This window comes from Ostrea edulis, chromosome 1 (genome assembly GCF_947568905.1).
Source record: "Ostrea edulis chromosome 1, xbOstEdul1.1, whole genome shotgun sequence".
NCBI lineage: Eukaryota > Metazoa > Mollusca > Bivalvia > Ostreida > Ostreidae > Ostrea > Ostrea edulis.
The window spans coordinates 76,471,516-76,543,604 of NC_079164.1; the positions used below are offsets into that span (position 1 = coordinate 76,471,516).

At 36.2% G+C, this 72,089-nt stretch overlaps 2 protein-coding genes across 2 annotated transcripts in view; both read left to right on the forward strand.

The window, feature by feature from the left end:
- Positions 1–7,129: 7,129 nt before the first annotated feature.
- Positions 7,130–40,248, forward strand: LOC125680853 (probable G-protein coupled receptor 139). The gene is made up of 2 exons (XM_048920640.2): positions 7,130–7,689; positions 36,830–40,248. The coding sequence occupies exons 1-2, from the start codon at positions 7,673–7,675 to the stop codon at positions 38,073–38,075; spliced, it is 1,263 nt and encodes a 420-aa protein (XP_048776597.2). The 5' UTR covers positions 7,130–7,672; the 3' UTR covers positions 38,076–40,248.
- Positions 40,249–71,185: 30,937 nt separating this feature from the next.
- Positions 71,186–72,089, forward strand: part of LOC130048151 (uncharacterized protein K02A2.6-like) — a 1,523-nt gene continuing 619 nt past the window's right edge. The window contains exons 1-2 of the mRNA XM_056144488.1: positions 71,186–71,649; positions 72,024–72,089. The exon at positions 72,024–72,089 is cut by the window's right edge and continues 619 nt beyond it. Coding sequence (XP_056000463.1) covers positions 71,186–71,649; positions 72,024–72,089 — 530 coding nt within the window. The remainder of the gene's footprint in view (positions 71,650–72,023) is intronic.

The window sequence follows — 72,089 nt, forward strand, 5'->3', positions numbered from 1 at the left end:
TAATTTTGTAGTATGATTTCTTGACCATCACAGATGAAGAAAGTTTATCTCCATCGCTAGGTCTTCCACCCAGGAATAGGCCTAGGTACAGATGGTGGGTGGTATGCGTAACAATACAAAATAGGTTTAGGCCTAGTATATTTGAAATTGATTTCTTACCATATTATCTCAATGTTGCTGATTTACATATCCTCTATGTAAATAGTTAATCCACCATCTGTCTGGTGTCGTCTTTTCTGTATGGGGTAATTGGTGATTGGGATGTGACAGTAAAATCATTCCGCCATACACTCCTGTGGCTGTACTTCAGAGTTTGGCACGAAGTATCTGAAGTCGGGTGTAAGGGTCAGTGCACAGTTTTTATTGTATTTGTATTACAATTGAAAAGTCCATGTTCAAACTACTTTGTTTCTTAATACATGTATCCCACCTCTGGTATATTCAGAGGTCCGTGTTTGCCCAATTCTCTATTTCTGTTCGTTATCTTCACCTTTCATTTTATAAATACAAGTATATAAAGTTATGCGCATGCATACACGTACCCTATATATACTGTACATACATAAATATATGTCTTTTTAAAATATATAGGGTGAAAAAAAATCTTAGATAAGGGGGTTTAAGAGTTTCCAATGTTGGGTAATATTTTAAAAATTCTGGCATACTATACCATAACTGTGAACGGTAAATTGTAAAACATCTTTTAAAATATTGTGTCTTTGCCATCAAGATATATAATGATTTATTTTGATTTAATCAAGTACATCTACAGATAATTTTGTAAACATAATGAAATAGTCTAGAGTTAAACCATGTAAAACTCTGAAGACAAGAATTGTAGTTCAAAATGCAAAATAGTCGGATAGAGGTATCCACCTAAGTTGTTTCAGCATTTCTATTTTAAAATCACTCTAACAGCTTGCTTTGTCATGATTGTCCTCGTTTTTCATGTCTTCATATTTGTGCTTTATGGACTGCAAGAAGGGATATCAATCCCATAATTCCTGCTGAATTAATCTGATTAGATTCTGATTTTAATTTGTAGTTATGTACATGTATCATGATCAAGCCATCAGCATATTAACATAACTGAAATTGGGAAAATCAACTAGTTTTATCTAAGGAACAAGCTACCAATTGCTAGCTTTGAAGTGCTTCTATAGTACGCATGACATAAGCGATACAGTGTTATTCATTCATACAGTCTGATTACATTCATGCTAAACAAAAACGACTGGAAAAGAAGTGTTTTCAGCACGATTAGTATGATACATTTGAACCCTTAACACAAATACATAGTGCATACAATCCCATGTTCAATAGTTGCGTCATCCGCGTGTGAGTGACAGTTCTTATTCCATATCTCCGACATATATGTAGATTATAGGTCAGAACCTGTCAACTACTGATAGCATCTATATATAGATGCTATCAGTAGTTGACAGGTTCTGACCTATTGTCTACATATATGACGGAGATATGGAATAAGACGCGGATGACGCAACTATTGAACATGGGAGTGTATGTACTATGTATTTGTGTTAAGGGTTCAAATGTAGCATACTAATCGTGCTGAAAACACTTCTTTATGTGCTGTTTGACGTGTTTCATGCCAGTTGTTGGGCCGTTTTTTTTACACATTGATTTTGACTGCGTAGTGCTCCGTTTGCCTGTTCAAGACACGGGGCTCGCGGCGGGTGTGACCGGTCGACGGGGGATGATTGCTCCACCTAGGCACCTGATGATTCTACCTCTGGTATGTCCAAGGGTCCGTGTTTGCCCAACTTTTAATTTCGTATTCCTTATAGGAGTTTTGAGATTGATAACTTCGTTATCTTCACTTTTTCATATGTACATGATTTTGAAATAGAAGAGAATAGAACAAGAGTTAGAATATATTTAGGTGGGTAGAGATACGAAAGAGAGCAAAATTAATGAGCCTGTTTTAACAAGAGATGTTTGTAAAACACATATGTCCCCCATGGTGCAAAATTGAAAAGGGTTATACACACATCATTTAATTGATAGTAGTATCGTCAATTCAAAATACTGAGTAGACGATATCTGCCTATGTCAATACTGGATTGACCATGTGACCTAAAATTCAACAGGCGTCATCTACTCCTTATGATGTACCAGTGTACTAAGTTTGTTGTCAATCAAGCAAATAATTCTTAAAATATAGGACACAAGTTTGACCATGTGACCTTAAAATCCATAGGGGTCATCTTCTCCTGAACATGTACCAGTGTACCAAGTTTGATGTCTGTCAAGCAAAGGGTTCTCAAGATACTGAGCGGACAGTATATTTCTATGTCCAGTTTGACCTTGACCATGTGACCTCAAAATCAATAGGGGTCATCTACGCCTTAGGATGTACCAGTGTACTAAGTTTGATGTCTGTCAATCACAGGGTTCCCAAGATATTGAACGGACAGTATATTCCTATGTACAGAGTAGATTGACCTTTAACCTTTTGACCTGAAAAACAATAGGGGTCCTCTTCTACTCATAACCAACCTACATATGAAATATTACGATCAATTGAATGGTTTCCAATATTGAGGGGACTACATGTGGTCTACCAACCAACCGATCGACGGGTGCGAAGCAATATGCCCCTCTTCTTTGAAGGGGGGGGGGGGGGGGCATAATAAGTAACTATTGGAAGTGTTTTAGCATATACTCTTAGACTAAATAGAAAACTAAACATGGTGCTTTACAATTTGTGTCTTGTAAAATCAACCTGTAAAAGGCTCAAATGTTACCGTAAGCGTTAGTACAATAATCTTCACTACTACGTCACTGCACAAAACTAACACAATGCGCACAAAACTGAACGCAATGCACAAGTCAAATCACCTAACGCTAAATATGTAGCTGTTGACGTATTTATATGAATGGGAAATTGTACAATAATGTATACAAAAATAGCATATGATGTGGTATTGCATATGACCACTAAAATTAAGTAAGGTTCGATAATTAATTTTGTGATTGAGATGCATCTGTCGAAATAGATGCAGTTATCCTGAAGTCGCACCACAACTATTAACCTACATCTGCACCAATAAAGTTCTTAGGGTTTTTCACCAATCCGTTCCTAATATACACAGTAGGAGATCGAAAAGATCATTGATTTCAGAGAGCTCACCGACCGTTAACAGTAGTATCATTGACGTTATTAAAAGTACATGAAATATAAGTTCACTACAACATTTTGAACTTTTAGAATTCAAGATTACGATTTAAAGAAAAGAAAATACGCCAAGTGCAAACAACTTCTGCCAAGACCAAATAACAAACACATGTACACGTGTTATCGGAAACGGATAGATAGCTAAAAATAGAAAAAGGAGGAAATTTAGCGTCATGTCATTAAGGGGGGGGGGTGTATGCAGGGCCCCTTTTTCCTTGGGGAAAGCTGATGTTACAGGGGTTTTAACAGTGCAAGGTGAAGATAACGAACAGTGATCAATCTCATAACTCCTACAAGCAATACAAAATAGATAGTTGGGCAAACACGGACCCCTGGACACACCAGAGGTGGGATCAGGTGCCTAGGAGGAGTAAGCATCCCCTGTTCATAGGCGTAGCTTGGGTTCGAATATTACCGAGGCAGGGGGTCTGGGGGGCTATCGACATTTTAACAACGTAAAAGGTGGGTGGTTTTTTTTTTTACCGAGGCAGCTGCCTCGGTTGCCTCAATGGAAGCTACGCCACTGCTGTTGACCGGTCACACCCGCCGTGAGCCCCATATCCTGATCAGGTAAACGGAGTTATCCGCAGTCAAATCAGTGTGCCAAGAACGGCTTAACAATCGGTATGAAACACGTCAGACAGCATTTGACCCAATGCGAGGTTGTATTGACGAACTAGATCGTTATAACGACCATAGAATTTGCGAAATGCTGACTTCAATCGAGACTGTTGAAATCCCTGTACCATCAGCTTGTTTGTCAGTAGCTTACCTCGATTTAAAAACTGACTATACCCAGAACAAGCTCTTGCATATCGAATCAGTTGAGATATATAAACACCATATGCAGGTGATAATGGAATATTGCTACATAAATGTGGGAAGTTGACGATGGAGAAGCTGAAATCATCCCGTTTGTCATACAGTTGAGTTGTCAGTTTGCCGTTAATGTCTACTTTCAATAAAATATCTAAGTATGAAGCAGAAGTGGACGACTCTGTGGTGTCCTTTATTTCGATCTCACAGGGATATATCAAATCGACATATGAATGAAAGCTATCATTGTTAATAGACAAAACGTCATCGATATATCTAAAAGTCGAATTGAAGGTCACAGCGAGAGATTTTTCCTTCTCACGTAGAAGTTTTTGAATAAATTCTGCTTCATATGAATATAAAAACAGGTCAGTTAACAAAGGAGCACAATTCGTGCCCATGGGAATTTACAGTCTCATTTAAAGTCACCATTTCGCAAATTCTATGGTCGTTATATGATTGATTGAATATTGTTTAACGTCGTTATTATGATCGAGTTTACCATACAAACTATAATTGGGTGAAATGCTGTCTGACGTGTTTCATACCGATATGTATGCCGTTCTTGGCAAACTTATTTTGACAACGGATTACTCCGTTTACGTAATCAAGACTTAGGCTCACGTCGGGTGTGACTGGTCGAGAGGGTTGCTTACTCCTCCTCGGCTCGTGATCCCACCTCTGGTATGTCCAGGGGTCCGTGTTTGCCAAGCTTTTTATTTTGTATTGCTTTTAGGAATTATGAGATTAATCATTGTTCGTTATCTTCACTTTTCATTGGCCCGTGGGGAAATTCTTTGCTGGTCTCGTTTTTTCGGGTGAAATGTTTACCCCGGACCTGGTTTGTACAAGAAGAAACGTCAAGTACTACAACACCGAATTAACGATGCAATACCATTCTATCAAAGTCGTCCGAAAGGTGAAACGTCCGGATTGTCAAGGCCCCACTGCATGCATAACATCGTCATCAACAGTCAAAGCTCATCAGCCAACAATTTCCACCACTAGCAAACGCTGAGCAACATACAATTTCATGGCGTGCAGAACAGACTCTCGAATCCCTGACAATAAAGAACACAATATATATGAGTACAAGAAATGCACATCATATTTACCCCGGTCGCTCTAGCCTAGTGTTCAGATTGTTCCTTTTCTCAACAAAATGTCCAGATTCCATCTCGGTCTTCGCGTTCTGTCAAATCAAAGATGTTCACATGGTGATGATAGTGCCCGGCATTAGATGTGAAAAACAAGGATTTCTTCGGATGTTTCGAGTCGTGAAGATTGCTTGCTTGAGGTTTTCCGCCACACTCAACAATTTTTCAGTTATCTGGTGGCGCCCAGTTTTTATTGGTGGAAGAGAGAACCCAGCTACAATGTACCTGGGAAGAGACCACCGACCTTCCGAAAGTAAACTGATAAACTTTCTCACTTACCGGCGCGAGTGGAATTCGAACCCGCGCCGACAGAGGTGAGAGGCCGTGTGATTTTGAGTGCGATGCTCTAACCACTCCGCCACGGAGGCCCCCGAGTCGTGAAGACGCTGACACAATAACGAACTTTTACTTCTACGTCACTGCGCGTCATGCATAGATAACATTTGTATCACTTGCGCTTGTGACGTCTCTATCTGAGGGCCAAAATCTGGAATGGAACATAAGACAACAAACAAACAACCATCAATCTGATTAATTTATGTGATGAATATGCCAGAGAGCAACTGCGATACATGTAACTATGAAGAACATGCATTTTATTATTCAGGTTAAGTGGAAATGCTAATGAATATATTTTGGGAAAGACCATAAGTAATTGCAAACAACAAATTGTACATATTTTGTACCGCTTCTTGATTCATTAAAGTTATCACGTCTCAATTGTACATCGCTTTTTAGCAACAAATTGCACCAGTTTCAACAGAGTAAGAGTACATGTAGACTAACAAAAACGTATTTTCTCCGTTCAGTGTATGGGTGCTAACGAGGCACGATACGCCTAAGAATGACACCTCAAAACATCAATGTATGAGTGCTGACGAGGCACGATACGTCATAAGAATGACATCATAAGAACAATCGTACGGAATCATGATGGCATTGTACGGTATTTTGTCCTAACCTTACCCCCACCCCCCAAATTCCATGAAACAATATAATGGTACATAATATATCGTGATATATGATTGGTGGTCATTTTTAATACAAACTATGTTCCCATGGGGATACCCCCCCCCCAATCCTATAAAAACAATATGGTACATAATACAACTGTATATCATGATATATGATTTGTGGTCATTTTTAACACAAATCATGTTCCCGTGGGGATTCGGGTTAGAATAGGTCCTCAGTACCCCTTGATTGTTGCAAGGGGCGATTAAATGGGTCGGGCCTTTAGATGAGACCGCAAAAACCGAGGCCCCGTGTCACGATAAAGATCCCCCCTGCTCAAAGGCCGTAAGCGCTGAGCATAGGCCTAAATTTTGCAGCCCTTCACTGGCAATGGTGACGTCTCCATGGGTGAAATTTCTCGAAATGGACGTTACACAATATACAATCAATAAATCAACACAATCTAGGTGCATCCAATATGTGATACGTACAGTGCAAAAATAATTGTCATACAAGTGTATATCATATTTACATCCGACTAATAGACTGTAACGTTCTACAGTGAGCATTATCACAGTTTATCATTATTTATCATAGTTATTACACAACATGTATGTAAAAGAGATTGTGTGTTGCAACATAATCTGCTTTACGATGCTAGGGAGAGAAATCATATATATATTTGATGGGGGAAAGTCTTGAAAGCAAAGCGATAAAAGGTTTTAGTCTAAAATCGCGGTTGTCTTGTAGTTAATGGGCTTAATCCAAGCAACCACACTATGAGATTGTTCGAAGTTAATCATATTGACGTTTTATACAGTCATCTCCTACACATGGGAATGCTCTTCTTTCAATACCCAACTTTGTTTTAGCCTCCAACTTAATGAAAAATGAGATTAATCTACAAAGCATGTTATGCACAATCAAATCATAAAAATAATACATTTCTTATTCTCAAGTGGTATCAGATAGAAAAGGTTGTGAATAACGAATTAACCAACTTTGTAATCTTCACTTGTGTGTCGGCACTTTAATCGTCATACAGAGTAGAATACACGCTACACCACCTTTGTTTGGCTTTCAAGACGAGTCAACAGCTTTATCAAAGGGGTTCTAGAGGCCCTTGTACACTATCTCTTACAGATGTATCCTGTTTGTCGTGACTATTTGCTTTTTAAAATAATACAATGGATTAATAAGAAAATTGTATTCTTCACAGGATTTGTTAAATCGATTTGATCAATATAATGTTCTTTTATAGAAACTTGATCGAAAGCTAAACTCTTTGGAGAAATATTGATACTTCACTGGTCTAAGTTGTAAATGCAAGATAGGTGAGGATATGCTTCAAATCGATCCATGAAAACTGTGATGTATATTACTGGTTAACAACAGACGACACTCTTTAAGTCACGTCCGTAAGAGAGTAAGGATGGGAAGAGATCATTGGATCACAAGGAACACTACTCCCGAGACTTAAGCTAACTTACCAGTGTTCATCTGAAACTCCATGTAAAATCACTGACGGATTGCTCAATTAAAAATCATGGACGATCATTTAAGGTAGGATATGTATACTTTTATCACCAATTCATTGTGTAGAATCGACGAATGGTTTTCACATTTTCTTTCATGAAAGACATATCCTGCTTACAAGATTTCAATAGAATGTCATACAATAAACAATTGGAGTAGGAAGAAGCAACTTTTTCACGTAAATAATTATGTATTTGTAAAAAAAAAAAAAAAAAAAAAAAAAAAAAAAAAAAAAGAAATGAATATTTCCATTTAAGTTTTAAGCATACGAAGGAAAGGAAAGTATTTCATTTTGCCCCAATTGTGTGTAGGATGTACGCTTCTGAGGTTAGTGCAATAATTCGCGCAGCTCTTATAAATTTTATGTGTTTTTAAACGTTTGCTCCTTTACTGTATGCGCTCTCTATTCCAAAACTTTGTAAGTTTATTTTACATGTAAAATATGGAAGGGACTATATTTTGCTAGGATTTATTAAAGAAAAGGCTGGGAACGCCTTACAATTTAATCTTCCTTTATTTTCATCACACAAAATATACACTCTAGGACTGGTGCCAGAAATTTTACTCAATATATAGTAATGAATTCAAATGCAACTGAATACAGGTGTGCTTCGTAAATGATGTTACACATGTGCATGTAATTGAAGTAAATTTTAAAATAATGTTATATATATTATATTAACTGGTGTTTTTTTTTTTTTAATAAGGGCGCAATAATACATGTTCTAAGTTAATATTTTTTTTTTTGAAAACGTCTTGGTTAATTTCATGTAAATTTTAATCCAGAAATTTCAATCTTACTCTATGATATTAACATGGACCTCCATACCTTCTTTCATGATTTTGAATTTTAGGATATAACGATGTTTTCGAAATAAGTTATAACTATGGAAAACACTACATTAAATGAGAAATTTATGTGTAAAATTTACTAGCATATTAAGTCAAAAAAAGTGTCGCAAGTGATACGAAAGGAGATACTCTAAATATTTTTGTCCTTAGGATTGTTAAATACTATTTTCCTTTATTTTACATTATATCTATTATGGAGATACATGTATATATGGTAATGCTAATCATAAAGATCATATATTTAAAAAGCTAAGTGTTGAAATATAAGTGCTAAAAGGTTAACTTTAACGCGATCGGGTTAGCACATAGACACCGATTCTCTCTCTGATTTCGTACTACATGTACATGTATTTGAGTAACAAATTTCATTTTTGAAAATACATGGGGGCATAAACTACAACGCGTCGCGCCGGCATACTTTATGAAACGCTTCATTAAAAATACGCCGGCGTAGTGTTGCAGTTCATATCCTGATGGGTTTTCTTCTTCAAAAAATGAAAGCTATTTTTATATTCACATCCTACTTTCATTTCTATTGGAATTCCCAGACCTTAAAATAAACGTACAATATTTATGAAGATTGATACGCGAATTGTTCACAACTGCTGCGCATACAATGGGAAAATGGATACCCTTACAATTTGAAAAGGTATAGATGATTCCACAGGTCGTGAGTTCAACTCTGGGATGGGGCGGTAGTGGGTATCCAAATATAGTGTTTTTTCTGTGCTTTAAATAAAATATTTCGTCACTTAGGGCAGTTACATGCACGTTTATTTAAACGTTCATTGCAATCCGTTGTTTGTATATTGTTTACAATATATGTATCTCTGTGCGTGCTTGCGTGTGTGAGTGATCCACTTTGCAAAATTGCAAGACGTAATTGGTCACTAGTTAATAATTAAAAATGATTTCTTTAACTTTTATTCCAATACAGAGACTTCTTTTCATGTTGCAACTGCTGTGATAAAAACTGTAAATATCACCAAAATAAATTCCCTACAATTGTCAAGGTTGATGTTCCGAAGGACCAAGTGAGAATGTAATTTAGAAGTTGGTAAAATTAAGTCTTAATTACGATAAGGAAATCTGATCTGAAAAGCGTAATATGAATGCAAAGGAGTGCTTTATAGGAATTTTATTTCCTGCGAGCTGCATTTGTCATACAAGGACATTTTTATTTTCCATTCAGAGGGTGAAAAATAAATCTTGAGATATTATTATGAATTTAGATTGACACTTTTAAAAACAAAAGTCTGTTAGTGAAAAGTAAGTAAACGGTATAGAGATGTTATACACTCCAAAAGTTAAAATAATAAATAAATATATATAACCAAAAGTAATAATATTATTTTTTTTTTTATAAAAGTGAGTGTACTCTGATTGAAAATCGATGGAAAATTCTCAAATATTTACACGGTAGACCAGGTTGACAAAAAGATTACATTTGAGAAACTATTATCAATTCAAAATATCGTTTAAGGAATGAAAAGTATAGCTAAAGATTTGTAAAACATAATTTTCAGCTGTGACACTTAATCATTTGAAATACTTCGCAAAAAAACCACTGTGAGACATTTAGTTCTATGTGAAACATATGTGCTATCAAAATGGTATTCCAGTGTATAAGGCTAGTTGTATTCGGTGCGCCCGCGCGTCACGATTTTTCAGAAGGAAATTGATCGCATATTTCGGGCTCGATATATCACCAGAGTCACACAAGGTGGAGTCTACACACTTTTGTTTTACTTATCTAAAAATGAATTTTTTTCTGTCTCTGTTGCATATTAGTAAAATTAAAGTTTTCAGCGATTGTAAGAAGAAATCATTGCATTTACTGAAAAAACGATCCTTACTAATACGTAACTGAGATAATATATCATTTTTCGATTATCTTTAATGTATGCATGTATTTACAAAACATAATTAAAAGAGAAAGGAATGTGTTGATTCCAGCAGAAAATAATAGGGGGAGGGGTGCACGATCCATGCCCAAAGGCCTGTGGTTTAACATGGATTAATTGAAATGTACTTCAGTGTATCATTGATTTAAATCTATTCTCATATAGTGCAAATACTGGTCAGATTATCTGAAATTTCATCACACCCTTCCGAATATATAAAGTACCATCTTCACAAGTCAAGGGTTATTGATTCGTTACCTCGCACTAACTCTTGACATCATTCACCATTCAAAACATGGGCTCGAGACGGAGCATATGATTGGTTTGCAGCCTGTAGCGTAGAACCAAACAGACAACGGCTTTTAAAATCGGACGAAAACGAAACTTAAACACGCATGGCTCGGCATCGGCAACATGGTGTAAAAATTGTGACCGTCGATTGATTTCCGTAAATATGTTTTTTGTTTTTTTTCTAAAAAGGGACAATTAAACGAAGTTTTAAAATACGAGCCGTATGAAAACGATGGATTGCCTAAGTATGTTTGTCGATTGTGTTTCCACAAATTATTAAACAAATTATATAAAATTGAAATAGATTAATAAATTGCTACATGTACGACATTTAAGGAACGAAAACATGTTGTATTGCTTATAAGAGTTGTGCGATTGATCAATGTTCGTTATATTCACCTTTCGTTAATTTTGTGACATATATCATCAACATAAAATGTTCATGATGTTAAGAAAAGTACCCCACGAAGATCATTGTTTACTATCTCACAATCACACGGTCTCTCACCTCTGTCGGCGCGGGTTCGAATCCCGCTCGCGCCGGTAAGTGAGAAAGTTTCCCAATTTACTTTCGGAAGGCGGTGGTCTCTTCTCAGGTACATTGTATCTGGGTTCTCTTTTCCACCAACAAAAACTGGACGCCACCAGGCCCTAAGGTTATAAAAAAAATAATTTAGCACGTTTTTATACTTGAACTTTGTGCTCTAAGTCATACTCATACTCAAGAGTGAAGGTTATAAAACTTTTATAAAATTATTCTCATACTCAAATGGAGTACATGCTCAAGATTTTCCAAGCATTCTTGGACCTTGATCAGAGTTGTACTCAAAACAAATATGGCTGAGATTGAGTATGAGCACGATAAAAGTTTTATAACCTACAGGCCAGATAATTGAAAAATTGTTGAGTGTGGCGGAAAACATTCAATACTGTCTGTTTTTGCTCTTACCAAACTTGTATCTTAAACAGGGAATCTCATTGGATGGTTTAATTTTAGCTTATTGCGTCATCCTCTGTCCCAAACCCATGTTTTGAATGGTGACTGATTTCAAGGGTTAGTGCAAGGTAACAAATCAATAACCCTTGATATGTGAAGATGAGTACCTGCTAGGGTCTTATATGCACGGTTTCGGTTTGATATGCATTCGAAGATATTGTTTTGAAGGATCGAAGGGGGGAGGGGAGGGCTATGGCTTCAAGTGGGCCTAGGCGAGAGTTAAAGTAAATATATTAAAAATTTGAGTATGAATTATGTCCACATCAAATGGTTTAGGTCTGACAGCTGATTAACATAAGACACTGAGAGGACTCTTATTTATTCATTTAGCAAATAAATATTTGTCATAAAAGTGGAATCCACTGTGCGTTGTATCCTTGCACCTAAAATGGCAATTTCTCATATAAATATGAACAGATTAAGGCAAAATACATATCGACAATATCATTAGTTTGTTGACGTTGAAAAAGCTAAGTGCTTGAAACATTCCTCGAACATTTGATTGGGCTCGATATTCGCGTAAGCTATTTCCGTTAAAAAAAAACAACAAGCGATAAAGCTGAAGAGAAGAGAAAATCACGCTCATTTGAGTGTTTATTACCACATCAAATTTCACTGGGAAACAACAACTAGCCGTGTATAACCAGTACACAAGCATTAGGTTTAATGCATAATTTACATGTGTCTTATTACAAATCAAAGCCATGAACTACATCATTGCCTCGAAAACGATAGTTTACAATTGATATTTGATCCCCTTCACTCATTTTGTGTGTGACATAAACCCGGGATTCAATATATAACAAAATTTACAATTTGTGTGATTCGTAAACCTGCAATATCTCTAAGAATATTCTAAATATCCAAATTGTTATAAATAGCTGCACCTATCCTTATAGGAAGTTAGGAACTCTTAAATTATACTTTTAACAAACAAATGGTTACTTCATGTATGAATTATATTCAGCCAAATATCTATGATTGATTGATTTTATATTGTTTAACGCCCCTCTCGAGAATTTTTCACTCATATGGAGACGTCGCCATTGCCGGTGAAGGTGGCAAAATTTAGGCCTATGTTGGGCGCTTACGGCCTTTGAGCAGGGAAAAATTATCGTGCGAGACGAGACCTCGGTTTTTGGCGGTCTCGTCCAAAGGACCGCCTCATTTAGTCGCCTCTAACGACAAGCAAGGGTACTGAGGACCTATTCTAACCCGGATCCCCACGGGACGCCTATGTACATGTAAATACATATATATTCTGGAGGATTTAAAAACCGTAACACACCTTTTTCCGAATATTTTTAAAAACAAATATTTCCTCAATATGTATTACAAACTTTACCCACAATGCATCGTGCTGCTTTTTAAAACCCCATTACTTGTCATGTCCATGTTCATTATTCACAAGATGTGAATAAGACTGAACGAAACTTTCCAGGAGCTATTCAAAACTAACGTAAAGGTAAAATCGAGGTTTGCCATGATGAAACAATTCTTCAGATGAATGATGATTAAAAAAAGACTATGCCACACTTACATGTATACAATAAAATGCGAGACCAAGTCGTTTGTATGCAAACAGGCGTTAAATAGCTTGAGGCAGCAAGACGTTTTAACGCTCATCCTTATACAATCATACGGTTGTTGTGACGGTATCGTCAGAGAGGACGGACATTTTATCTAATAACAATACTCATTTTCATATCCCAATAAACTCGAGAGAAAAAAGACACAACAGAGTCTTCCATATCTACTTAAATATCTGGATATTTCATTTAATTAACAATGTCAAACTACATATGTAACAACACAATTTCTCGATTGATTGTATATTTTTTAACGTCCCTCTCGAGAATTTTTCACTCATATGTTGACGTCACCATTGCCGGTGAAGGGCTACAATTTCTCGACAAACGAGATGAATTCAGTTTCTTCACCGCCAACTACATGCTACATTTTTGTAGCAATATTCCATTATCACCTGAATAAGATGTTTATGCCTCAACTAATTCGATACACAAAAGTATGTTATGCGTATGATCAATTTTAAATAAAGGTAGGCTGACTAATACGTTAATGTTAGGGGTTTCAAAAGATTCGTTTAAAGTCAACATTTTGCAAATCCTATGGTCGTTATAATAATCTGCTATGCATATACAGGCTATCGTGGGAATCCGGGTTAGAATAGATCCTCAGTACCCCTTTGCTTGTCGTAAGAGGCGACTAAATTGGGCGGTTCTTCGGACGAGACCCCAAAAACCAAGGCCCCGCGTCACAGCAACTGTGGTACGATACATATCCCTCCCTGCTCAAAGGTCGTAAGCTCCGAGCATAGACTTAATTTTGCTGACCTTCACTGGCATTGGTGTCGTCCCCGTATGAGTAGAAATTCTCGAAAGGGACTTCAAACAATATACAGTCAATTCCATATAAGGTATGTTCCGTGTGACAATGACCTTTTCGAAATTACTTGAGTGACCTTCGTCTGAAAGCCATTTGCCTGTTACGTATATGTGTGATATATGGGGCTCGCGGCGGGTGTGGCCGGTCGGCGGGGGATGGTTGCTCCTCCTAGGCACCTGATCCCATCTCTGGTATGTCCAGGGGTCCGTGTTTGCCCAACTTTCTATTTTGCATTGCTTATAGGAGTTATGATATTGATCACTGTTCGTTATCTTCACCTTTCATGTTTTTATAAGGTACTAACTATATATATATATGTTGAGTATTCTTGATCTTTTCGAAAATGATCTTGGTCTAAAAGTCCCTGTCCTAAAGAATATTGATCAATTTCTGATGAAAGGTTTAAGAGATATTAGCTGAAGCGGATGGACAAACTCGATGGCAATCATATCCTCCTCTGAAAAACAAATTCGGGGAGCATTGGGCTAGACATAAGCTGAATCAACGCCAAAAGTGAACACGAGGTCCGTTCTCCTCCAAGCACAGGCTTGGATTTCTTGACAAAATATCAAACTTAAAGTTTGAGATTTCTTCTATTTTAGCAGTCAAAATTTGAGTAAAATATCAGACTTAAGTCCAAGTTTTGACACAAGTTTTTTGTTGTTGAGAAATTCAGGCCAGGTCTATCGTTAGTAAACACTGACGGCAATCCTTGAACGTCACTGATTCGGCGGAGGTAGCGTCATGATCTCGGGTACACAAATTTTCGCTCACAGTTGGTCATCTTGAATGACTCCTTAATTGCTATACAGTATGTCGACGAAATTCTGCAGTTTGTATTATACCATAAATACAGTAGCATAGGCAAAGTAATGGGTTAACTTTTCAGCAGGACAATTCGTGCGCTTGTACGGAGATTGGCTCAATATATTCAACAAAGAGCATACACGTTGTTGATTGGCCTGCTACAGTGTATGTCCCGGACTAAAACCCGATTGAACATTTGTGGGACGAGCTAGGTAGACGCATGTCCAGCCTTCAGTCTCAGAATTCGGAAGAACTTTGACATACATGTACAGTGTTGGATGATGAGAGGCAGAATATTCCATAAAGGACCATTCTGAGTATCTATCGATACTGTTAAAATAAATCAATAACTGTAATATATACCTCCCGTCCTGTTCACACACACACCACCACTACCACCCTTGTAGTAATCTTTTTAAGGGACAAGTAATGTTTGGTTTCGAGTTCATGTTTTTATCTTATTGATACCTAGGGATTTACGATGTTGCATTCTTTCACTATATCTTTCAAATCGCCGTACAACGGAAAGTGATTGTACAGCAGATATTTTATTAAAGTTCTGACAAGTTAGCGTTTAACGTCACGCGGGCGTACATGTATCACAAAGTATATACATGTAACTAAGAAATGTGACACTGTTTCTATAATGATCGCGTTTGAATTCTTTAGCTAATAAATCATGACAATATTGAAATACGAGTGCAGTCGTAACACGGAGGACGTACGCTATGATTTACATGTACTTCGAATCATAATTACCCGTAAAATGATCCCGTGGCCAACAAAACACTAACACCCGATCACATATGGACAATATAATAATAGTCTATTAAAACTGTAATTTCTTTAGCGAGGAAAAACGGTATTCTGAACTACTCGTAAAGATTTTTTTTTAATTCGCCTTCTAAGATAGAATGGTTCTTGGATTCTAATAAGCAATCATTGTGACAGGGTTCTGGTAAGAACCTGAGTTCTTCGAAAACTCCAGTCTGAACCTCAGTCGTCGACACTGAACCGATTTTTTTCTTCAAATTTCACTACGGGACGTCAATTCACAATTCGAAAAAAGATTCTCGGTCTTTTAGGATAAAATGATTAGCTTGTAATATTCAACGAATCAATCGTTGCGCATGTAAAACTGTACATATGATATATATATATATATATATATATATATATATATATATATATATATATATATATATATATATATATAATCAATGCTTTTAAAATGCGGCAGCTCTGTCGACCTTTAATATTTGTCGAGTGATTTTTTAGATGCGTGGAAGTAAGACAGTTAATGATCTCTCGTTCTGCATATCATGGAATCCTTAAAAGTCATACGAGGTATTTTCATTAATCATTTCAATTTTTTGAGCATGATGAATACCTAAATTTGTCCATTAATTAGTAAATTACCGGAACTTTTAATGATCTTAAGTGTTACATTTACAACAAAAATGAAAATAAATGTATCTTTTTAAAAAAAACAACAACAACCAAGAATCCTATTAGCTATCAGGTCTATGGAACCCATTTTATTATCTGCCACACAAAAAGTTATTTAGTTTACTTTATTGACAATATTTCGTTTTAAAATAACAGTATAACAAATAAACAATTACGAATATAGACAAAAGCTGGTAGCCAAATTATACAAACCCGTCTTCTCATAGCTGTACATCAAAATATTGACCAATCGTTGAGTGGTTACAAGATATATTTTATGGTTGAAAATACAGAAAGTATGCTTTTTAAAGATACAAGTACTGCTGTAATAACGGAAATAAATGGAACAATTAGAACACAACATAGTATACATAATAGATCTAGAGGTATCAGGAGAAATCACAACGCATATCTTTGTATGAAATATCGTAAAATCATGCATTATAGAACTGTACATGTAAATTTACAAATAATAAAATAATGCAAATCACATCGGATAACGGGATAAGTAGAGTTAGAATGCCGCATACAGGGATTGTTAGTCTGCAACAGTAAATCGCATCTTTAATGACTGACCTCATTTTAACTGCCCTATGATGTCACCAAATGCTGGTTAAAATTTCAAATTTCTGAGCTTTTATTTATTAACGATAGGTTTCTGAAAATATCTTGCGGCGAGATAGGGCTCCTACGTTGTACATGTACTTTTTTTTTGGTCTCTCAAAAATGAGATCGTTGCAAGCATACAGTTACGGCATATAAAGTGTGTTGTAAATAAACATCCACTCCATATCGCAAAATGGATGGTATTTGTGTAATCTACTGACATCAATACGCAATTTCCGAGTTGGCAAATACTCCGGTAGTTATTGCTTTGTTAAAGTCTTCATTGCCAAGATATTTTGTGTACTCACACAGCGGGTACAAATATATATCACACCATGCATATAGTTTATAGAAAAGGGTAATCATCTGTTACGCAATCTCCTGACCTGTGTGCAATCCAGTCAGTATACGAGTACTCAACGATGAAGTCTTGTAGACCATTATCGAACTTCGCGGTTTTTCTTTGTTAAAAAGTATCGATTATGTGGCAACGTGGAAATATTACATGCAAATTTAATTAAATCGCTTTCTTTCAAGATGTTGTTGTTATGATCATTTTACTGAATGTCTCTGCCATATACAAAAACATTTTTTCCTTAATCGTCGTCCACATTACCCGCCCGCTACAGTCTGCACCCACCGCTCCGGAGCGTTCGAGACAATATAGTACCCCCATCACAAAACAGCCAGGTCCGATGCTTTAGCGGGGGAGGGGGTCTTTTATCTTACAATGCGAGTTTAAAGAATTATTTACGACAAAATCATTATGGATTATTTTTATTTTTACATAATGATTACATTTTTTTTTTTTTTTTTTTTGGTTTATAAGTAGTGACACGTGCTTATGTAGATCACCACATTCATGATATCATTTAATGGTTAATAATATGTACACACTTCTGTGAAGACATTTCATAGAAAGCTACCCTAACAATCAACTCAAGCGGGTGCGTAACATTATATTTACATATGTACATTTCCAATGTTTTTGCCTTCGATAACTTTACTAATTGAAATGGTAGCCATTTCCTCATAAATGTGATGCAGTTGTGAACAACGTGCGTATGAATCTTGATAAATATAGTACGACTATTTCAACGACTGGGAATTCCGATAAAATGAAAGTAGAATGTAAATATAAAAAAGGTAGTAAATATCATTTTTGATTATGCATAAGGGTGTGAACTGTAGCGCATCACGCCGGCATATTTTTCATGAACTTGTATTGTATGCCAGGTGAAGCACCGCAATTCATGTCCTCGTGTATTCTCAAAATTTTAAATGAGTATAATTTTGATATCTTAAATTCATTTCTGTATCAATATTGGAATACTTGAAATAACCTCAAGTATGGATGACGTTCCTGAAAGCAAAACCAGCTATAACTGACGGTTACCCACCCTTCACGGTTACCCCCAACCCCATTCACCTTCCCCAGAAAAGTGAATTGGTGAAAAAGGTTCCTGCAACAACTTAATTCATGTACTAGTGCTAATGATATAGGATTCATTCATGTTTGTAATGACAGAAAGGACTAATTAAGTTCTTTTCTTAGGTTTGTGTTTCAATGATCAACTGAAATATAAATGCGATAAGTTTATCCAATTTAGTGGGGAGATCTGCTGTAATCTTAAACTTTGACATCTTATAGGTGTATCTTTCTTAAATGAACTACCTTTGTATAAAATATTAAAGTTTTATTTTGAAAACTAATGAAGATGTCGTGTCACAGCAAAAGTGATGATGGCAGACGGACGAACGGATTCTTAATTTTCAATGTGTGGTCCTAATATTAATAGGTGTCTTTCTCTTACCATAAAATCCTGTTTGAAATTTGAAATTGTTCGAGGTATCACGACAGATATACAGCCTCAGTGATACAATCCCAACATTTATAAGTGTATTTCGTTTATTGTGAAGCATTTCTGTACAAAGTTTGAAAATGTTACGGTATAAAACTATGTGATTGATGGTTTGTCTGTTTCACGTAACATCGAGAATTTCTCACTCATACTGAGACGTCACCAGTTGTTGGTGAAGTACCACAAATTTGGACCCATTCTTAGAGCTCAGACTCATTGCAGTGAGGGTTCTTTAACGTGTCAACGCCTGCCGCGACACGGGACCTCCGTTTTCAAGGTCATATCCGAAAGACCCGTGATTCTCACTTTTCAATACCGGAACAATCAGTACAATTTTAACGTCTTAGTTTTGACACGGCCATGACACGAGCAGGGCTCGGAACTTAAGACCTCCCGGTTACGAAGCGAACGCTATATCACTGAGCTAACGCGACAACTATGTGAGCTGTCGCTATACCACAAAGAGTCTTGAAGGAGAGATAGACGGATAAAGTGATTCCTATAGAGCTCCCCAACTCCAATTTTTTTTTTTTAAAAATACAGCATGGAGGAGCTCTGCATTGTGGCTATCAGTTTCTCAAATGGAATGACTGGGGCAGAAACAAGTGTGGAAGGAAACCAAAAAACCTTGTCTTATAATTTCTGAATCAGTGAATGATAAGATAGAGTGGACTGTAAAACGTCGATTCGTAGATATTGTTACATGTATACACTATATAATCGATTTTAAACTTTCAACTTTTCACAATATTGCATTTAAAAAAAAAAAAAAAAGTATTGCACTCTTCCCCAATTGTTAATCGATTAAGGCTGCCGGTTTTCTTATCATGAAAATTGTTATTTCCTGCTTGCATTCGATCTATAGAACATGCTCACTTCACTGAAATTCTCACAACAATGACGGTACAAGTCAATGAAGCATTGAGTTCAGACCGCCTACATTGGGGACTTAATTACTTGGTGTGGGAAGAATGATAGACCGCAGTCTTTGGATTGATTTTACATCTAACAATGGTAAATGCCGTATTTGAGCTAGTGTAATTCTAAGAGACTGTTCAATCACATTCCTTGAACTATAATAAAGAAAATGTATAAATATTATATAGTTTAGTCCTGAAGGAAAGTGATTAGATTTTAATATTTTCCCCATTGAAAACCCAGATCAATATTACACCATTTATGGTGGTGATCAGTACTCATCCAGATGAGTTGTTAATCATTAAGTCTTAGTTTTTACCATATATATAGTGTTAAGTTTATTATATATATATATAATAAATATATATATATATCACAAAGCCGATAAAGTATACTCCACTAATTTTTGTAAAAGGTTTATTTTGGATTATATATTGGTTAACATAAAAGTTTGGATAATACATGTATGAAAGCAGGTGAAGATAACGAACAGTGATCAATCTCATGGCTCCTATAAGCAATGCAAAATAGATAGCTGGGCAAACACGGAGATGTAGAACAAAGACTTTCTCTGACAGGATTCCCATGCGAGTTGTAGTTTAAGTACCACTCGTATCACCATCATGAGTGGTTTGAATTAATTCTTTAATGTACCTGATATCTGGCAAATATTGGCAGAAATTAATACGTTAACGCAATAGTTTTGATAATGCGATTTAATGTCAAACAATTTGAATCGATTTATTATTGAATACCACAACCAAAATTAGTTTCAATGTTTATTTGCGCAAAAAATGAGCATGGCAACGTTGTGATTAATATGATTATTTCCTATGAATTGAACGAAACTATTAATACTGGTTACGTCCGTAACCAATACTGTCAACCCAAAAGATAAATTATCATTTTGGGCAATTTTGGCAACTCGAATAGCACAAATTCCACATGAAATCATCCATTGTTAATAATGTATCTGTCTGCAGAAATTTGGTCACAAATTGAATTATAACTTTATACTTACTTAGTACTAGTAATAGCCCAATCGTAGCCTGAATGATACATGCATTGTAGTTCAGCTAGAAAATTCGGCACAAGAACACTATATCCTTTTCACAACCGTAGCATAAAAATGCGTAATGGCCAAAAAATGGCGATTGCGATCCACTGCGCTGTGCCACAGGGGGGATATCATAACATACTTGAAATGGATCGTCAGAGGATGGTGCATTATATCGGTTGTTAGAATTACAAAGTTCTTACTTCAATCCGTCTACTTTTATTGGTCCTCAAATACTTTTAAGAGTTTGATGAATTTTTCCATATAGCATCCAAACTTTGGCAGGTATAGGTTCTACTTAATAGGCACACACACAGTCTAGGGATAGAAAGAAATCAAAAACTCAATAGAAGGTGACAAAAGAAAGGTGAAAAAAATACACTTTAAAAAAGTTTCGCGTATACATCTTGTCGAAGTAACCCCTGCGCCGTGACCTTTAGACACTAGACTCATTTTTTTAGAGTGTTAAACATACACATACTTGTTCTTGTTGCAGAGTGTGTATTGATACAGTGTTAATATCGTATTCTGCTTTTTTCCAACCACCCCGTTCAGATGAATAATCAGAATCTCTGGCTGTCAAAAGGATATCGCCACTGTTATCTTCACGGTAGATGAAACCACAATAGTTCACTGTGGAAAATTATAAGAAATGTGCATACTGTAAGAAAATGGCGTGTAGAGTTTGATTCCTATGGTTTCAGAAAGGCCAATCAGATTGAATTCTAGGTTTTCATTACCATTATTGTCCTGCTAAGTGTAAACACCACCATCACATAAGTTTTGCAAAGCCTAAAGCGATGTACTGAAAAAGATCTGACACACACTCCCCCATCTGACTCGGATAAAATTTGAATTACATGCTGGGGCTCTGGGTAATGAACAGTGAGCAATCTCAGAAGTACTATAAGGAATACAAAATACAGAGTTGGGCAAACACGGACCCCTGGATATACTAGAGGTGGGATCAGATGCCTAGGAGGAGTAAGTATTCCCTAGGAGAAATAAGTATCCCCTGTCGACCGGTCACACCCGTCATTAGCTCTATATCTTGATCTGGTAAACGGAGTAATCCGTAGTGAAAATCAGTGTGCCAAGAACAGCCTAAGAATCGGTATGAAACACGTCAGACAGCATTTGACCCACTGGCAGGTTGTTCTGGCAAACTAGATCATTATAAAGACCATTATACAGAATTTGCAAAATGCTAAATTTAAACGAGATTATTTAAACCCCAGGACTGTAACATCAACTTATTTGTAAGTAGCCTGCCTCGATTTAAAAACTGATCATACGCAGAACAAGCTCTTGTGTAGTAATTAGCTGAGATATATAAACACCATATGCAGGTGATAATGGAATATTGCTACATAAATACGGAAAGTTGTAATGTCAAAACTATTATAGTAACAAAATATCTTGGTTTTATTAAGATCACTATATATCAATAAGTGTGCACGATCACTAGTTTCTCTACCATTACACGAGTTGCTTCCTGTTAGAATCTGCGATCAGATAATGTTAGTGTTCATATCAATAAGTGTGTAAGCACACCGAGGCATTACCAATGTTTTGTCTTTACACGATCTCCGTTTACCTATGTCATTATTACCGTAGTGCAGATATTTGGGAGGAACTTCATAGCTTAGAATTTGATTTTCGGTGCACGGTGGCTCTCATCCCATTCTTTCAAGGCCAGTAGACTGACATTAGTTGTTATAGTAGGTCTCGCAAACCTTCATGAAGGATTGCTAAGGGAAGTAAATGTAGGTTCTGCCTGTCCACTGCTCTAAAGAAAACAATATTGTAGGTAAGCCCTGATTGGTCCTCTTTCCCATAGCGTGAGTAGAGACATTTGAAAGGATCCTACAATCCATATTCGTGTACATTCGGAAACTGAGATAATGGAATAGTAATGTACATGTATAAAACATACATGTACTTAATAATATGATTTTTTAAAAATGCTAATTATGCTTTTGATTGTTGATATTTGAATATCCATTTTTATAAATTATCTCTGTATTTTGACATTCAGCTGTACGTAAATTATAACATTAAAGGCAAAGACATCGGGATACATATACAATTGTTATTGACGCAACGTATTTCTCGCATACCAAATTACAAAGAACAATGTGACAGGTAAATGATGCAATGTATAATTTTCAATATACAATCAAAATGACTCTGCATTATACATTCAGAAAGATAATGCAGATCGTTTGTCGTACAATGAAGTTCAATAATTACTTTTATGAATGTCCATGAGCCAGCAGTTTCAACAATAAAGAATGAACATTAATAGGATCAGAACGTAGTGGATATGACTGGAATAGATCTCTTCACATTTCTCACGATACACTGGTCAATAGAACTTGATTACAACAAATGGAGTGTTTTGTTCGTTGTCTGTATAGAATATTTTTGCAATTACTTTGATTAATGGTGACATAGGTCTAAGGGAAAAACACAAACTTTTTCTAATATAAAACATTTTTTTTAAAAAGGGTTTTGAATAAAACACAAATATAATTAAGAGTTATTGTATTATTGACAATTGTTTCTATGATTTTCAACCTGATAGACTGCTTCGTATTAATCACCATTCCTTGGTACATTTAGATAAATTTAATTTATAGTCCATCTGCGTGATTGTTATTGAAAGTGTCTTGGTAACTGGATAGATAAAAGCAAGGCTAATAGAGCTTACCGCGTGAGCTACAAATATTTACAGGTATCCCGTTTCACTCATTACAATACATGAGCGATTCATTTTAACCCCTTAAGGACACACGTGACGCTTCTCGATAATATATAATTTTTCGTGACATTTCACGTATTACTCAATGCCTTGGGGTATATTACCATGTGCAGGTAAAATGTGAAGTCAGTTCTTTTGTATTAGGCCTACAGAAAGTTGTATAAACGGACATAACTTTATCAAACTCGTGATCCTTGCATTACTAATTACATGTAGGTGATCTAACCAGTGAGCTACTCAGGCCGATATATGAAATAGGGTAATCTTTCTACTGTACAATATAAAAATCGGTTGGTTGCTGTTTATGTTCGAGAATGTTTCACTCATAAGGAGACGTCACATTTGTCAGGGAAGGGCTGCAAAATTTAAGCTTTTGTTCGGCGTTTACCGCCTTTAAGCAGCGAGAGATCTTTATCGTGACACGGGACGTCGGTGTTTGCGGTCTCATCCGAAGGACCGCTCCATTTAGTCGCCTCTTACAAGCAAGGGGTACCGAGTACCTATCCTAACCGGGAATCATACATGAATTCGTCATATCGGTCGACAGGGGATGCTTACTCCTCCCTCCTAGGCACCTGATCCCACCCCGGGTGTGTCCAGGGGTCCGTGTTTGCCCAACTATCTATTTTGTTTTGCTTTGCTTGTAGTAGTTATGAGATTGATCACTGTTCGTTATCTTCGCCTTTCATCGAGAAAATGTTAGAAACGTCACATGTAATGGGATTACTAGCTTCCTGTTTCAAAGAATTCGACATTGATTTCATTGTAAAAATCATGTCGCTTTTCTGCTACCTAGCGATAGAAATTACCCATTTCTAAATATTGAAAAAGATGTCACGTTTCTAAACGTATACTTCAATTTAATCGGAGATTCACTTTATCACAGATGGATAAATATTGACACTAGCAAACTCCAATCAATATGTTTGTCTCAAAAATCAAAATAAAAACCGTGATAAGTGAATCTCAAAACTACATGTATTATATTTATAAATTTGAATTTAAATTATATTATTTTTATAAATTTGAATTATCATAGAGATATAGGGCTCACGGTAGGTGTGCCGGTCGACAGGGGATGCTTACTCCTCCTAGGCACCTGATCCCACCATTGCTCCTGAGGTTCGTGTTTGCTTAATTCTTAATTTTGTATTTCTTATAGGAGTTATGAGATTGACCACTTCGTTATTTTCACCTTTTCATTCATTAAAAGCCAGGACGAAGTGATTATTTCAAGAATACGCATCGGGCATTTAAAATTAACCCAATCTTACATATTCAACAGAGAACTTCAGCCTGAATGTATATCTTGTGATTGTCCATTAACTATGAAAGGCGAAGATAACGAACAGTGATGAATCTCATAATTCTTATAAGCAATACAAAACAGAATTGGGCAAACACGGACCCCTGGGTTTACCAGAGGTGGGAGCAGGTGCCTAGGAGGAGTACGCATCCCCTATACATGTATATTACATTCTTTTAGAATGAAGTGATTTTACTCCCATACGAAATATACGTTTTGGTAATGTGCAATCAATGCAAGAGCCTGTTACTGATATTGACAATCATTACATTATACAATATTTACAAGAATGCGATTTTTACAGAAAAATTTGAATACTTTAACAACACATATACATACACGAAACGATCTTTTTGTATCTGCTTAATTATGTTTATGTATTTTTAACTTTTATGTTTGTCGGATGGGACGTTAAAGGGTGTCCCGTGTTTAGGGTCACAACCCCCTTGATATGCAAAAAACTTTTTTCCTGATTTTATAAAAAAGAGTAGGCTCAAACACTCACAACCAAACATATTTTGATATGATAACCTCCGTAAAATGGCTCGAATATTGCCAAAAGGACGTAAAACGGCAGTCAATTAATTAACCGCAGTCAATTAATTAATTAACCGCTGTCAATCTAGACAATCTCTGCTGTTGGACGCCCTCTCCCGGAAGATACTTGTATCTCGATATATGTTCTTCCATTAATATAAGCAATAACTATACAATACTCTGTGGAGTCTGTAAGAGATACAGAATGGTTGGTGTCCCCCGGATTACTTTTCAGAGATATCCAAGACTTATCATCTGCACAGTCTTCAAATAGTCAGCTTTGGTAAAGAAATGAAGTTATATACCCAAATCAAAATGGTTATCTTCCATTACAATATACGAGACATTTCTTATGGTCCCTTTTCGAACTTCATGTGCTCCCATCTCAAAATGTTCTGTAAAATTGTAAAACCTCTGATATATTAATGAAGTACCATTTGTTTTTTTAATTTTGACCTGTAAATCTTCTAACGTTGTCTAAGCAATTTAATGTAACCTTTGTGGGCTAATTTTACATTTACGTTAACAGACAATTAGGTCCACATCATATTCGCATAAAATTTTACCCTGTTACATTGAATATTTTGAATATGTTATTTGTATAAGCAAATGCTTAATTAGATTCTTCAACACTAGAATACAGACTGAATTCTATGATTATGGATGTTGCCAGTCACAGGCTCTTTAAATCACCGCGGGTTATGGATGATAATCCTTCCGAATTATGCAGTGAGTTCTGTAAATTCTGATATACTAACAAAAAATAAATGTCCTGTCTTGTATTCCAGCATATTTCAAGTTCAAGTCTGCACTCTAACCCTATATATTCTACAAAATTAATATGAGATTGATCACTGTTCGTTATATTCACCTTTCATCCTACAAATATACTTCTACTATTGCATCCAAGCTTTTTAGATACAAACAAGTTTCACAGTGCCTCATATAAACCAGGTTATACATAATCTTATACCTGTTCTTGTCCTTTGTCTTCTTTCACTATCCCGTGGGAATCCGGGTTAGAATAGGTCCTTAGTACCCCTTGCTTGTCGTAAGAGGCGACTAAATGGGCGGTCCTTCGGATGAGACCGCTAAAACCGAGGTCCTGTTTCACAGCAAGTGTGGCACCTTTACGATACCCTGCTTAATGGCCATAAGCGCTGAGCATAGGCCTAAATTTTGCAGCCCTTCACCGGAAATGGTGACGTCTCGATATGAGTGAAATATTCTCGAAAGGGATGTTAAACAATATACAATCAATCAATCGTACTATTTTACTGAACATAAGGTGTTGACGGCAATCTAAAACTCAACATTATGACGAACTGGATGACTTCAGCTTCTCCATCGTCAATTTCCCATATGTATGTACCAATATTCCATTATCACCTGCATATGCTGTGTATATCTCTCAATTGATTCAATACGCAAGAGCTTGTTCTGCATATGATCAGTTTTTAAATTAATACAGGCTACTGACAAACAAGTTAATATTACAGGGGTTTCAACAGTATCGGAATCAGTATTTCACAAAATGTATTTGTTATAACGATACAACCTGTCATTGGGTCAAATGCTGTCTCATGCTTCATACCAATAGTTTTACACTGATTTGACTACGGATTACTCCACTTATCTGATCAAGATATATAGGGCTCACAGCGGATTTGACTGGTCGACAGGGGATGCTTACTCCTAGGCATTTAATCCCATGTCTGGTATGTCCAAGAGTCCTGTTTTCCCAACTTTTAATATTTTTTTTATTTCTTATAGGAATTCAGAGATTGATCTATGTTGGATATCTTCATCTTTGATTGTATCAAGATTGAAATATCACATGAAATTGGACATGACAGACTAGTAGTAATTTATTGCATAAGTTATGCATCACATGTAACAGTGTATTGCAAATTCATCAAAAGATATCAAAGTTCTGAAGAGGTTCCTTCGCCCCACACAAGACGCAGAATATTGATGCCTTCAGAGGACATGATTTTAATCGATTGAAATTGAGGGTATATTGTTATAGAAATGAAGATCTTTTGTGAATTGTATTTAAACAAAACCTGGTTACCTAAATCAAGCTTGTGAACACGGTGCATATACCTTGTACCTAGAGTGAGACGAGTACACGCGCCTAACATTGCACTGTAGACAAACGCTTGTCAACAACGTGCGGAGGTTTCCCTGACAAATATTTCTGAGAAGTATGTCAATAGCATGCAACATTTCGACATAAATATTGCTAAATCAATTTTGACAACAAGCACAAAGAAGTAATTAAAAACTGAAAAGTTTCATTGTAAAAGCTCCTTTCTCCGAGGCCGTCAACTTTGGCACCATGTTGTTAGCCGAGTCACTTATCATGTAAACATAAACAGGGCTAGTATCTTGTTTTGAAAATGAAAAGTTTAGATGTCTCAAGAGTAAGCTCACTGGGGGCCGTCAAGGAAAGTCCAACACTCACACCTCAGGGAAAGTCCAACACTCATACGTCAGGGAAAGTCCAATACTCAGATGTCAAGGAAACTCCAACATTCAGACGTCAGGGGAAACTCCAACATTCAGACATCAGGAAAACTGCAACACTCATACGTCAGGGCAACTGCAACACTGATACGTCAGGAAAACTCCAACAATCACATGTCAGGGAAACCACAACACTCTTATGTCAGGGAAACTGGAACACTCTTATGTCAGGGAAACTGCAACACTCTTATGTCAGGGAAACTGCAACGCTCACACGTTAAGGAAACCTCCAACACTCAGACGTCAGGGGAGACTCCAACACTCAGACGTCAGGGAAACTGCAATACTCATACGTCAGGGCAACTTCAACACTCAGAGTTCAGGGAAACTCCCAACTATCACACTTCAGGGAAACTCCAACACTCATATATACACTCCAACAATCATACGTCAGGGGAACTTCCAACACTTACACGTCAGGGAAACTCTAACACTCACACTTCAGGGAAACTCAAACGCTCACATTTGAGGGAAACTCCAACACTTACACGTCAGGGAAACACAAACACTCATACGTCAGGGAAAGTCCAAAACTCATACGTCAGGGAATCTTCAACACTCACACGTCAGGGAAACTCCAATATTCACACTTTAGGGAAACTCCAACATTCAAACTTCAGGGAAACTCCAACACTCATACGTCAGGGAATTTTCAACACTCATACGTCATAGAATCTTCAACACTCACACGTCAGGGAAACTCCAACACGCACACGTTAGGGAAACTCCAACACTCACAAGTCAGGGAAACTCCCACACTCAGACGTCAAGGAAACTCCAACATTCACACTTCGCGCTTATGACCTTTGAGCAGAGAGTGATCTTTATTGTGCCACACCTGCTGTGACACGGGGCTTCGGTTTTTGCGGTCTCTTCCGAAGGACCGCCCCATTTAGTCACCCTTACGACAAACAATTGGTACTGAGGACCTATTCTTACCCGGATCCCCATGGGAACATTGTATTTGAAAAGGGGAGATTAATCTCTATTATATCAACATTTCTATATTATCAAATTAATAATATCTATTTTTGATAAATAAATAGGGATCTACAATGTGAAAAATTTATCTATTGTAAATCTTTCATCAGATACCTAAAATTAAAGAGATTTTTCTTGCGTAAAATAAATTTAATTATATAAAAGTCGTTTATATCTGTATTTATTATTGAGATAAGTTTTGGTTTGTGTAACTGCGGTGTCTTCAATAATCAGCAATGTATTTGTTGGATGGTTTTTATGTCATCAAAGCGTACCGTAAACATCGAGATCAGGATTTAGAAATTACATGGTAGCCATCTACACAGACGGAAATTGTTACTCTCATTTACCCGAGGAAAACCCGTTCTCGATACTAATCCAATTAATGTCCAAGCTGTTTTGGGTGCATTGGGTGATAAACTGATAAGGAGGAGATATTTTTGTATCTGAGTGACATTGCATGGGTTTATTGGGTGTACATATAAACAGTTTAAAACAGGATCACGTGTCTCACTTTAAAATGTTGTTTTACATGTACCTAATATTTCTCTTTAAAGCCAAGCGGGGAAAGTTAACTAAAAAGAAACATTTCTGTTTCTCCCATGATATTTCCAATACTATTAAAGTATTGAATCATGTACTTGTTGACTGAACTTCATTATCAGCTAATTAAACATTAGAGCAATCACTGGCATGTTATATTTTCCCACCCATAAATGAAAATGGCGAGTCGTGAAAGAAAAACACACTTTTTCTAATCTTCTCCTAGTTTCTTCAATGCAGCTAAAAATTCACAATAATTTTGGGGGTTCAATCACTCCATTAAATATATGTGTTTATCAGTTGTAAGTAGTGACAATGAAACGATATTATTTTCGAAGCATGCATGGACAGCGTCCTTGGCATATTTTTGTATCGGTGATTATCAGTTAATCATACCACCAAGCATCCATTTTCATTACACTTCGGAAGGACTGGTATCCACATATCCCTCCCCTACATTGAAATTTCTACCCGCGATTTAGTGATAAAACCCTGAAAGCTGTGGTGTGTATTGGGGGTTAACCATTGCGCCATGCTGGGGTAGGGATTTAAGCATCATATACAGATACAAAACACCACCTGACAATGAAATTCTTATCCGCGTGTTCCGACATTGGGTAATACCTCACTGTTAATTCTACTAGATTCCGGTCTCTGTCTGCAAAGGACCGAGTTTCCTTCACAGAATATACATATACGATGGTTCTCTAGCATCGACCAAATAAACCGATATTTTGAAGAAAAAAATGGGCCTACTTTTTCACGCAATATTTACTATAAACGGTTTTTTTATATTAATGTTTGCTTCGATCCATAATTTGTAAATTACACCAGTTATAAAAGCAATCTTGCAAATGCAAAGGATTAAATTACACACTTTTGTAACAAACAAATAGATTTATATTCTAAGCTTCCTGTATTTTAAACAACTTTGTTAATCTTGTAATTATAATAATGTGTTTGCACTAGACGATGGCAGAAGTCCAGTTACCCATTGGGGACAATATGGAACAATGTACTATTAGCTAGAAATAATTCATGTTTGATTCTTTTCTATTTGTGGGTGTAAATCAATTCAATTCCAGAATATTACTTTCTCCTCTAGAATCCCTATATTACATAATCAGAAACCAGGGACAGATCAAGAGAAACCCCAACACTCACAACCAAACAGTAGAAGTACTTTTTTCCGCGCGGTATTAATTTACGCTATGTACGCGGTCACAAATTTTCCGCGGAAATTTATCCCAGCGTACTTAAAGTAAATGAAAGACATTAAGTGACAATCTAAGAAATCTGCCCAATTTTCTACTCGCGGAATAAACAGAAATTGTGATTCCGCGGACTTATGAACCCGTGGAAAAAAGTACATTTACAGTATTTCAATTAATTCACTGCTGTAAAATGGCTGAAATATTGTCAAAACGGCGTAAAACTGTAAACAACTGATTCATCTGATCTCGAAATGAAAGGCATATCTACTTCATATTTCAATTTTAAAGGCAAAGTGATATAACTCAACTTCATGACAAACGGAATACTTCATAGTCAACAGTTCTATGCATTCCCCCACATATTATCGAAGAATTACATTAATGCATTTCCCATATCGATTTGATTTGGAATAATTTAAACAATGTAGTTTAGTCTATAATATGAGTAAATAAACGACGCTTGTCTTCCAGGTAGTTCAGGGTCCGAGTGGTTAGAGCATCGCGATAATAAAAGATAAAAAAAAAAAATAAAAAAAAAGAGCATCGCGCTCAAAATCACACGGCCTCTCACCTCTGTCGGCGCGGGTTCGAATCCTGCTCGCGCCGGTAAGTGAGAAAGTTTCCCAGTTTACTTTCGGAAGGTCGGTGGTCTCTTCCCAGGTACATTGCAGCCTATGAGGAATTAGATCGAGAGATTACTATAGCAGAAATTAAGACGGCTGTGGGTAAACTTAAATTAAACAAAAGTTTAGCGAGGATTACATTTTGAATGAAGTTTTTATCAAATGTAGCGATATATTATTACCAATATTGCATAGGCTGTTGAATGATATACATGTATTTATATCGGGTTTTTTCCCCGAGTCGTGGACAAAAGGATGTATTGTCACGGTATTTAAAAAGGACAATGTTAATGAAACTAATAACTACAAATGTTTAGAGGTATTTTTCTGGCGAGCTGCTTCGGAAAATTGTTTACAAGTATATTAAACAATAGAATTATATAATGGGAAAAAGAATATAGTATATTGACCGATGCACAATTTGGTTTTAGGACGGGACTTTCACTATAGATGCAATGTTTGTTTTACAGTCACTTATTAACAAAACCCTTGGTAGTAAAAAGAGGTTGTATTGTTGTTTCGTTGACTTCCAGAAGGCTTTTTATTCAATTGATAGATCTCATTTGTGGTATAAAATATTCAATGAAGGTATACAAGGGAAGTTATTCAATATCATTAAGTCAATGTATAATAATGTTAAAAGCTGTGTAAAATATGACGGATTTTTTAGTGATTATTTTTGTAATGACACAGGTTTAATGCAAGGCGAAACTTTGTCACCGATTTTATTTTCTTTATATGTTAATGATTTTGAAATGAGCTTTATTAAGGATTATTGTCCAAGTATCGATATTCAAATGATAAATGTATTCCTTTTAATGTATGAAGATGACATGGTTATCATATCCGAAACTCCTGAGGGTTTACAAAAAATGTTAGACGCTCTGAGGAAATATACTAATGAGTGGAAACTAAATGTTAATGTACAAAAACTAAAAAATTTGTTTTCAGGAATGAAGGAAAACTTAGAGAAGATGAGACATGGTCTTATGATAATTCATGTTTAAATATTGTCAATGAATTTAATTACCTTGGCATACTGTTTAATTATAATGGTAAATTCCTCAAAACACAGAAACATGCCGCAGAACAAGGGAGAAGAGCATTATTTTCAATTTCCAATAATTTGAAAAAAAAACATTCTTTTAATACACAAACACAATGTTACATTTTTGATACCTATGTCATCACAGTTTTATCACACGGTTCAGAAATACAAATGTATGGGGTTTTCACAAAGCTCGAGATGTTGAGAAAGTGCATATAGGCTTTTGTAAAAAGCTTTTAGGTGTAAACAGTAAAACCTGCAATAATTTAGTTTACTGCGAACTTGGTAGAGTTCCTCTAGCAATCAAAATGAAACTTAGAATATTTAAGTATTGGCTTAAATTACTACAATCAAATAACTGTATTTTAAAAGCATGCTATGATGAACGAGTTTCCTGTAATGATAGTTGGATTGTAAACATTCAAAGAGAACTGGAAAATCTAGGTTTATCTTATCTTTGGAATGTCTCAAATCTAAATAATAATACTTACAAGTTAATTAAACAACGTATGATTGATGTTTACAAACAAACAATTTTAGAAAACATTACAAATTCACCAAAAGGTTTTTTTTATATCAGCATTTGATTGATAACTTTTGTTTACAGTTTTACTCGACTAAACCCATTGACTCTATATACAAATCTTTTATTACTCGTTTTAGAACTTCATCGCATAAACTGAATGTTGGAAGACATCATAATATAGTCAGAGAAAGACGGTTATGTACTGTTTGTGAGCTAAATGATGTAGAGGATGAGTTCCACTTTATTTTAAAATACCCTCTATATGATTATTTGAGAAAAAATATATTAAGAAATTCTATTATACAAAACCCAGTGTTTACAAACTGATTAAACTACTCAGTGTTAAAAATACTAGAGAACTGATTAATGTTGGAAAATTTTTACAGTATGCTACGAAACTCTCATATGGTGTGATATCATTTGTTTAATCTAAATTATACATCATTGTAACATTGTTGTCTACTCACTCTCCATAATGCCATTTTTGTTTGTTTGTATAATTGTATTTATGTATATGATATCCAATGAGCCTCGGGCTCACGGAAATAAAGAATCTAATCTAGTATCTGGGTTCTCTCTTCCACCAATAAAAACTGGGTGCCACCAGATAACTGAAAAATTGTTGAGTGTGGTGGAAAACATCAATCAATCAATCCAGGCAGTTCAAAGAACAAGAAGACATGAATTGCTTAAATTGTACTAAAGAAAGTCTCTCGATATACCCATACATAGTTAGATGATCGGTCTTTGGTTTGTTTTCAAGCGCTGAACGTACGCGACAATGCGCTTTTTGGCATCGGCAGTTTCATTGTCAATGGATCGTATACTATATATAGGGCTCACGGCGGGTGTGACCGGTCAACAGGGGATGCTTACTTCTCCTAGGCACCTGATCCCACCTCTGGTGTGTCCAGGGGTCCGTGTTTGCCCAACTATCTATTTTGTATTGCTTATGGAGTTATGAGATTGATCACCGTTCGTTATCTTCACCTTGCATACTTAGATTGTTGATTATCATTATCTTTGTTAGGGTGTCTAATACGATTTTCGATACAAATAGCAAAGGTTTCATCGCTTGCTTAAACATTTGTAATTCGGAATAGCAAAATCTTCCGTCTGTTATCAAGTTACTATGGCAATAATTGTCATTTGTGTAGTATTGTACAGTAATTGATTGAAATCCCCCTCTTGAGACAACATACTAAGAACCCAAATATAAATGTGAAAAAGAGAAATCATAATCACTTTTAATCACAAAAAACATGGAATTCGAATTTGCTGAAAGTCGCAAAAATCTTTGTTGGACATTACTTAAGGATGACCAACACATATATACAGCTGCATCTGATTTAGTTAATAGTGCATTTAGACTGGGCAGTGTAATCAAGCTTACGTAAATAATCACAGGCGACAAATTCTGTCATGATTAAATCCAGTAAAACAAGAAACATTCCCTATTTACGGCACTGAAAGATACCTACCCATGGCTGTGAAAGATTGGTGCTTATCAACGTCAAAGAACAAAATTTATTTCTGTGCGTACGACATCTTTGTGTATCTGTTCCTAGAATAATTCGTAATTATTTTGAGATTAGTTCTGCTTCTGATCGTATATCTTAAGACACCAATGATTAATTACAGTACACGATGGTCCTAACTTATTTCTGAGTTTCCACTGCTTGGACTTTCTTGCACTGTAAACCATATGTTACAAGAATCAATGTTCAACAACGTTGTTCATGAACGAGTAAAGAAACAAAAACTAAATCTGATATTTTCATTTTTTTTTAGCCACCTGAGTCACCCATGTGACCTTTTCGTTTGCGTCTGTCTGTCGACCGTTAACAATTTAACAATTTTTATTTCTTCGTGATAACTAACCTTCCAATTGTTTGCAGATTTCACATAAGGTATTATTGGGACAAATGGGATTTAAATTGTAAATTTTAGGACTCCTTCACTCTTAGGGGTGGGGCCAAAATTTGACCCATTTTCACTACAACCGTACATATGTAGGAAAAAACTAAATGCATATTAGTCATGTGATGTAGGAAGGCCTCTACCAAAATTACAGAATGCATGATCCCCGGGATAAAGATTCTGTTTCCAGTGTGGGGCCAAACTTGGCTTATAAAGTTTATGTGTAAAACATTAAAATAGCATGCTATTGATACTAAATTCAAATTGATGTGAGTTTAAAAGTAGGGAGTAACTCTTTACCAAAATTATAATTTTCATGATCACTGGGGTATAACTTTGTACCAGGGTGGGGCCAAAATGGTCATAGTGAATAAAAATGTGCTTTAAAATTTAACATTTTCTTGACAATTACACGTGTAATATTCTAATTATCTTCAAATTTGGTTGGAAGCATCCTTGGGACAAGGGGGCATCAATTATAACTTGCAGGACTCCTATACCCCTACGGTCTTAAAGGGGCATGGACACAATTTGAACTGAAATTTTTCTTATTTCATTTTCTACATTTTTAATGTTTACAATGCTTAACTAAGGCATTTCTGATGGTCAGCAAAATTTGAGTATCAGTTATTGGGTTACAAATGAAATACAGCACTCACAATTCCTCATTATGTAAACAGGTTCGTGCCATGTTTTTGTTTACATATAGATTGCTTCATAGAAAATAGTATCTTTAAAACAAAATGAGATGTGATAAACACTAAAAATTATTTCATTGTGTTCAAAATTGACTTGTAAATTGAAAAATCTGCTTTAAATGAAACTTTTACTAGTATATCTAAGCCATGTAAACAAACACATGACACGAGTTTTGTTTACATAAGAAAGAATTTTGAACTCTGTATCTCTCTTTTAACTCAATAACGGACATTCAAATTTATGCTCACCATCAGAGATACCTTAGTTAAGCATTTTAAACATTAAAAATGGGGGGGGGGGGTGTTAAACATTTTCAGTCCAAAATCGTGTCCATGCTCCTCCAAGGGTGGGGCAAAATTGACCAATTAATACAAATAGCAAGAAACGCGGTTATATAGGAAAAGTAGAAAGGGAGTACCCCAAATTGTGAATTGTGAAACCTCGAGCTTCTGCGATGTCCCAAAATAGTCATATAGTGATAATATAATATGTTATGTAGTGATAATATGATATGTATCCTTCCTGCCGCATTTCCTTGCATTGAACTCCTCCTAGGCACCTGATCCCACCTCTGGTGTATCCAGGGGTCCGTGTTTGCCCAACTATCAATTTTGTATTGCTTGTAGGAGTTATGAGATTGATCACTGTTCGTTATCTTCACCTTGCGTGTAGTGATAATATGATATGTAGTGATAATATGATATGTCATAAAGTGATAATATAACATGTTATGTAAAGTATTTCATCAGTATGGGAACTTTTGTTGGTATTCGTGATTTTTGAAAGAACACATCTTGTTTTATACTGATGCTGAATATTATTATTTAGCTTAGATACGAAGAGGAAAAATATATTAGATTTTGTAGACCTTGGGAGTTAGTAATACTTTAAACCAATACTCAGGTGACCGATGAGGCCTGTGGGCCTCTTGTTTTTAGACTTCATTTTCTCAAATAACCCCCTTTGCGAAAAATATTTCTGAATTCATTTAATCCAGCAATGAAAGGCTTGTGTGTACACATTGAATGACCTTACATGTTTCCATATATGTAGAGTACACAGCAAATCATAACGTTCCCAAATAAGTGAAATGTTTACCAACTTTGTAATGAGAGAAATGTGTAGTTTTCAGAGTGTTGGACATTCGAATTTAATAAATCAACACAATTGTGAATTAGCAATTTATATTCATTTTGATATTTGTCTATATAGTACATATATTTGCAGATGGAAAATATATACCTTACAGCCAAATTATACCTGACCATAATTTGTATATCAAGAATTTAAATTATGTAGTTCTAATCACTGCCTTTATTGACTTTTAGCAATCTTTCCTGGTTGAAGACCTTGCTCAATAATCAGAATCCAAATGTGACGGTAGCTATATCGCGACTGGAGATGTTCATCCACCTTTACAACAAGTCGGAGGAGGAACTTCTCAACCAAATATCTGGAATTATTTCTGATTCAGTCCAGCCACAGGATTCAGTGGAAGATTATGAAGAATATCAAATCCATCGATTCTTACGACGTTACGTACCTCCTTTCCTGATGCTCATCGGTCTCGTTGGTAATGTGATGTCATTTTTCATATTACGTCACAAGTCCATGGCGCGACATTCAACAAATCACTTCCTTGCCGCGTTATCAATTGCAGACCTCATTGTATTGTTCGCTGGTCTATTTCGATTATGGATAGGGGAGATTCTTGACAATGACTTCCAAAATGTATCAGATTTCATGTGTAAGATTGTGAATTTATTAACCTACAGTTCTAGTCAGTTTTCTGCGTGGTTGGTTCTGACTGTCACTGCAGAGAGATATATTGTTGTGTGCCATGCTCTTCAAGCCTCACGTTGGTGTAGCAGGGAACGAGCCAGAAAAACAGTTATTCTATTGGCTATTATTTTCATCCTTATCAATTTGCACCTAATATGGACCATTGGAATACGGAACGATACTGCTCAAGGAAAACCACAATGCGATGGTCTGGCCAATTATGAATTCCTAGTAAGAAAGGTGTGGCCTTGGATCGATGCGATATTATACTCTACCATTCCAGTGATCGCAATTTCACTTTTTAATATTCTAATCATACGACAAGTGCTCATTGCCACTCACAGTCGCAAATCCATGCAGCAAGTTCCTTTGAACAAAATCGAGTTGAAGAGGCGCTCAAAAAACAAGAGCTCTAAATTAACCATCATGTTGTTAACAATTTCGTTCACCTTCTGTGTGACGACTTTACCAATGAATGTCGTTATGATCGCCAGCTACCAAGTGGGAAACAACCCAAAAGAAATGGCCAAACTCTGGTTGGTTAGGACAACAGCGGAGTTGTTAATGTACCTTAATCATTCCATTAATTTCTTTCTGTATTGTGCCACAGGACACAAATTTCGTTCCATTGTGCTACGAATTGTGTGCAGGATTTCAAACATTTCGGATCATAGCCAGCATATTTACTGCTCTGGTGGATATAACGGTAATGCTTCCGGAGGCTGTATCCACAACAAAGAGGCAGACTCCTCCAACAATGAAGGGGTTACAAATCAAGTCACGGCGTTATAATAACGAAACCATCGAACGGACGGCGAAGAATGTTATCCAATTGTTGTAAAGTTAAGATGTCTCCTTTGTTGGACATGATTTACTATTTTCTGCGAATGAAACAGGTTCATAGCATATAGTAGCTGCAGAACTGCAGCTAAGCATATAGCTAACACGGAAAAGAAACGAAAACAAAATTATTAATGCTAAATTGTTTACAAATATTAAACTTAATGGAAATACAATTAATCTGTACACTTTTAAACATGGTATTGCATTAGTGTTCAAGATACAGATAATTGTCTAAAAATTTCCCAAGCGTGTTCGATTGGTAAAAGAGCTGTAGTGACCAAAGCAGCGTTAGATATTGATTTGACGAAGGAAATCCACACTGCGTGAAATACAAATAAAATCATTTTTAACTTAGTCTTGCTGAATCATTATGTATGGTGCTTCACTGATGGAATAACCACAACCTGTGAAATGGATTCTTCATAAGATTGTGCAGTTAAAAATTCCTCGATGACCATACAAGGAATATTCCGTCCCTTACAGGCACCCTTATATTATTATTTCACAACTCCGAAGCTCGGACATTCAACGACGTACTGTTCTTCGTAACATTCTCTTCGACATCAAACAATTTCGAGCGGTAAAGGGTGTATCGCAATTTATCCGAAAACGGAACATGTCTTCAAATTTACATAGAAATCACATTTTGTCGATCCTGTCGACGTCATTCAACCCCAGGACGACCCTGTCAGACGTAATCACTTTGTACAGGCGTGAAATAATCCGTCTGTGGATATGCACGGCTCTTACAACGTCGTTTTGAGAATTTCCAGCAAAATCATGCCATCATATTTGATTTATATAATTACATGTAGTAATTAAACACAGGATTTTACGTTTCTGTTACGTGTTCGTATAATATATTTTCAAAACATTACCAGAACAATGTCTAATTGAAAACAACCCAACCCCCGTTGTAAAATTAGTTCAATTCTTCTGCAACTTCACAACGTAATTATCGGAAAATACCAGTATTATATTAATAGTCATAAACTTAGTAATTGGTGCGTGATTACATGTCCTCATTAATTTACAAACAGCTTATTTTGGGATAGAGAGTAAGTGTGATCTTTACTGCAGAAGGAAGCATTAGATTCCATTGATTTTCAGAGCTTTTTAATCATCATTAGTGATACGTCGTATTGTTTATTACCATAAACCATTATTGTTCACAGACTTAATGTATATACACGAAACAGTCTGTACAAAAATGCATATTAATCATTTTCTGCGCGACATATATGGAATACAAACCAATATAGTCAACGTAAAACGAGGGGGAAAATAAAATTTTCTAATCATGAATGACATGAAATAAAAGCAAAGAATCAGTAATAATAATAATGAGAATAATTTTCTAAATCATATAATATATTAATTTTCTGCTTTTGAATTAAATACTTATAAAGATATTTTCCCAGTTAACATAATTTTGTAACATTTGTTGAAAGTGATACTTGGAGAAATATTTCTTTAAGTATATTTTTTCACTTTATCAAATAATTGACAAACCCCGAATAAAATGATACTCAACTTTAAATGACTAATTCCTATCATTTTAAAATCTTAAACAGTATATTAACATTCTATATTTCTGTTCCAATGTAATGGTTTCCACCTTAATTCAAAATATACCATCACAGAAACTGTATTGTTCGTAAAACCTGGCATTTTTAAAATAAAAATCCCGTGAATACTTTATACTCGTTTCTGGAGAGAAAACACCCTCCAGTGATAATAAAACGGAAGCCCCTCTCCCGTCCCCTCGACCACACCTCAAGGTGCTTATTTTGATCAGATTGTATTGTACTGTTTATTACCATGAACCATACAGTTCATAAGTTTAATGTATGTATATGAAAAGTTTTGTACAAATTTGCATATTGTTCTGTATGACATATATATTGTACTGTTCAACAGGCGCTGTTACGTTCTACACCCTGTACTGTGATGTTATTGTATGAAGCCAATATGCTCATTGTTGAAATCAATCTTACACCGTCTTCTACAGTCACTGTATAACGAGATCATTGTTGTATTGTATTTTGGTATTTGTTTTGCATTGTTATACAATTATATTGAATATATTATTGAAATAAAACACAAACAATTTATGTGCAAACACGTGTTTTCTATTTATCAAAGTTGTATGGTCCGAATTTCGACAAATTCTGACCCCCTTGTAAAACACTGTTGTATGCATATATTTATGAGGCTCTACATGCCATGCATTATTTCACCTATTTTAACCAGACTTATTTGGTTTTAAATCGGTGTTTACAAACAACGATCACTCGGCCATATCTAATGCTAAAAATCAAAGTTATCAGTGTAAAGCTGTACAAAAAAGGTGGGCAGGATACAAACCGAACCGTAAGCTCCTGGATATTATAACTTGGTATATTTGATCACCATGATAATGAATTAGCTCACAGAGGACAGTGCTAACTTCACTAAAATATGAATCCCACTAAAATATGTTTTCCTTGAGCAAAATCTACGGGCGTATTATGCCACGTTGGCGGTGCTCTTGTTTCATTACAGATAGATATTGCCCTGAAATTTACACATAAGCTTCCTTTCAGAGGAATACAAGTTCAGTTTGCATTTCAGCTGGATTGGTCCGTCTGTGACCTACATGTACATTAGAATTAAAAGTAGTTCAAACAGTTTTCCAGGCTTTTTTGTCATTATGGATACAGATATTGCCCTGACATTTAGCCAAAGGCTTCCTCTTGAAGGAATACAAGTTTAGTTTGCATTTCAGCTGGATTGGTTCATCCTTGACCTACTTTTTGGAAAAAATAGGCAGTTTTCCAGGGTGTTTTTTTCATTACGGATACAGATATTGCCCGGCTATTTAGTTAAAGGCATCCTCTCAGAGGAATACAAGTTCAGTTTGCATTTCAGCTGGATTGGTCTATCCTTGACCTATGTTTGGGCTAAAAATAGGTCAGACAGTTCTCCGGGCGTTTTAGTCTCCTACGAAATCGAAGGGAACTTTAGGTTTGTGCTCCGTTCGTCTGTCAGTCAGTCCAGTTTTCCTCACTTTTTTCTCTGTTCTTGCACATATTTATTTTGTATTTGGTATGTTGCTTTGGCATAACAAGTTACATATCAAGTTCGAATTTCGTCTCGGTCTGTTGATTTTTCATTTAGTCATGGCCCTTGGACTTAGAAAAATAGCATGAATTATCAATTTTCCGAACTTCTTTGTTGTGCTTGCAGATATTCATTTGATATTTGATACATTGCTTTGCCATAACAAGATACAGATCAAGTTTGAATTTCGTCTCGGTCCGCTGATTTGTCATTAAGTTATGGCCCTTGGACTTATAAAAATAGCATGAATTGTTAGTCTACATCCAAGTTTCTTATCTCAGTATATAAGAGTACTATACTCATTTAAAACTTCTAGGATAGTAATACAACAATGTAGCTAAATTATTCATGATCACCTACATGTCACAGTTTATTGACCTGGTTGAAGACCTAAATCTAATTATGAATTTGCTTTTTTTCCTGGTCTAGTCTCTACTCGAATCGTAGTTGATTTCCAACCATTCCTATCCTGGTTCCCCAATTTTCCCTTTTACCATAACGTACATAATGAACTTTGAATACTGTTGTGGTACAGTAATTTTTGCAACCGGTAGGAAACTATGTATTGTCATGCAATACTCTCAGAATGCTTGTTTTCATGATAGATACAAATATTGCCTTGATATTTAGTCAAAGGCTTCCTCTCGGAGGAAGACAAGTGCAGTTAACATTTCAGCTGGATTGGCGCACTATGACCTATGGTACTTTAGGGGTAGAAGTAGGTCAAACAGTTTTTCAGATGTTTTTTGGTAAGGTCACAGGTATTGGTATTTGCTCTGAAATTTAGTCACAACCTCCTTTTTCAGAGAAATACATAATTAGAGCTCACATTTTAAATATTTCAACTTAATTGGTGCACCATGACCTACTTTAAGGCTAAAAGTAGATCTTATGGTTTCCTGGACTTTTTATCATCATAGATAAATATTGCACCGACATTTTGTTTCAGCCTTACTCTTAAGAAATACATAATATCAGTTCACATGTCAGATGGATTGGTGCACCATGACCCTCTTTAAGGCTTTTTTATTCAGAATATCTGTTGTATCAATTCAGAGTGCACAATATGCTTCCAGGTTGAATTTCACTGTCCTACCGACGGGCGTATATTGTACCGTTTGCGGTACTCTTGTTAAGGTAATCTCCGAGGACCCGTGACATTCACACCTGATGCCGAGCGTTTGGCAGTGGAACTGTCACTACCTGTTTTAACGACTTAGGTCTGTCGTGCCCGGGATTCGAACCCCGGCCCTTCGCATGCGGGGCGAACGCTCTAACATAAGACCACCGCGACGTTTATTGGCAATGTTTACAAAAAAGTGTAATTTGAAAAACCTGCTTTAAACGAAAGTTTTACTACTATATTTAACCTATGTATACAAAGGCATGACACAAACCTTGTTCACTTAACAATGAATTGTGAATGGAAAAATAAAATATGAAAATTTTCAGCTCAAACTGTATCCATGACCCTTTAATGAGGCATGGATGCGATTTCAGCTGAAAATTTTCAAATTCTATTTTTTCCATTTGTATTGTCTAAAATGCTTAACTATAGTATTTCTAATGATCAACCAATATTTGAATATCAGTTGCTGAGTTACAAGTGAAAGATATCACTCACAATTCTTTGTTATGTAAACCAAGACTCGTGCCATAGTTTTGTTTACATATAGATTGCTTAATAGAAAATAGCATGTTTAAAACGAAATGAAATGTGCGAAACGCTGAAAACTTTTTAACTGTTAGAATAAATAATCTTGTTAATTGAAAATACTGCTTTAAACGAAAATTTTAACCCATGTTTACAAACGAGATGTTTATAAAACATATATCCCCCCCCCCTCGGTGCAAAATTGAAAAGGGTTATACACATGCATCATTTGATAGTAGATTCACCAATTCAAAATATTGAGCAGACATTATCTTCTTATGTTAATTGACCATATGACCTAAAAATCAATAATGGTCATCTATTCCTTATACTGTACCAGTGTACAAAGTTTGGTGTCAATCAAGCAACTACTTCTTAAAATATAGGAAACAATATGTTATTATGTCCAGTTTAAACCTTGACCATGTGATCTCAAAATCAATAGGGGTCATATTCTCTTGACAATGTACCAGTGTACCAAGTTTGATGTCTGTCAAGGAAAGGGTTCCCAATATATTGAGCGGGCAATGTCTTCCTATGTCCAGTTTGATCTTTGACCATGTGACCTCAAAATCAATAGGGTCATATTCTCCTAAAGGTGTACCAAGTTTGATGTCTGTCAAGCAAAGGGATCTAAAGATATTGAGCGGACAGTGTATCCCTATGTCCAGTCTGACCTTTGACCATGTAACCTCAAAACCAATAGGGGTAATATTCTTCTGAATATGTACCAGTGTACCAAGTTTGATGTCTGTCAAGCAAAGGGATCTAAAGATATTGAGCGGACAGTATATCCCTATGTCCAGTCTGACCTTTGACCATGTGACCTCAAAACCAATAGGGGTAATATTCTTCTGAATATGTACCAATGTACCAAGTTTGATGTCTATCAAGCAAAGGGTTCTCTAGACATTGAGTGGTCAGTATATCCCTATGTCCAGTTTGACCTTTGACCATGTGACCTCAAAATCAATAGGGGTCATCTGCTCCTTAGGATGTACCGGTGTACCAAGTTTGATGTCTGTCAAGCAAAGGGTTCTCAAGATATTGAGCGGACAATGTTTTCCTATGTCCAGAGTAGATTGACCCTTGATCTGTTGACCTGAAAAACAATAGGGGTCCTCTTCTACTCATAACCAACCCCCATAGATGAAATATCATTACGATCATGTGAATGGTTCTCAAAAGCAGACAAGATGTGGTCTACCGACCAACAGGTGCAAAGCAATATGCCCCTCTTCTTTGTAAAGGGCATAAAACATGGCACGAGCCTTGTTTACATAACAAAGGATTGTGAGCCCTGTAACTCCCTTGTACCTCGCCAACTAACATTCAAACTGTCGACCAATGGAAATACCTTGGTTAAGCATTCTACACATTAAGAATGGAGAAATGAAATTTTCAGCTTACATAGTGCCCATGCCCCTTTAAAGCCATAACACGATTTGTTGTTTTCAATCATTACTTTTATGTTATAATGTCTTGTCCAAAGAAATTCATTATGCGTTGATTTCTACTTAGATAGAACATTCCTGTTGCAAATGGGAAGTAATTTTACGTCACTTCAATTCGCTGTTAACAGTCTGATATTTGTTATCAGCAATATTCCTACAACACTGAATATCGCAGTTTGAAAACGTGTAGATCTCTTCACCATCTGCCTATTGCCGTGACTGCTTACGTCACATTAAAACATATCGACACTGCCATGGTAGTCTTTTCTCGAACAAAATGCCATTCAGACGAATCCTTACAAATGTTTTCTTTAATGACGTATTTTATTAGTTTTATGGGGCTTTTTATTCATAATAAACATCATTGACACATGGTGAATGCAAATAATGTAAGTCGATTTGCATCTTTCCATAGATGCTTTTAATTTAACCCATTATTGAATGCATGGTACTCGATCAAAAATCAAATTACGTAATTCGATTTTTATTCAATGTAATTTCTAAAATATCACATTATCTTGCGAAGCTGTGTCCTATAATGTTTTTATACTTTGAATGCGTCATTCAAATAGAAAATGGATGTCAAAGATGAGGAGATGAAGTTACAACATTTACAGAAGCTATCCGTGGAATTTGATAGAACTGTTGCTTTGCTCATATTTTTCTTTAACCGTGCATACCTAATTATGAATCTGGAGTCCCTCTTCTTCCCAGTTTGTTTGTTTTGTTATGATATCAATGAATACACGAATTTTGCATTAGTTTAGAAACTGGAACATTATAACAGAGAAATTAATTATCTTTGAATCGGTCGCGGTAGTTCAGTGGTTGGGACGCTCGCGGTAGTTCAGTGGTTGGGGCGGTCGCGGTAGTTCAGTGGTTGGGACGCTCGCGGTAGTTCAGTGGTTGGGGCGCTCGCGGTAGTTCAGTGGTTGGGGCGGTCGCGGTAGTCCAGTGGTTGGGGCGCTCGCGGTAGTTCAGTGGTTGGGGCGCTCGCTTCGCAACCGAGGAACTTGTGTTCGATTCTCAATACCGGCGCCGTCTTTTAACATGGATAACGACTAGTCTGTTCCTTCGCCAAGCGTAAAGTGAAAGTCATACAATCTTAAACACAGTGATCCTGTGTCACTGCAGGCTTTGTCACGATAAAGACCCCTCACTGCTACGGCCGTAATCGCCATTCATTGGTCTAAAATTGTGGCATCTCATCCAAAGTTGGTGACGTCACCCCATGGGTGGATGAAGTTTTAAATTGATTGAATATTGTTTTACGTCCCTCTCGAGAATATTTCACTCATATGGAGACGTCACCACTGCCGGTGAAGGGCTGCAAAATGTAGGCCTATGCTCGGTGCTCACGGCCATTGAGCAGGAAGGGAGCTTTATCGTACCACACCTGCTGCGACACGGGACCTCATCCGAAGGACCGCCCCATTTAGTCGCCTCTTACGACAAGTAAGGGGTACTGAGGACCTATTCTAAACCGGACCTCCACGGGATGGATGAAGTTTTAAAAATACATCAATGAAAAACAAATCTTTAAAAGTACATATTGTGCCTCCGTGCGTCAATCGTGATAAGTGTTTTCCAGTAAAAGTTTGCTGTGGCAATAAACACTCAAATAAGCCTGTTTTTCTTAACGTTTTCGATAAATCATTTGTTGTTTACTGGAATAGCTTATGCGCATACCGAGCCCAATCAGAAGTTATGCGCATACCGAGCCCAATCAGAAGTTCAAAGGAATGGTTTCAAGCACTACATGTAATAAAGGTTTTTCAAAGTCAACAAACTAACGATGACTTTTCGCTATTAAGATCTATATTTTGCTCTAAACTGTTTCTATTTATTATGAGAAATTACAAATTTAAGTGCAAAGATACCCATAGTTGTTTCAACTTTTAGGATAAATAGTTATCTACTGAATGAATGAATAAAATTAAGTATCTGCCCAGTGTCTCATATTAATCAGCCGTCAGACTTTTATCAATTATGTACATAATTTATACTCAAATTGTAATATATTTTTATGCCCCCGAGATCGAAGATCGGGGTGCATATTGCTTTTGCCCTGTCTGTCATACTGTGAAAGGTGAAGGTAACAAACAGTGATCAATCTCATAACTCCTAAAAGCAATACAAAATAGATCGTTGGGCAAACACGGCCTCTGTAATTCTGTCATTATCTTTTACCTTGCTAATAACTTTTGAACAGTAAATGTTAGAGCTTTGATATTTCACATGCTTATTTTTTGTGACAAGACCTTTCCGTGGGTACTAAACCTTTTGACCTTGACATTTGACCTACTTTTAAAAATTGTGACATTGGTAATAACTTCTTAATGGTAAATATTAGAGCTTTCATATTGCACATGAACATTTCTTGTGACAAGATCTTTCTACTGGTACCAAGATATTTGTCCTCGTGACCTTGGCCATCTTTGGAATTGGCCATTATCGGGGGAATCAGTGTTTCACAAACATATCTTTAATATGGATTTACATGTACATTAAGTATCGTCTGGTCCACTGCAGGCCACCTCCCCCCCCCCCCCCCCCCCCCCGGTCCCCTCAACATAACTGCTCCAAATTCTATATTAAATCGAAACAGTGCAAGTAAGACCCTGGTACTTGAGATGTTTGGAAGGGTGGGATAAAATTCTGGCCAGTATCTGCACTATATGAGAATGGATTTTGAAATCATACATTGACGTAGAGTTAGAATACTTTCCTGTTAAACTACCACTATTGTGACCCCACTACGTGTGGCGTTTAGTGAAATAAGTACGATTAAAAATAAGAGATAACTTTCTTTCAGATTTTGTCATAATGCTTTAAAATCCCATCACTTTTAAATTCAGTGGACTGACCATCTGACAACATGTTTCATTGTGTACGAACAGAACTTGGAATGAAACACGGGTTGGTCATTTCTGTAAACATTCACGAAAACTACCGATGGTTGTACACAAAGTTTGTAAACATTCGTTCTTTAGCACACATAAATTCAGTAATATGAGTTCGAAGAAAGGAAATTTCTGGGTTATCACAAGGCACAGTTCATTGAATATTTTATTGTTTTCTTATGTAAAATACAATTTTATATCATGATTACTGCAACCAAGTAGTAAGGCTGGAAAAGATTACTGCGTCCCTGTATTTTTCTTATCACTGTATACAGCTCATTTCATATCTATATTTTGTGTCTTTTATATCAGGAAATGGTAATACTAATATGTAGAAAAATTCCAATCTAACTCTTCAACTTTCAAGGAAAAGAAAACAGAAACAACATATCAGATCCCCTACCCCGGATAAATTTGGCATATTTTCACCTGCTCGTAGGAAAACGCCATTTGATTTTAAGAGTACCCTTTTTCATCCATTAGCAAAACGAATGTGTAGAAGTTTAACAAAAAAACCATACGTTTAGTTAAACTTGTGTTGAATCGCTGTATAATGGTCCTTCTCTTTGTAAACTTCAACACAAGACACCTGCAAGTCGCGCTAATGCACCACGTCAACCAAGAAAACTCTATTTAAGCCCTCCTCCAGAACGTCTTCAATATTAATGGATGACCTAGAAAAAGCTCATTCAATATTGGAAAGTGCAGAACTTCCAAATTTTCTGTCTGATTTTTGTAACGTTTTGATTAATGGGTCGCTTAAAACAGATCACATCGTCATGGGTCTTGTTTTGTTGGGTCTTTTGTTGATGTGATAACTTATCTTAACCTGGCAGAATCTCATGAAATGCGATATTCAGCCGTCAGCAAATCTTTCTGGTAGACAGGGCAGTTGCTGTTTGGAAGGCGTTTCTTTCGATTCATGGGGGAGGGGGCAAAACATTATGGATATAACTCAAATACGGAATTTAACCCCTGTTTGGCAAAAATCAATTTTATTGTACCGAGTAGAAACAGTTTAATTGAATTTCAGCCATGTGAACTTCCGATTGGGGATGAAAAACAGCCAGATATAAAGGAAGGAATACTTAAACTTGGTAGTTTCCAAAGTAGACAATATTTCCCACGTCATTACATTTGATGAAAAGAAAATCGTTCCAAATTCTGGGTTTATCTTCTTGATTTTGACGACGAACCAAAAATTTCCACTTTGTTGAAGAATAAGTCAATTCGTCTTGAAATGATACACTCGATAGCTTCCTTAGTTGAAAGCCTTGATTTTTCTGCTTCACAATCTGATGTAATGATGTGTGAAAAGAATTTAGTGGAACTTCCTCTACAGAATCTGATATTGTTGCTAGGAGAGCATATGAAAGAACTTTACAATGTAAAAGTAAAAAATGTCATTACTTTACAAAACTAAAAGACAAGGCTGGTGAAAAGTGGAAAGAGTCCAAAGAAACATACGTGATTGATAAGATGCAGACTATGCTATGCCAGATATATGACTTAATCCAGTCAGTATTATCAACAGTTACTAATGTTGGGAAGGTTAAAACAAGTGTAGACGTCACGGATACAGAGTTGATCCAAGAGAAGGACGTTGCTTTGTTCAAATTCTGCCTCACTTCTGGATCTAAATAAAGCAGCAGAGCATCATGAATACTAGTATATTGACGCAATCTCTGCAATGTATATCCAACAAAGGACAGATTTGTGGTTCAGCTTCAGAAAGACAGAGTAACAGGAAGTGGTCTCTTCAGAACGATTGGCTTAGAGTCCCCGAAAGAACAAAAGCAATTTTTTGATATCTCTGTATCAAAGTTTGAACCTACACAACCGACGGAAGCTAAACAAAACGCAATGAAATATGGAACAGAGAGTTATTGCCACTATTTTAAGCGTACTCGTCCCTCTTTCTTATTCAGGATGTACGTTATATGAAGAAGGAGCATACTTTTGCTGCAGAAACGGAAAAAAATTAATTTCGGTTTCACTAGATGGATCAATACGTAACCAGATTGGAGTCAAATGTGCTGTTGAAATCAAGTGCCCTGTAGAAACACAGAGGTATTGTCCAACTGTACATTAGTCCCTTCCATTGAGATATTTTTGCCAAGTATTGGCTGAAATGGAGGTACTTGGAACTCAAGAAGCTTTGCATATTTTATGGACGTCAGAAAGCACGACAGCATTCAAAGTAAGACATTATCATGAATTGTTTGAGCGCGTCTTGGATGAAGTAGAATCTGTTTACTAGTGTGACATTCCAAAGAGACCGTCCGCAATACCAAGCCACGTTAAAAAAAACTGAAGAAAGACCTTCAAGCATTTTGTGAACAGAACGTCACTTTTATTGGAGAATTCCAGTCTCTAAAGGGCGTTAAACTCGAGGTACCAACAGAATCCTCGTTCGTTCTGAGACACACCACATCGTTTAATCCAAAGACAGTCCAAAAACCAGTCCCTTTTCTCAGTTGGAAGTGTGCTAGAAGAATTGAACAGGTCAAAGCGAATAACGGAAAATGTGTACAATTTGATCATTCCAAAGGCATCTGAAGTTCTTGCATTTACGATGTCAGATTCAGACAGATTATGGGATCCTGACATTGCTCATGGCTTGTCGATAGGTGATGTGTTGAGGGGATGGAGTTTGTCGATTAACATCATGCGAAAAATTGCGAAACACTTTCATCACAAATGCTATGATGAGGAAACACACGTACCATGTGAAACATTTGATGGTCAATGGGGACCGTTGACTATCAAATGTTTCACATGGTACGTGTGAAGTTAATGACAACTTCCCATGAAGGAGGACCACTAACAATCATTCAATTGCAGAAAAATGTGTGGGGGGAAACATGTCAGAAGAAAAAGTCGGAAGTTATTCAAAGTTTTGAGATCATTGGTAGTTCTAAATCAATTGCATACAGAATGGACACAGAGAGAAATAACAGCTTTTCCCCCGCAGATGTTTCATTTCAAAACATCTTTCTGCGATCACTGAGATCGTCAGTCAGGGATGGAATACTGTTCAAAACCAAAAAGGAAAGCAAGCGTCCAAGCAGAAAAAAAGAAGAGAGTGAAGATTTTGAAAGTGCTTTGGATACACTTGACCCTGAAGCAGCTCAACAAACGGCAACGCTTTTAAATATTAGTAATCAAGAGGACAATATTGATCAATATGAACATTCTACAACCTGTCAACGATTGGCACATGATAGAACTAATAGAGATCAAGAAATACAGTTGGGAGAAGGAACAAGCACAAACACTTGTAGTAAGTGTCGAACCTACAGGTAACGATATTTCTATCATACATAACATTTTGGTAAACGGAAAAAGAAAAAAAGATATGGGAAATGAAAAGTGATTGATTGATTGTTTTAATGTTTTCCACCACACTCAACAATTTTTTCAGTTATATGGTGGCGCCCAGTTTTTATTGGTGGAAGAGAGAACCCAGATACAATGTACCTGGGAAGAGACCACCGACCTTCCGAAAGTAAACTGGGAAACTTTCTCACTTACCGGTGCGAGCGGGATTCGAACCCGCGCCGACAGAGGTGAGAGATCGTGTGATATAAGCGCAATGCTCTAACCACTCGGCCACGGAGGCCCCTGGAAATGAAAAGTGAAGATGAAATCAAAGGACATTTTCCCTCACCAACTTGTATCAATTCTTTTACTGATACTGAATTAGAAGAGATCCTCTTGTTTTTTGAATTTAAAACTTATACAGTAGAATTTGCAGATCTCTTTGAATATACCCAAGTACGAGAAAGTTAAACTATCTAAAATCCTCGATGACTTGTCAACTCTTGATATTCCAAAGACGAAAAACAACAAGGGACCTCAGAAAATCCTTTCTTTGAAAGTGTTGAGTTTAAAAGCATTGCGTAAATCTACATAGCCTAAACGGGTACTTGCTATAGAACATGCTGAATGTTTTTGGAATGAAAGTTTACAACATTGGAGATATCAACATCATGTAGCTGACACTGTTGAGATTGAAAACACATCAGAATGTTTCTTGCCCTTCTATTACCCAGAATTCTATCCTGTGAGGAAACAACTAGAAGTAAAGGGAGTAGATGGAATATTCGAACTTGTTTACGAACAAAACTTTGTAGAACTGAGCTTACAAACATAAATACTGAAGCTTGGATCAAGGTGGTAAAATCGCGAAAAACACCCCTGAAACTTGCAGCACTTCTTGTATTGCCTAACGGAAAGGTTATTGAACAACAGAATGAAGCATTTGCTAGAACAATGTTCTGTGAAGAGGTCGAAAGGGAGATGAGAAATAATGACGACGTAGGAGAGGCACAGGTATGTCGATTGATAAAAGAATGGGAAGAAGTCGAAGATAAACCAGGGGTTTCAGCGCATGAAAGAGTTATGCGAGTATTGAATCTGAGGAAATGGCTCCTTGATGGAGTTGATTTTAGTAACCCCCCACCCCCCTCCGAGAATGTACATCAAGGGAATTCCAAAAGTTACTTTCGAATCCCTAATTTGCAACATTGAAGTTCATATGTACATCTACGAACTTGTTAAAGGGGGGCATATTGTTGGAGAGCATATAGTAGTTTAATTGGAGAAAGCCTTTTTTTTGCGAAATGACAGGAATGGATCCTGCTGGTAAAGGCGTGTATACATCCTCTGGTGTCAGCCAAAACATGAGGAGAATAACTGAAATAAATTCAACGAGGCTCAATCCAAACAGGTGCTTAAGTATCTATACATTTCTGTATACACTAGAGATTGTCTGTGATATCTATTACTTGTCAGAATTAAAGGACACACAACGATGAACGTCATTATGAAGCTTAAGCGTAGAAAAAATACACAAAACTTACATAAGTGTTCAAGTTGACTTTTCAATTAAAATATTTGAAGTCATTCTATATGCAAACCATGGAATCACTCGTATATCCAATATCAGCTGCACTCACATCTGAAAAAGTACCTAGACAGTGCATAAACAAGGAACCTGCTGCATTCATTGCAAAGATCTCACCATGGTATGTAATTTGTTTCAAAGGTTGTGCCACCCACCCCATGTAATCAAGATGTACATTTCCTCTTTATTACGTAGCCTTGCTTTGGTAGATGTGTTTTGTTTGGCAATGAAAAATTTGAATTGAGTATCATTTGTTGAAAATGTTATAGATCAATTCATTGTATAAGGTTTCTCATAAACAAAAATACTTTTTCATTGGTGTATGAGGGTCCTTATTTCATATACAGTGTAAACAATACTTATACTTTCTGATTATTTCAGGGACCACTTCTTCGAAAATAGGAAATCTCATCAACAAAAATCCTTGGGAACAATTTCGGACTTGGGAAACGCGCCATGGGGAGTACAACCTGTACGGGTGGACGGGAATTACGAGGTTGATAAATCAAATATCCTCTCTAGCCTTAGACTTGGTATAGATTTTCAAAATTAATGCTATTGTGTACATGTAAATGTAGTGTAAAATTTTTAAAGTAAAGCAGCTGAAGATTGATTGGTGTATTATTTCCTTATTGCTTTCGTTTTCGATAAAAGTGAAAAGATAGAAGAAAAAACACATGTTATTTGACATGAATTTGAAAATGTCTGATTGGTCATAGCACAAATGTAATGATTAGTCTAGTTTGGTTGGTTTTCCTGTAATTTAGCACATTTCAAAAGATGGGCCTTGCAGGCTTTATTGTAAGTGTGAAAGTTGAAGATAACAAACAGTGATCTAACTCATAACTCCCATAAGTAATACAAAATAGAGACATCATAGACAGTTGCTTCTTCAACAAAAACGGAAAACGGAAATACTCATATCTAGTGATCAGTCATTCAAAAACTTCCTTTGTTAAACACCACTCTGATTCCACGCACAAGTACTCTGAAGTTGAAATAAAAAATATGCTAGAGTTCCTCATTGACAATATCTTCGTGGTCTTTGGTGATCAGGTCTTCCAACAGTCTGTTGGAATTCCCATGGGCACGAATTGTGCTCCTTTTTAGCTGACCTGTTTTTATATTCGTATGAAGCAGAATTTATTCAAAAACTTCTACGTGAGAAGAAAAATCTCTCGCTGTGACCTTCAATTCGACTTTTAGATATATCGATGACGTTTTGTCTATTAACAATGATAGCTTTCATTCATATGTCGATTTGATATATCCCTGTGAGCTCGAAATAAAGGACACCACAGAGTCGTCCACTTCTGCTTCATACTTAGATATTTTATTGAAAGTAGACATTAACGGCAAACTGACAACTCAACTGTATGACAAACGGGATGATTTTCAGCTTCTCCATCGTCAACTTCCCACATTTATGTAGCAATATTCCATTATCACCTGCATATGGTGTTTATATATCTCAATGTAAAACTTATACGGTACCAATTTTGATGCTCAACTAATTCGATATGCAAGAGCTTGTTCTAGGTATAGTCGGTTTTTAAATCGAGGTAAGCTACTGACAAACAAGTTGAAGGTACAGGGATTTCAACAGTCTCGATTGAAGTCAGCATTTCGCAAATTCTATGGTCGTTATAACGATCTAGTTCGTCAATACGACCTCGCATTGGGTCAAATGCTGTCTGACGTGTTTCATACCGATTGTTAAGCCGTTTTTGGCACACTGATTTTGACTGCGGATAACTCCGTTTACCTGATCAGGATATGGGGCTCACGGCGGGTATGACCGGTCAACAGGGGATGCTTACTCCTCCTAGGCACCTGATCCCACCTCTGGTGTGTCCAGGGGTCCGTGTTTGCCCAACTATCTATTTTGTATTGCTTGTAGGAATTATGAGATTGATCGCTTTTCGTTATCTTCACCTTGCATACATGTAGTTGGGCAACCACAGACCCCCTGGACACACCAGAGGTGGGATCAAGTGCCTAGGAGGAGTAAGCATCCCCTGTCGATCCCCTGTATATTTCTTTCCGCAATGATGACACTGGAAATTCTTTGGTCCATGAACCTGCATATGCTGTTTCAACCCTTGTTTGGTAGAAAAGGCTTTCCTACACACGGTGCAATTATTGTATTTTGGTTTGACTGATGTAGAACAAGTTTTAATATCTCGCGTAAGATTGCAATAGTAAGAGAAGCCTTTCCCACAGTGTGTGCACTTGTAAGCTTTTATCTCTTTATGAGAAGTAACATGTCTAGAGTTATGAGTTGTATTAACAAATTGCCGCCCGCATACTTCACACTTGTACTTTCCACTGCTGTTTCGATCCAAATGATTTTTTAAAGCAAACCTTGCTCATTGCAATTGTAAGGCTTCTTCCTATTGTGAACTGCATGTAGTATATGCCTAGTTAAATCGCCCTTTTATGAAAACTTTGCAGAAAAAAATGCCACATTCAAAATCATAGTTCATGTCATCAGAATGTTGCCTACTATGATGTTGATTTAATCCTTTGGGTGACAGGAATGAAGCACCACACAAGTCACATAAAAATTCTTTCTGCTAAAAGGGAAAAACCCCAATAAATATGAGGATTCAGGTGTTTCTGTGTATGGGGGGGGGGTGCTAATATTAAATTTGACATTTTCACAAATTCAATCAGAAGATCATTGTGTAAGCAGTAATCACAGAAATACAGTGACGCAGTAATCTTTTCCGGTCTTACTACTTGGTTGCAGTAATCATGATATAAAATTGTATTGTACATAAGAAGACGATCAAATATTCAATGAACTGTGCCTTGTGATAACTTAAAACAATCTGAAAGTTATCCATGTATCTTGGAACCTAGAAATATCCTTTCTTCGAACTCATATTACTGAATTTATGTGTGCCAAAGAACGAATGTTTACAAACTTTGTGTACAACCATCGGTAGTTTTCGTGAATGTTTACAGAAACGGCTAACCCGTGTTTCATTCTAAGTTCTGTTTGTACACAATGAAACATGTTGTTGTTGAATGATAAGTTCACTGAATTTAAAAGTGAAAGAATTTTAAGGTAGGTCGTTACACTAAAATTTTATTTAATGGCTCGTTAACACACCTTATGAAGCATGATTTCACCATTGAAAGAGTGATACAAGCTCTCAATTATTTTATATGAATTTTTGTGATTTCCCCGGAATGATAAAAAAGGTGTTTTGTTTGCAAATAAGAGATCATTGAGTCCAAATTTGGCTGTGATTTGGTGCATGATATGAATATCTGATAAAACATGCCTAACAGATTCAGATATATAAACTAATTTTTTAGAAAAAAAAATATTTATGAAAATTGAAAACGTTATTTGTTAATATTTTTTAAATCTACGGATAAAATCTTCAAAAAACATGTCAGTTAGAAAAGAAGTATATAGAAAAAATATATCACAAAAAGAAATTTAAACGAAATGACCAAATTTTAGAGACGATCACTATATTCAAACAAGAGAAAAAAGTACCGATCCCGATCATAATTATTAAAACAATCATATTGTTGCTAATTGTTCATCAAGAAATTAGTTTCCTTTATAAATTCGTTTAATTTGTAAACCATTTTACATCAAGGGAATGTAGTTTTCTTATTACAATGTTCTTTACGACTACTTTTTAATAATTCCGATCGGGCTTGGTTCAAATTAGAAAATTCGTAATATTTCTGAATTTTGACCATTTCATTTCAATTTCTTTTTAAAATATATTTCTTTGATATATCTTTTTTCTAAATGACATGTTTTTTAAAGATTTTATCCGTAGATATAAAAAATATTAGCAAATAACGTTTTCAATTTTCATAGATATTTTTTATCTTAAAAATTACAACGTCTATCTGAGTCGTTTAGGCATGTTTCCTTAGATATTCATATTATGCATCAAATCACAGCCACATTTGGACTCAAGAATCTCATAATTGCAAACAAAACAACTTTTTTATCATTCCGGGAAAAATCATATAAAATAATTGAGAGCTTGCATCACTCTTTCAATGGTGAAATCATACTTCATTAGAGATGTTTTAACGATCCATTAAACAAAAGTTTACTGTAATGAGCTACCTTAAAGCATTATGACAAATTTGACGATTTACTTACCTCCATGTCTCACGTCTACACACAGTAACCGCTACTACATCACCGGAAGTCATCGCAGTTTCATTATTACTCAATGGACAGTAATCATTCCCCCGTCTACGCTTGTCAGGGGGGGTGGAGGATACGATAATGGCACGAGAAAGATCACTTCCTGCTCAAGCCCATAAGCACCGAGCATAAGGCTAAATTTTGCAGCCCTTTACCGACAATAATGACGTCTCCATGAGTGAAATATTCTTGAGAGGGACGTTAACAAGGGGCCCAGCCTCATTCCCTTGGTAAACGGGTATTTGCCTTTGCAACAAATAAAATGGCGGAAACGAAGCGGAGAGAAGAAAGGAGGCCAGTAAACTACACGGGATTCTTAATAAGCAATGAAATAAATCAGTACCAAAACTCAGCGTTTCGGCGAGCCATTCATTTTCCTATTTGTAGGAAACTTTCAGAATCGCAAAAATCAAATAATAAAAGTCTTATTAAAATAAAACAAAACTAGATTAATCACAATTAATATTGCATAGAGAAGGGACTTTTTAATGCGTGTTTGAATTGTTGCGCACTTTTATTGAATGAAAGGTATCTTTAACTCAAATGAATTTAAGAACAATTTATGAATAATTGCGTACATTAGTTCTTATATATTTATTGATATCATATACAGTAAATAAAACTTGATTATTAGGAAGTCACTTGGAGCTTAAAACTAAATGTTCCTTTTAACATATATGATCTCTCTCCGTATTGAAAATTAGTAATGATTTTGTGAATGCAATTGTAATCCGACATGCCGAATAGTTGACTGAAGACAAAACGAACGGTCGTTCAGAATTTAAAAAACAGTAATTGCGAATTTGTTTATAATGGTAGTTTTTGTAGAGTGCGACAATTTAAAATTATGAATGCACGTCGTTCTTCTCGTCAAACACAATAATCAGTTAAAACATAATGCACTAAATGAATTACAAACAAAACATCTGCTATATTGTAAACAGTGGTCTGATTTATTGGACATTGTCAAGTACTGTACAACCTAACTTCGGTGAAATGTTTAAACTTTAAAGTTATAAGGCGCAAACTTCCCAGAACAGCCCCGGACCAATCGATATCGGACAGTTTTCTACTTATTACTTACTTTCAAGATCTGGGTTATCACAAAAACATGATCAACCAAAATAAAAAAAACTTTTGTATTAACTATATACATCACATTCTTTTAGAATGTAGTGATTTGACACCCATACGAAATAGACTTTTTAATAGTGTGAAATCAATGAATGAACTTTTTAAAATATCGACCATCATTATATTATACAAAATTTACAAGAATGCGACTTTTACAGAAAAATTTAAAAACTTTTATAATACAACTGTTTATACACAAGAATTGTTTTTTTAACCTGTTTATGTATTTTTAACTTTTATGTCTGCCGGATGGGTGTCCCGTGTCAAAGGTCACAACCCCCATGACATGCAAAAGATCACAACCTCCATGACATGCAAAAGATCGTTTCCCTGATGTTCGTAAAAGCGTAGGCTCACTTGGGGCCGTCAGGTAAACTCAAACACTCACAACCAAACATATTTCAATTAATTAACCGCTATAAAATGGCTGAAATCTTGCCAAAACGCCGTAAAACCTCAATCAATCAATGTACATATCGGTAACTGTTAATAAATTATTACAAAAAGTCATAACAGTGACTTCTCTAATGACGGTAAAAAATTAAGAACATCGAAAATATCAGATGAATATCGTACTTAGAAATTTATCGATATGTCAGATCGTTGGTATCAGAACGGGGGTTCGGGGTGGAGGGTAGTGTCCTTCGTTGAAGTTCTTCATAAGAGTATAAATATGGGCCTAGTCAAAAGTATTATAAGTATAACTAACACTGAACACCTACACAATTCTATGTTGATCATGTAAACCAATTACAATTTCACGGCTCGCCGGAAAGACCCGAGAATGGACTTAAGCGTCTATAGTGATGTAATGTGCTTCCTTCTGGAAATTTCCATACGGCTGATTCAAGACTAAAATCACGGATTGAAGAAACGAACAGGCATGTTTTATTTATTAAAAAATTATCGAAACTTATTTCTTCTGTAAGATCAATATCAAGCATCGATAAACGACGGATTCACCCCATATTGTATTATCTTAAGTCGTCATTAAAAGGAAAAAAGAAAACTGACTTTAGATCCACCAAAGTGTGTCTGACACTGAGCACTCATTTTTGCTATTTCAGGGTAGATTATCGAAAACGAAAGTAGGTGTTTAATTAAATTTACCACATTAACTAATCAAGTAAGATTCTATTATAGCTTACGGACTTCATCTCACATATGGAACAATATTAAAGGTGCAAGCAGTAACTATGGAACAAGCTTTTCGGAGTTTATTGGCAAAAACTGTTAATTTATAAGTATAGATGGATTGCTGACTCGAGTAGAATACATCTAAGAGTTTGATGTATTTTATTACAGAATACGTGTAGAATTTAAAGAGACACTACAGCTCATTTTGCGCAAAAATCATGAAATGATTATTTTCCCAGCGCTTTCTCAATTTTTGTTCCATAGTTGAATGTTTGAACTTCGCGAAAATTACACTTATCTAAAGTTGAAAATTCTCGTTTTAACGTAAAGAAATCATACTTTTTGATGGCCTATACAAAAACTATCGAGTCTCCTCCTTTCGGTCTTTAGACGCATAGGCGGTAAACAGTGCAGCATGTAGTCCATTGAGAGAAAGTGTAGTATATAGATCCAGAATTTTGACAGATTCTGCGAGAAAAGAGGTAAAACTAGAATGAAATAAAACTCATATGTGAACTAAAATTGACGTTAAGAATAGTATGTCCGTTGGAAAACCAAGCGCTAGGAGAAATACACGCAGGACTCAGTGGGGGATCTTGGATTTCCGAAGGGGGCATGTGAAATTCAAAGTACTCAGCCGTGTAGGGTGCCAAATCTGGAGGTTTATCCACAATTTGTAGCGGAAAAAGGGAAGGGGTGATCCTGACCCCCTCTAAATCTGCCATTGGGACTAACAAAGACACTGCTTTAAAAGTAAGTGCTATTTATATCTGAACATAACACGTGTTAGTTTAAAAACATTGCATGTCAATAGGAACATGGGAGCTAGGCTTTATGTTAAAATAATGTTTTATAATTACTTAATTATAAGAAGCAGGGAATAATTTCATACTTGAAAGGCGAGTGTGGACCCCCTAGAGAGTATTTGGACAATTTTCTACACAACACTCTTGCTGTCATTCAAATCACGTGATGTAAATACGCATAAAAAAGTCCGAGTCAGCATGGAGAAACCTTCGAATTCCGGATGATCTTCAAACCGCAGTTGAGAGCAAATTGATGCCTCCAAATTGTTAAAAATTGTCTGTATCAATAACATTTTTATCAATACGTGTTTTAAAAAAGTAAGCTGTAGTGTCTCTTTAAAAACAATTTTGAAATGCATCTCATAGAATACTACTATTTCCAGAGATATCTGAGAACCATTTTCTGACAAATAAGATACAACTAAATTGGCAATTAAATCCTTAATTTATTATTCATATCTATATAGCAATATTCCATTATCGCGTACATATGGTGTTTATATCATTCTCTCAACTGATTCAATATGCATGAGCGTGTTCTACTTATAGTCAGTTTTTAAATCGAAGCAGGCTACTGACAAACAAGTTGATGGTGCAGGGGTTCTAACAGTCTCGTTTAAAGTCAGCATTTCTCAAATTATATGGTCGCTATAACGATCTAGTATGTCAATACAACCTATCATTGGGTCAAATGCTGTCTGACGTGTTTCATACCGATTGTGTATGATTTAAATATAAACTTGAATTAACAGTCATCGACGTTAGTGTTCATTAGCAAAACTCGAAGTGCTAGCGAGATGTGTATCAATTCAAGGATAACTCCGTTTACCTGATCAAGATATAAGGCTCGCGGCGGGTGTGACCGGTCGACAGGGGATGCTTACTCATCCTAGGCACCTGATCCCACCTCTGGTGTGCCCAGGGGTCCGTGTTTGCCCAACTCTCTATTTTGTATTGTTTATAGGAGTTATGAGATTGATCACTGTTCGATATCCTCACCTTTCATGAAAAATATTTGAAATTGATTATCGTTATAGCACTTCGTCAGAAGGGTAGCTGTATACCGATTTTATATATAAAATTATATCCTTTAGGCAGTTGTCTTTCATTTACATAGTATAAGGAGTGGTGAACCAAATACATATGAGACAAAGGTTATTTGCATTTAAGCTTATACAAACTTCCCTAATGAATATAATTATTTAGTAAAATCGCAGGCCTGTATCACGTGGTTTAAAGTTTATGTAACAAGTTGTAATGAATTACTTTAAGGCTTGTGTGTGATGTATGTGCATAATATTTTAATATTATACAAATATTTTGATATCGTACACCTGGTCACATGAATATAAACTGATAACATACTTAAGTCAAAATTAAAAATTCATGTCCTCCCTAAGATTTCGAAGTTAATGAGTCAGTAAAATTCGAGTTGAGAATTCATTATCATATGATTCACAATATCAAGTGTGATTTGAAATAATTTATCTAAAAAAGGTAACCGACTTAATGCAAACACTATAATTCTTTCCCAGGGTCTTTTTGTCAATGAACATAAACTGGTACATATACAAAAGATAGAGACACGTATACAAAACTATAATCACAAATTATTTCGACATTGTTTTACATAATTCTTAACATGCTGCTTATCAGGAATGAGTGATGATGACATTTTACATGTTCAGGTAAATCGTTCTATAAAATAACAGCAGAGTACTGGACAGATTTTTCTCACATTATCACCAGTATGAGATCGACTTTTACCCATGTGAGACAGCCATGTGAGATTTTTCTTTCTCACATTATCACCAGTGTGAGATAGACTTTACCCATGTGAGATTTTTCTGTCTCACACTGCTGCGACGTCATTTGATTGTGACGTCATATATTTTCTATGATTTACGTTACACGGTGAAGATTTACGTTACACGGTGAAGCAAAAATATTTTTGCATTGTTATCTTTAAATATTAATGTAGTAGCTTTCTGGTGGACAACCTTGGGTTTTTTAGTTTACACTTACAGTGTAAACCATTTTCGGGTATGTTCTTTCTGCCTATCTAATTAGTTTTTGCATCGAAATTCAAATGAGGATTTTGAGAATTTAGAATTTTCTCAAAGCTCCTAAATTTATGCACTAAACTGTAGCAAAAATGTATTTCTTATGGTATCTTTATTGCGAGAGTTATCGCCCTTGTCATTTTTAATACTCAAATATTTCATGATGGTTAGTTTTGAATTAAAGTACATACAATTATAATCATTGTGTGTTTCTATAGTAGATTCTATAAAGATTAGCCAGATCATCCCTGCCAGTGTCTCTGATTAAAACCGGTATTAAGATAGTGATAGGTGTGCGGACATCCCTGCTTGTCCTTGTGGAAGTGCGCTGGTGTGTGGAATTCCCTGCCAGTGCACTTGTCGCTACCAGTCAATAGATCCTATATAGGCGCAGCACAACTGATTAAAGTCTGCGCATTGTACATATTTGCAGCATCTCAGGACTATCCGTTTCTATCACGGGTACGAGCCCACGGGGGTTCACAGGCAGTGACCTCCCTTGCACGTTACACTTCATTATTTACTCGTGTGGGATAGGGAAATTCCACCGAGAGGACGAGATTCGCAAAAAAGCAAGACAGCGAATCTTGTTCCAGAGGTGGAATTTCCCTATCCCACACTCGTACTAATGAAGGATTCTATTAGTCCCCCAACGAAACGCGGAAGGGGACTTAGAAATACCGGTGTCCGTCCGTCCGTCCCACTTCACATTGTGGACGCAACTCCTCAGAAACCACGGATTTTGTTCATATTTTGTAGGATTGTTAGTCACCATGTGTAGTTGATCATATGACGCCACCATTTTGATTTGACAATTTTTACAGGAGTTATGGGACTTTGTTGAATTTTGTACATGCTACACTATAGGAACACTTTGTGAACGCAACTCCTCAGAAACCGCTGAACGGATTTCGTCCAAATTTTGTAGGATTGTTAGTCATATGTAGTTGATCATATTGCGCCGTCATTTTGATTCGATTGATTGAATGTTGTTTAACGTCCCTCTAGAGATTATTTCACTCACATGGAGACATCACCACTGCCGATGAAGGGCTGCAAAACTTAGGCCTATGTTAGGCGCTTATGGCCTTCGAGCAGGGAGGGATCTTTATCGTGCCGACAAACTTTACAGGAGTTATGAGACTTTTGTGCTTCAACCTTTTTTTTTTGCAACGTTGGGGGACATGGCTACGTGTAGCAATCTTGTTAAAGTTACATTTAGGAAATGGCACACAGACGTGAAAATTTTAATAAGATCGAAGGTGGTATTGATTATTGCATTGGGATGAAACATGCAGTTTAAATAAGTAGGGCTGGAGTTGAACAGGGCTTTAAATATTTACTATGAATTGTTAATAGACTGTAAGGCAATCAAGTTTCTCGAATAGAGAGCAGGATGGCACATCATTGGGACCATTTAAAATATACCTTGCGACTCACCTTTGAAGTTTTTGATTTATTAGGGGTTCTGTTAAATAATCAATGGAAAACACAATGTACATGTATGCTTTGTAAAACAATTTGCGTGTTTAACGCCCAGTGACGCCTTTTAAGTGCCGACAGGAGTAAATTGGTGGCGTTTTGTTAATAATTGGAATATAATGAAACAAATTATATTTTCAAAATGTAGAGTAAAAAGTAAATTTTTCTGCTCAAAGTTTTTCTGTACGATGTTGGTAACTCATCGAAAACATGTATTCAAAATCGCACATCGTTGCCGGAAAGTAAGAAAATGAAGCCAAAATGACCAAAATTGTTTTATCTTCTGTTAGTAAAATCTTTTCTACAAAACACTATAATTTAAAACATACATGTATATCATATTGGGAAAGCTTGAAACATATGCTAGATATTTTCCCACGTTCATATTTAGGTACCAGCAAGTGTCTTCGGCCTATTTCATTATGGAAGTAATACATTTTACAAGTTAAAAACCAGACAAATGCACTTTGTCATTTGAGATTGGCGTGTGTGAATTGCGCAAATAGATTATAGAAAGACACATAACTAGATTAACGTTGGAAAAGTTAAAAAAAATCATATCGATAAATCTGTGATTGTTTTTTTGGGGGGGTTGTGCTAAAGAATATGCATTAGAACTACTGTTTTACAACCTAAATATATTTATTTCCCTATGAAAGCGTACATGTATCAGCCATCAGCCAAATTATGTGAGAACAATGGGGGTGCGGGTTTGCATACCTTAAAAAAATCCCGAAATATTTTTTGAATTCAGGGGTGCTATTAGCGCCGATTCATAAATAATCCCAAACTTCGATTTCTTAAAAAAGGAGGGGGGGGGGGGTGCACACCCTTCAATACATGTACACAAGTTCAAAATATAACTTCGACTTTACATTTTTATCATTCAATACTATCATCTAAAAAATGGAAGGGGGTCACCAAACAATTCTTTATAACAGAAAATGGTCGTTGTTAAGAATTTGGGGGACGGCAACACCCCTCCCCCTTATTCTACGTGCCTGCAGGAAACACATGGTTTATATTCTATGATTGAATACCCCAGGTATCGTGAAATCTCACAGGCATTACTCTCGAAATGATTTCTCACTACATGTTGCCTAGTGTCTAATCGGGAACTTCTTCAGTCAGATGAGACAACGACTTATTCATACAGTAATGTCAGACACGCCTGCGATAAAAGCGTCGATGCAGATAGTGTGCTTCTTTAGGTGTGATCGAGGCGCGCGACAGTGTATGAGTGCAATATTCACCTCTGTAAAGGTGCATGTTTCCAAACATACCATACTCATTATCTGTATTCATCTTGTTCTTTGCTGAGAACCAGTATATTGCTCATTAACTTTTGAATGTGTTTTAAATTTGTTTCCATTATATAATATATCATTTGCTGTTACTTGTACTAGAATACCTACATGTGCATGTTCAGTTTTACACACCGTTTTGTAAGTACGTGTATTTATCATTTTTATAATATAAATAGAAGAAAAAAAACCCAGTAACAATTGAATTAGATCATGTAACACTGAAAAAATATGGTACAATGTTTTATCAATACATTCATCGTCGCACATCACGCCTGATGTGTACTGGTACGTACGGTATTTCCGGACTTTGTAAGCGTGACTAGCGCGGATGCAATATACATGTATTTGGCTTATTGTATTATAAATGTACGGAAGCCGATAGGTGCCAGGGTATAGAATTAATATTTATTTAACTGGCGGCCGCCACTTAATTTATGTGGCGGCCGCCACTTAATTTAACTGGCGGCCGCCACTTATTATCTGGCGGCCGCCAGATAAATTAAGTGGCGGCCGCCAGTTAATTTATATGGCGGCCGCCAGTTAATTTATGTGGCGGCCGCCATTTAATTTATCTGGCGGCCGCCAGTTAATTATATGGCGGCCGCCACTCAATTTAAATCATTTATATGGCTGTCACCAGTTATTCATTTCCTCTCTCTTTCTCTATCTCTCTCTCAAAATGAAAGGGGTGCAATCCATCCCCAATGCTTAGTAATATGTATGTGATATATATATATATATATATATATATATATATATATATACAATTAAGAGCATTAAATTATTGTTTTTCGATTGTACTGTTAAATACGTAGAACCACAGGGCTGACCCTCCATTTATTTGAACGTTCAATTTCTATTATTTTCACATTTAAACTAAATTATTTTCACATGTGAAATAAGATTAATTGGCCCCCACCCCACTCTTTTGGTGGTAGTAATGAATGGTAAAAATGTAATACTGAATGAACTGATCAATTGAAGGATGAACGGAGCTCCCTCCCTCAAATTTAGGAGTACGAAGTTTGGACAAGAGACATTTTAGGTTCCTTTTCTGCTTGTCAACAATTGTAGAAGACAATTTCTCCTCCGACTGTCCCTATGCACTTTGAAAAACGATGCTGCGTGTTTGCGTACTATTCTAAATCTTTCCAAAATAATCACTCAGCGATACGAATTACATTGTTTTTGCAATTGGCAGCCGCCATATATGAATTAAGTGGCGGCCGCCAGATAAAATAACTGGCGGCCGCCAGTTAATTTATATGGCGGCCGCCAGAAAATAAGTGGCGGCCGCCAGTTAAATAAATATTAATTCTATACCCTGGCACCTATCGGCTTCCGTATAAATGAACCTAGCTGCTGACTTATTTATATCTGCTGAACAATATTATATTATAATTTGAAGAGTAAAGGCAAGAGTATTATGATAATTTCTATTGGTACATGGTTTGTATGTATTGTAGGTTTATAAACTTTATATTTGAACTTGTACTGCTAGTTTGTATGATATCATGACATAAATACTGTGATATTGTATTTGACAATGGCAAATAAAACTTCAAATTACTCGCCCTTGATTACAGGTGACGCACGATCCGTTAACGTCCAAGGCGTTTCTAACTTCAAGTTTAAGAGAGCGTCGGAAGGACACGTTTAGATTAGAAAGTTGTTGAATATTTAGTAACAATGGCGGATTACGGTTCGTAGACCTCACTGCGCTTAGAGACGAACTTGGGAAAACGCATTGCAAGACTCTCTGGGCGGAAAGGAAAGCACGTTGAGAGTTTCAGCTGCAACCGAATTTTCTCTGTCACATCGATTAAATAAAGACATTCAATACACACTGAACGTTTTTCATTATAAACTACTTCGTGATTAAGTTTACACGCTTAAACAGTAGTTTAGGTTGAATATATAATATACAATACATCATAATTCTTTATAAGTTGTTGAATTGCATATGTTTAAAACAATAAGATGCGGACACCCCCACCCCCTCTCTCTCGATCAAGGATTAATAATATCAATTATTAAATATATCCATATATCTCTGAATTTCTATTATTAAGCTGTTAAAATGTGTAGTAATAGTGAATGTATATGTATAACTTCTCTTTATGAAGTAAAATTCACGATAGAGAAGGCAGTCATGTATACAGAGTACATACATGTATATCATACCCCTTCACTTCACATTTAACAGTTTATTTGCGTGTTTTAACTATATTCCAGTGTGGTACAATTCTAATATAAAAATAGCTGGCAAACCAGTTTTTATCAAAGACTTGTATGAGAAAGGGGTGGTTTTTTGACGATGATTGTAATTTCTTAACCTTTGATAAATTTCAAACCACTAACAATCTCAAAAAAGTATGTGTAATGAAATATAATAGCATTATAACAGTAATTTCACAATACTTAAAAACTTGTCTATCAATAGACATTCAACCAAATAATTCTTAATCCATGTATGCCAGTATTTTTTGATTAATGTTTTTGTTTTTGTTTTTTTTTTTGCATGAAAAATACTCTAAAATCATTTACAATCTTTTGAGTGAAAAAGAGGATGTCCCTACTTCTATAGACAAGTGGAAGACTGAATTAACTCCACATGGAGTAGATGATTTTTCTGTGCAAAATGTCTTTAAGATTTGTTTCAAAACAACAACTGATTCTTCAGCGCAATGGCAATAGTTAAGAATTTTACATGGAATCCTTCCTGTTGGGTATTATCTTTAAAAAAAAAATTAATGTTAAAACATATGACTGCTGTAGATTTTGTACAAAAATTGTAGAAACAATGATACATATTTTTACTTCAGGTGATACAATCCAAACATTGTGGAGTGAGTTGAGTCTTCATATATACAGAAAGACTTCACCTCTACCGAAATTGTAAGTTTCATGATCCCCGGGGTAGGGGGTTTTGACCATTATTAAATGTATGAACAATAAAAAAAATTAAACTTCTTATTGATAACTACCATTCCAATACTTTTAAAATTTGGTACGAAGCATCTTTGGAACAAGGGGAACATAAGATTGTATATTTCAGGATTCCTGCACCCCTAGGGCCTTAGGGGTGTGGCAAAAACTGCCCAAAATTGACCAATTTTCAAACATCTTCTCTAAAACCGCACATGTGTAAGAAAAACTAAATGTATAGTGATATAGAGCAGGACGACCTCTACCAAATTGTAAATTTCATGATCCTCGGATGAGGGGTTTGAGCCCAGGGTGGGGCCAAACTTGGTATGTAATGTTTATGTGTAAAACACTTAAATAGCATTTTCTTGAGTACTGTTGATACTAAATTGAAACTAAATGGGTATTTAGAAGGAGTAGATAGTCCTTTACCACACTTGTGTATTGCATGATCCTATGGGGTGAGTGTTTGGTTTCAGGGTGGTATCAAAATTAAATTAATGATTTGAAGGACTTATTTGAGTTTGTTGATACGGTATAAAATCTAAATGCATACTTAAAAAAAGATGTACAAAAAACTGTTGATTTCACAACCCAGGGTTTTGACTCTAGGATGGGTCCAGATTAGTCATATCTTTTAATGTTAATTCACATATCATATAATGTAAAGCCTTTCATCAGTGTTTTCACTTTTCAGGGCATTTAAGTTTTAAGAACACATCTTGAGATATACTGTTGCTGAACATTAGAATTTAGCTTAGATATTCAGAACAGGAATTTTTCTAGATTTCATAGCCCTTGGGAGTAGTGATACTTTTTACTAGTACTCAGGTGACCGATAAGGCCTGTGGGCCTCTTGTTTACAATGCAAGTAGAGGTTATAAGAAATATTTGATTAACAATAACATTTATATTACAGTAATTTAAATCATTTAGCATTGATAAATTTTTAAAGACCTCTATTTTCTGCAAGTAATAACAGGGAATTTTATTGATTGGTTTTTGGTTTGTATTGCAATACATGATATAAAATATATATGTAAGACTCCAAAGTGCGATGGGACTCCAAAGTGCGACGGTCACACCAAACCCCGATGGTCTGCGCCAAACCTCGATGGTGTGACACGCCAAAGTGCGATGGTCCACACTCATGCGCCAAAGTGCGATGGTGTGACACGCCAAAGTGCGATGGTCCACACTCATGCGCCAAAGTGCGATGGTGTGACACGCCAAAGTGCGATGGTCCACACTCATGCGCCAAAGTGCGATGGTCTGACACGCCAAAGTGCGATGGTGTGACACGCCGAAATCCATTGGTTTTTGTAAACGACACAGTGATTTGGTACAAACAGTACCAACTATGTGTTGTTTCACTAAAATATCAGTGCAAAATCCATGCTTAAAAAATAAGAAGTTCAACTTATTTCGTTACCATCTAGTTGTCGTGTTAATAAACAAAAAAATTTCCAGCGCGAAATCGTGAAGAATGTTTTGCATTATCGCATATCCCCAGGATTTTATTACGTGTACGTCACAAGTAATACATTATCATGAATTAAAGAATGTTTGGGCGAAGTAGATAGTTCGACAACAAATGTATTTTGCAGTTCTCACTATCCTCAACAGTGTAAACCTTGCCGTTGTTGTCGTCCGTGTTGCATTTATTCGGTTTCATTTTAAAAAACGTTAAGAATGACGTCTAAATAACGTGACGTCACAAACGTTACTGAACTCCGCATCGGACTTTGGCGTGACCATCGCACTTTGGCGTCCGTGATGTTAACAAACCATCGCACTTTGGCGCAGACCATCGCACTTTGGCGTGACCATCGCACTTTGGAGCGATCATCGCACTTTAGAGTCTTACATATATAAATCATAGTTTAAGGATTTGGGATAATGTATATAATCACATTGCAATACAAAATAGAAATAAATAATTCAACACATACGTATATGCAAAAATAAATGTAATGTAGTTGACATCATATCATTTAGTTTACAATTGCATAAGTTATAAAAATTCTTCATTAAAATTTAAGAATGTACGCATAAATTTAGCATGTTATAGGAGGTGGGTTGCAATCCCCCTTTTTTCTGAACGACCATATCCTTCTTATTTGATACCAGCCCAGTGACCCCCCCCCCCCCCCCCCCCCCAACATACACCTTTATTGATTGGAACTTTTAAATAGAACAATATTAACTGCTAAAATTGATAAGAGTATTGTAGAGCCAATATTACAATTTCACTATTTAAGAATATTGAACTTGGCAAAGTAAAGATCTTGTACATCCTAAGTGAACACTTTTTCAAGGAAGAAAACACGTATAATGAAGTCACATGCTATTTATTATTTTTGAAGATATATCGGCATAAAAACTTTACAGTCGAAATTTTACTACATGACCTTAAGAGAATAGTATTTTGCCTGAGCAATATGTCATGAAAAGATTCGAAACCAAATTTTCAATTTTTTGCAGAAAGAGAACAGCTAGTAATGTTCCCGAGCATCTTTATTTCTAGTCGGGGGATGGGGGTGGGAGGCTCTAATCCCGCCCCTGATGACGTCCTTGTGGTTCAAATATTATAAATGCTTAAAAGAACGTATAATCGAATAAAATAGAGCTTGGAGCATTTATTGATTAGTTTAATTAAACAGAATTTATTCCATAAAGAACACAATTGTTTACATTAAAGGTGAAGATAACGAACAGTGATCAATCTCATAACTCTTATAAGCAATACAAAACAGAGTCGTCAACTTCTGCTTCATACTTAGATATTTTATTGAAAATAGACATTAACGGCAAACTGACAACTCAACTGTATGACAAACAGGATGATTTCAGCTTCTCCATCGTCAACTTACCATATTTATGTAGCAATATTCCATTATCACCTGGATATGGTGTTTATATCTCTCAACTGATTCGATACCCAAGAGCTTATTCTGCGTATAGTCAGTTTTTAAATCGAGGCAAGCTACTGACAAACAAGTTGATGGTACAGGGGTTTCAACATTATAGTTTAAAGTCAGCATTTCGCAAATTCTATGGTCGTTATAATGATCTAGTTTACCAATACAATATAATATTATCATTGGGCCAAATGGTACATGTATCTGACGCGTTTCATATCGATTGTTAGACTGTTCTTGGCTCACTGATTTTGATGGTACAGGAGTTTCAACAGTCTCGATTGAAGTCAGCATTTCGCAAATTCTATGGTCGTTATAACGATATAGTTCGTCAATACAAACTATCATTGGGTCAAATGCTGTCTGACGTGTTTCATACCGATTGTAAGGTCGTTCTTGGCACACTGGTTTTGACTACGGATAACTCCGTTTACCTGATCAGCATATAGGGCTTGTGATTTATTCATAATCCATTCTATGTTTGTTTAGAATTGTTTCCCTTTGTTTGTACTCTCCTGCATGGGGAGATTAATAAATAGGTTAGTAAACGTAAATGGCGTGATTTGTACCGTACACCACATGGTGTCAGAAGTCGGATGAAATTCACACCCATCCACAGAAATAAAATACAGAGAAGTTAAGATAGGAACCAAGCGTACACCATGGACATGATTAGTTCACCTATCTCGCCCAGATTTAACTGGGAGACCCCGGACCTTGTAGAAGAATGGCGCACATTTATTCAACACGTGGAATTTTGGATAAAAGGCCCTCTGAGCGTGAAAAATGAAGAGGAGCATTGCAACTACTTGATGGATGATTTGGATTGACAATAAGGGGAGAGACATACATTCCACTTGGAACCTGTCGGAGGATGACAGTAAGAATATCTCAGTGATCAAGGAGAATTTCGAGAACAACGTGAAACCGAAGTCGAATCGAGTATATTCAAGACACAAGTTTCTTAGTAGGACACAGAGAGAAGGTGAGACTTTTGAAATTCCTCACAGACCTCAGACTTCTTGTTAAAGAATGTGGATATAAGGATCCAGATGATATGATTCGTGATGCTATTGTGTATGGAACCAAAGACCACAAGGTACGTGAAAAAATGTATAAATGAGGGGTCAGATTTGACACTGGAGAAAACTGTTAAATTCGCTAGAACGTCTGAACTGTCTAAGCAACAAGTACAGTCCATGGAGGACAAATCTGTTAATGGTATCTCAGTGAAAGCGAACAGGGGACAGACACAATACAGGAAACAGATATTTCATGCCAAAAATGAAAGTGAAAGTACAAAGCAGAAAGTGAAAGATTGCAGAAACTGTGGTAAGACTCATGATTACAAACAATGCCCTGCTTATGGTGAAACGTGTAGAAAATGTGGAAAACTAAATCACTTTGCTGTAAAGTGTCGGTCAAGCAACAAGCGAACTGGTGCAAGCTCAAAGAAAACTAACAAAGTGAAAACTATGCATGCAGTAGACACGTCTGAGGAAGAATTCTTTATTGGAACTGTGGATGTGGGGTATGAGAGAACAAAGACTGGTTTGAGACCATTCAAGTGAATAACATTAGTACTCAGTTTCAACTCGATACAGGAGCCAAATGTAATGTGATTTCTTGCACTCTACTACAGAAAATAGACAGGAATGCAAAACTCATACCTACCTCTTCACCATTGAAGTCATTCTCAGGACACTACATTCCTTGTGCTGGAACTGTTAAGTTACCTTGTTCATGGAAAAATATTACGTTGCCAAGTGTGAAATTCCACATTGTTGACAAACCAGTGAACGCTGTACTGGGAGCTGACACATGCACCAAACTAGGACTTATACAGATCTAGTGCATAGCATTCACAAGGAGAACACTTATGCTTTAACAGATAACACCTTACAGGAGTATCAGGGTTTATTACCGGACTCGGATGCCTACCAGACACTTACACCATCAAGGTAGAAAAAG